This window comes from Carcharodon carcharias, chromosome 8 (assembly GCF_017639515.1).
Source record: "Carcharodon carcharias isolate sCarCar2 chromosome 8, sCarCar2.pri, whole genome shotgun sequence".
Lineage (NCBI taxonomy): Eukaryota > Metazoa > Chordata > Chondrichthyes > Lamniformes > Lamnidae > Carcharodon > Carcharodon carcharias.
The window spans coordinates 68,445,953-68,518,041 of record NC_054474.1 but is presented as its reverse complement, the minus strand read 5'-3'; the positions used below and the strand labels follow the sequence as shown (position 1 = coordinate 68,518,041).

Genomic DNA, 72,089 nt, shown 5'->3' with positions numbered 1-72,089 from the left:
AGGAAATTTCATGTAAAGAGTCATCAAGGGGATAAACTTCCAGATAAAGTTGTAAAGGCAAAAACGTGGGAGATAGTTGGATACTGCATTGGGAGGATCTCTCTGGGAGGGTGAATTAAGATGAAACCAATGTCCTTCCTCATTTGTAATTATTTTATAAGATACGTTTTGGTAATTTGTTCTGTTAAAATGACGAATCCATTTTCTTTATTTCTCGATTATGACATGGAGCTGACAGATCCTAGTTATACTGCTGTTAGCAAGTTGTATTAAAGTCCAAAAGAAAAGGTCCTCTCCAGCAGTTTTAGAGGGGCACCTCATCACTTATCCACATGACACCCTGGCTGCAAACAGAATCTAATTATTGGAAACATTTACTTTACTTCTGGACAAACTTTAACATAAAGAAGTAATTCTTGCAAAGTGGCAATTTCTCAGAAATATATGAATGCGGACACATATATATCTATGCACGTGAATAGAAACCACAGGATTAGCAACTTAGGAGAAATATCAATGTTCCAGTCATGGGGTTGCTGACCACACTTGTTACTTTCCAAAAATACTTCAATAACTTCTCCCTTTTATGAGGAAGTAAGTCAAAATTGTCACAGTTACACACCCCAACTTTGTGCAAAGTTTCAGGGTGAAAGAAAGCGTTGCCATTTTATAGCATCTGTCACCATCTTAGGTCATCACTAAGTCCTTTACAGTAAATGAAGCCTTTGAAATCTAGTCACTGTTGTAATGTAGGAAATTGTGCAGCCAATCCGCGCACAGCGACGTCCAAAAGAACAGCAGTGCAATAATGGCCACATAATCTGTTCAGTGAAATAAAAACAGAAAATGCTGAACTCAGCAGGTCTGGCAGCCCCTGTGGAAACTGACCTTTCATCAGTCCTTCATTGTGTGAGGTACTCCAGATATGCACTGGAGAATCCCCTTTGGAAGTTCCCAGGTATGGTTTGCATGCCAGTTGCCCAGAAGTGTAAACTTTCCCTGGAAAATTACCCTGCACTGGGAACCATCCAGAAATGCGATTTAAATCACAAACTTCAGATGGTTCCGACTGGGTTACATCAATAGATAGCTGGGTCGGAATTTTTTGCTCGGCAATTGTCCGCCCACACAATCTGCTCGAGCATGAAATAATGCGCGATGACATTGGCTGGGCATGCTGAGGTCAACATGCACTGTTGCATGTTGCATATTCCTCTAGGTGGGCCTGTGATGGAGATGGAGGTGCGCCCGCCATTAATTTAGAGGCCAGTTAAGGCCCTTGATACACCAATTGTTTCCGGGTTTACGTAGCCCGTGTGATTTTTTGGCCATCGCACAGGCAAAATGGGCAGGCGGGCAGGCCACAATTAGCAAAAGCTCATCCATGAGCAGGATAAGAAGGGTCAGTGGCATTGTCAATGTGAGTAGTAAGGAGTTTAGGATTAAACTTGCTGCTGGTTACTTCTGTGAACTGGACAGCTTCATCTCGCTCAGAGCTACATTCTGAGCATATCCAGGCTTCATTTCAGGACTCACTGGTGTCTTCCAGGCCCCCGGAGGATTCAGACCATGTGGACCCTTCCAGGTATCAGACAGCCCTTGGTAATGGGGATTGTGGTCTCCGCTGGAGGAACCTCCTCCTCTGAGGAAGAGAGGGGCAGAAAGGAGGGGAGGCCAGGTGTCCCAGTGCAGCTTCCAGGCGAGGGACAAGTGGGAGGAGAGGCACAGGCCCATGGGACGCAGAGCCAAGAGGTAGTCCAAGGCGGAAGGGGCCGCAGAAGACGCCATTATCCTGCTGCCAGGGTTACAGGCAGCAATGCAGCTACCTCAATATGTCCAAGATGCAATGCTGAAGGAGGCTCCATCCCTCAAGGGAGACAGTGACCTCCATCAGAGGATCGAGCCTGAAATCAGCTCTGACTTTGTGGCTGGACACCCCATACCAGTGGCTCTGAAGGTCACAGTGGCCCTCAACTTCTATGCCTCCGGCTCTTTTCAGGGCTCACTGGGGGATCTGTGTTGAGTTTCACAATCAGCTGTCCACAGTTGCATCAAACTGGTGACAAACGCTCTGTTCAGGTGGGTATTGACTTTCATTCATTACCATACGGATGAGGGCAGCCGGGCTGAGTGAGCCAGAGGGTTTGCGATTGCTGGGTTCCCCTGCGCCCAGGGTGCAATTGACTGCACACATGTGGCCATCAAGGCGCCAGCGACTGAGCTGGGTACCTTCGTTAACAGGAAGGGCTTCCACTCCATGAACGTGCAGATAGTGTGTGACCATAGGATGCTGATTCTGCAAGTCTGTGCTAGGTACCTTGGCAGCTCCCATGATCCATACATCCTGAGACACTCCCAAATGCTGAGGCTCGTCCCAGATGGAGGCCATGACACGCATTCCCTCATGTATCTCCCGCACACCCTGCTGGATGTCCAGCATCTGCTGCATAATGGACGACTCCAGAAGCCCATCATCAGCCACCGACTGAACGTTGTCCTGGTCCCCATCAGTCCTCCGACTCCTGGCACCCTAGGCACTCTCTGTCCCCACCTGCATCTCAATCGCTTATGAAGTGCCCTCACCAATGTGCACCGAGATACCAGACGGCATCTTATGCCCACCGAGGTGCTGGGATCTGCGCTAGTGCCTGTTTGACAGAGACAGTGTGACGCAGGTGCATGGTGAGCATGGTGGTCCTCAGGGGTCAAGGGTGGGCCTTCAGTTTCCTCATAGTGACTGCCTGCTGGTGAGCCTAAAAGGGGGATGAAGGACATGTCATTAGTTTGTTGCTGGGCATTCCGGCCGCCCTGGTGAGACAGAGATATGCGTCATGGTGCCATCGTCTTTCAATGATCAATGGGGACTCCAGGTTCAAGGCTCACATCAACGTAGAGACTACACTAGAATGATTGCAATGGCCGCCATTCTCACCTCAGTGCACTGTAATCTTTCCTTCGTCTGATTGAGGTGTACAAAACTATGAGGGGCATAGATAGAGTGGACAGGATAAAATTGTTTCCCTTGATGGAGAATTCTAGAACCAGGGGACATAGATTCAAGATAAGTGGTAGAAGGTGTAGGGGAGACATGAGGAAGAACTTTTTTACGTAGAGGGTAATGGGTGTCCAGAATTCGCTGCCCAAGTTGGTGGTAGAGGCTGAAACTTTAAACTCTTTTAAAAAGTACCTGGATCTGCACCTTAAGTGCTGTAAGCTGCAGGGCTATGGGCTGGGTGTAGGAAGGTGGGATTAGAAAGAGCACCTGGGTGTCCTTGGGCTGGCATGGCAAGATGGGCTGAATGGCCTCCTTCTGTGCTGTAACTTTTCTATGGTTCTATGGTCTGGCAGCCCAGCCTCACTGTGGCTGGTTGACCGAGGTGCATGGTGCCTCCCGAGCTCCAGGGTTTTCTGCTTGTAATGCGTGAGGGTGACGAGGTGTGGGGGTTCCCTCACCAGTCCGTGACCTCTCAGCATTGTTATGGGATGTCTTCTCCTGAAAGGACAGAGGAGCATTGATTAGTCCACTCTCTACCTGCGGCGCCATTGCAGCCTGGCCAACTCCAGCTGAGGAACACCGCGCAGGGCTCAGCCGATTCGTGACCCTGGAGCCGCAAGGCACTCAGTCCAAGCAGCCAGGGGTCACCCCCTTGGCCATCTCCTGCCTCATTAGCATTTGCCACTTACACTCTAACACCTCTGAGATCCACAGGGCGATGGGCAGCTCTTAACAGTTCTGCAAAGTGACCCATGCCAACATGGTACTCACCTTTCCCGATCGCAGGAGCTCTTTGAAGCACATCTGGTACTGCACCCATACGTGCCTCACCACATCGTGGCTGCTGACCCTGGATGCCACCTCCTCCCAGGCCATTTTGATGTGGTGCGGGGGCCTCCTCTTTCCGCCTCTGGGGACAAGGGTTTCCCTCCTGGCTGCAACTTCCTCCAGGAGGGCTGTGAGGCACTCACCCGAGAAACACGGGGCCGACTGCCCCGTCAACCTGCCCCCCCCGCCTGCTATGTCCAACTACAAAGGGATCCATGGAGACTTCAGCATCCTTCCGTGGCAGCCTTCCAGGGGCTGCCCGGGCCAGTTTTGAATCGGCCGCCGGGTCGCCACTGAACACGGCAAACATCATGCCCCTGTCCCTGCCGCCCCTTCTCGCAGATTCCCCAGCTGCCTTTCACGCTAGGCGGGCCTTAATTGGCCTGCCAGCATGAAGTCGCAGTGCACTGCCTATCGCAGGTGGCAGCTGGCTTCCTGACCGCTGCAGCCTGCTCCCGCTGAGCCCGCACATCAAGGGTAAAATTCTGCCCCCAGATAAAGTTAGAAAGATTAAAACCACCCCGGTTTTAATTAGGCCCGAGGCCTGCCCCAAGACCCAACACTTTCACCCCACCCCCTCGCAGGCCCACCTCCACTCAACCCAAGGCCCGAAGCCCTGACCTCCAACCCCCACCAACCTCTGATCTCCTACACCACTGACAACCCTGATTTCCGAACCACCCGATCTCCGAATCCCTGACCTCCAATCCCCTACATCTGACCTCGACGTCCGGACCTCCAACAGCACTGATCTTTGACCCCTCCACACCCCCCAAATCCTATCCTTACCTTAGACACATACCTTCTCACTGACCTGCCACAGACCTTTAAACTTCAATGGACCTTTTACTTATCTGACTGACGGCAGCTAGTGTTGTAAAAAAGGGGGCATGGCCTCCTTCCCTTTGACTCAGCTGCCCTACAATGCTAGGCCCGGGAATGTGCTGCACTGCTTGGATCTCGCCCGGCCTGAGCTGGGATGTCGGGTAAGATAGGCTGGGAAAAATATTAAAGTAAGAAATTGGGCATAGAGCGGAAATCTGACACTGATCGCCAAATTGGGGAAGCTCAGACCAGTTAACTCTGTTTCTCTCTCTACAGATGCTGCCAGCTCTGCTGAGAATTTCCAGCATTTTCTCTTTTTATTTCAGCTTTCAAGAATCCATAGTAATTTGCATTTGAATCTGGTGCTGGTTGAAGTATAAGCATTAGCCAGGATACGGGGGACAACCTCATCTCTTCTTCCAATAGTGTCCTGTGACTTTTGCAACCACCTCAGAGAGCGAATAGGGCTTCAGTTCAGCGACACCTCATGAAGACAGGACTTGCGATTATACAGTGTTCTCTGAGCACTGATGTGTCAGCCTGGATTGTGTGGCTCAAGTCTTATGGAGATGTAGGAGGCAAGTTTCAGGCTAGCAGAAATCCGGGCAGAACTTTAATGAAACAGAGCCACCCTCAGTGGGGAAGGGGGGAGTGTCTGGAATATGTTGCTGGTGGGGGTTTAGCTGTGGCTGTTTAATTCAGCTATGAGTTTAGCAACACCTTTATAGGTTTCATTGCCAATGTGGACATGATGATAATCCATCACTATCAATGAAAGAAGTTCTAGTTAAATGGACCCCAGCCGGCATCAGAGTTCTACATTGAATTCTGCTTTGATTCTTAAGGCTTCAGCAACCACAGGAATGGATGTGAGATGTGGGGAGGCTGCCCTCTGATTCACTGGCTCTTGCCTGGAAGTGCTGCTCCAGGCTGTGGGAGGGACAGAAGTGTTGCTCCCATAGAGGAGAGGAAACAGCCAGCCTATCATACCAAGCAGCCATGGTTGGAAGCGGTCGAGGAAGTGAGCGGCAGTCACGTGATCCCTTGAACCTGGGGCAAATTGTCCCAGATTTGCACTAAGTGCGATAGCGGGCGGGGAAAACAACGTTTCACCCGCCAGCTGCAATAGCGGCTTCTCACGCTGTATCATCCCAAATGCATTAATTAGCCATTCTCAGGTAACATGCCGTTTCGATGGCAGGCAGGGTCTCATTTGCCTGCCACGCCATCACCTCACTGCTTCATCACGCTGGGCTGTTAGGAAGCGGCAGATGATGTGTGTCAGGCGGTTCAAATCCATGAAGGAAACTTAATCACGTGGTCATAATGATTTTGCAATTTGTATTTTTCTTTACCTGTGTGCCTTGAATTCAGCAGTACTAAGTCCACCGAGAGTTAGAGATTTTTTAGAAAACTAAATTAAATCTTTATTAACAAATGGAAAGTTTTCAAGCACACACATAGGTCTACAAATTATTACGATCATAATTCCTGAAACCCTAATTAATCTGGCTTCCACTAAACCCCCATTAAGGCAACAATAAAAAACAAATAGGCCAGGATTTTTCACTGAGCAGGTAAGCGCGCACCTGCCCTGCTTGAGCGTAAAATGATGCGCGATGACCTTGGGCGAGCGTCCCAACTGTCACCGTATACTCCCGCTATGTTTCAGTCGGTGGGCGTATGCGGGAGTTGGCAGCGCGCCCGCGGACAATTATAAAGGCCTATTAAGGCCATTAACAATCCAATTGATTTAAAATGTTCACTGCCCATCCAACCTTATGGTTGGTGGGCAGGTGAAAAGGCCAAGCGGTTTTTGCATTTTTTGCAAAACCCCATCCACGGGTGGTTTTGTGAAGTTCGTGTTTGCCTTCCTCCCCCTCCCCCATCCACCACACAGGCAGCAATAAGCACTGAAGCACACGATTCACGCTGGGTGGGTCTCACTTAGCCTGCCAGCGCGATATCGCTGTCTGGCCCTGATCGCAGGTGGTTGGCTTCCCGCCCACCCCAACCACCTCTGCTGAGCCCGCCGAATGAGGGCAAAATTCTACCCGTGGATTTTAAACAGGTCCAGGCAAATCACCACAATACAGTAGATTTCAAAATGGCTTTTCCCAGCTTCGGTTTCTGTAGACAGCAGCTTAATGCACAAATACTGGAGGCTTTTCACACTTCTGGTAGATGTTGCAATGCTTTCCTCTCTGATATATAGCTTCTTCTCCTTTTACATGTTTCTCCCTTTTAATGCAAATTCCATTGCTCCCATATGTCTTTGGAACTTTACCTTTCTCACAATATAAATCTTTTTCATGGTGCTAATATTATCAGTAACCTTTGGGAAAAATAAACATACTGCTTGGCCTAGCTTCTCTGACTAGGTGTAACATCCTACCATCTCTTTGAAATTCAAACTGCCCTGATTTATCTAACAATGCAAATTCTCCTCACTTCACCTTCTAAAACTTTAGCCATGTTTACATATTTAGCATTTCAAATCGAGCTTCCCTTTTGATGAATCAAAACCTCCAGACCAGCTGTCTCCAATTCAATTAATCACACACACACACACACACACACACACACACACACACAGAAACTATCCATCCACTATTAACCTACTATTACAATAAATCACAATAATATTATGAGAATTGTTATACTTTCATGACAGGGCACAACATTTAAAGTACAGCCGTGTGCACACTTCTCAGTATTTCCAGCCCAGGACGGCTGCACAGAAGACAGAATGACCCTGAAAGGCAAAAAGACTGTAGCGCCCTCCCTACCACGGTTTAATGATGTGTCCCTTGAGCGCCTTTTGGACACCGTGGAGGACCCCCACTCTGGCCACAGGAGGGGCAGTGGCATCACCAATCTGGCTTGGGAGGTAGAGGCATTGGTGGTCAACGCCAATGCCCTGCAAAAGGGGGCAGCCATCTAGTGCAGAAAGAGAATGAATGATCCTCTGTTCTGCCAGGGTAAGTCCCTCTTCTCATCACTCAAACTCACACACTCACAAACCCATCACACATACACAGGGATCTCACTCACTGTCAGTTCAAGGGACATTACCATTCATTCTCTCACACTCACCGTCATTGTCCTCGTCCCGTCCTTGGGCCCACTCACCACCCACACAGGCCAGGCATACTTATCACCTGGTCTGACAGGCGGCCCGCTTATACTCTGCCCATCTCTATTCATGCAGGACAAACTGGCACGCAAGAAGTGGGAGAGGTCGCTTACTGGTGGGGGAATGCTTGAAATCAAAGTCTGGGCCAGGATCTGGAGCGGTCCTGTGCTGATGGTGAGGGTGGCGATGCTCTACCAAGTGAGGATCCAGCAGTGCAACATCATTCAGACAACCATGCTGTGAGTGATGTGTCCTGTTTCACAGGCCACTGCCATGCACTAAATATCTCTCCTTGCTTTCACAGGCACAGCCGACAGAGTCCATAACCCAGAGCCTCCAATCAAACCCTTAGGGAAGCTCGGAGGAGGAATCCGCTGAAACCCTCCTTCAAGTCCCATCACAGCACTCACCCACACCTTCTACCAGTGCAGAGACACATACGTAGTGGGACCTAGCTTTAGAGTAGCCTTGGGGTCACAATCTGGTGAGCACATTGCAATTTCCAATCCACGGCAGCAGGGACTTCCCAGATCCCCGGCACTTGGGAAGATTGCTGAAGGCCAGAAGTTTGCTGAGTCTGAGTCAGAAGACGAGCCTCTGGACTCGGTCATGTCTCAGTTGTTGGAGCTGCAAAGGCAAGCTCGGGAACATCAGGAAGGGATATCCGCTGCACTCCTCAGATTGCAAGGCACTCTTAGGGCCTCCAATCCACCTCCACATAATCACAGAGGCTTTGTGCGCTGCCATTAGCCAGAGTGGAGTCAAACGTTCATAGATGCACTGTGAGGATCCATGGTGTCTCCTCACTGCATGTCGTCATCATCCTCCACAAACCTAGCAGCTATGAGTGCCTCCGGAATGCACCTGCCTCCTCTGGCCAGTCCAAGGACCTCCTCACCCTTGTCATCGTCGATGTCCTCCTCATTGGAGGAGACCTCCAGCTCCTCCATCTCCTCCTCAGCCAGCTACTTCCCCAGTTGCAACGCCAGGTTGTAAAGGATGCAGCAGGTGACAACGATGTGTGACACTTTCTGTAGACTGTTTTGCAGGGCTCCACCTGGCACCAGGCACCAGTACCTTATTTTCAACATCCCAATGGTCTGCTCCACCAAGTTGCAAGTTGCAGCAAGAACCTCATTGTACCTATGCTCTGCTGCTGTTCAAGGCTGCTGCATGGGTGTCATCAGCCACGTCCTTGTCCGTGGAGCCACACCTGCAGCCTCTGTGGACGCTGGAAGACATCAGGGATCTATGATCGACTGAGGATGTAGGAGTCATAGACCCTCCCTGGAAACCACGTGCAGACCTGCAGGATCCGTTTGTGGTGGTTGCACACCAGCTGCATATTCACGAATGGAAGCCCTTGCTGTTGACACCAATGACCGCTTGTTGCAATGGAGATCTAAGCGCCACATGAGTGCAGTCGATGGCACCCTGCACCTGTGGGAAACTTGAGATCTTGGCAAATCCAATCACTCTTGCACCCTGGCTGTCCTGGTCCCAGGCAAAATGCACAAAGTTGTGTGGCCTCATGAAGGAATCTGTGACCTCACGGATGCATTTGTGGGTTGAGGCTTGTGATAACCCTCAGAGGCCACCTGTGGAGCCCTGAAAGGAGCCACTGGGGTAGAAATTGAGCAGCGCAGCCACTTTCACAGCCACGGGCAGTGGATGCCTTTCATGTCCCCGTGGCGCCAAATCCTGCAGCAGGTCGCATATGTGAGCGACCAGTCCCTTAGACATGCGTAGTCTTCAGCAACTCTGGCTTTGGTCATCTTCAGGAATGAAAGACCCTGGGTCTAGCTAGGCGCCGACCAACAATGGCTTGCTGTGGCTCTTCAGCAGTGTGTGTGGGAACCCCAGCCACCCCTTCTTCTTGAAAGTGCTGCTCCTCCCCTTGTGCAGCCAGGCGCCTCAGTCGCTCTCTTCTCCATTGTCTCCACTTTCTATAAGCCATGAGGCATACAGCTGGGTCACCAGGCTCCATGCTCCTGATATACTGCTCCTACAGGGTGAAAGAGAGATGCGTAGGTTCGCTTGGATGGATGAAGAACCTCTCTTGGTTAAGTCTGAAGGCCACTTAACACATCCCGGAGAGTGCTGGCCACCACTTTGATGGCCAGAGTTTAGCGCGCTGCAGGGCTGCCTGAAACCCCAGCCACCTCTGCCCCACTCCACCTGACTGATTGGCAGCAGCCTTGCCCATTGGACTACATGCTGTGCCCTCAGCTCTCTGCAAGGCTGCACTGTTAGCTTGAACCATGGTGGAGATTGGTCCAAACCGGGATGATGACATTGCAAGGGGCTGTGAGCGGCTCTACCAGTGACTGCTCCACAGCCAGCTTTAGCAAGGAGATTGTACAACGTGCCCAGTTGTCCAACTGATCTGCAGCCCTCTAAAACGGTTCATTAATTTGCAGTCTATGCCCAAGGGGTGAAGGGCTCTAGAGCACTTGGTGGCACTGTGATGCCTCTACATTGCTTGAGTGGGCAGGTAAGCTAGAGGCCCAACTCCAATCATATGAATGTGGCTGCACCTCAACTATCTCAGCTGCAGAGGAATGGTCACTTTATACAAGGTTTCCCTAATATGAGGCCGCTTCACTCCCCCCACCCCCCTCTCCACACACCGCCCCCCCCACCCCCCCACCCCCCCCCCCCCACCACCCCGCACATGCTTGTGCATTACCTTCACCCACAGGGCAGCCTTGCCCCCACCCACAAGCTGCCTCACCACAGGGCAGCCCTTGCGCGCCCCCCAGTGCGCCTCAACCTTGAAGTCTAACAGGCGACCTGGGTAAGCGTTGTGCAACATTACTGTGCACTCACCTCCCAGTTCCCCTCAAAGTACAGACTGCCAAGTGCACGCCTTTTATATGCTGTTGTGATGCTGACATGGGCAGATGATCCAGCAGGGAGGGATGATTCCAGCAGGACAGCCTTATAATGACATGTCGATGTATTACAATGAAGTTCCCGGGAAACGTGGCCCATCATCGACATGCTGAGCAGCTGATCGCAAACTGGCCTTCTTGCCATATTGTCCTCTCACACCACTGGAAACGCCTGACATCAGCGGGACCAGAAAATAAAGGCTAACATACCATTTGCCTTCCTAATTGCTTGCTGCACCTGCACATTAGCTTTCAGTGACTTAAGTCCCCATCTGAACAGTTGGCATGGACACTCACCCTCAACTATGTCCACCTTGCACCCATCCCTTTCAGTCGTCCTCCACAAATGTTGTCATTCCTTCTCCCACACTCCTAACTCTCTGCTTTTTCTCCTTACAGAAGAAGAGAGTGCACAACTCCAGGCAGAGGCACAGAGCCGGTCATCGTCACCCTCACCACTGGCATGGAGGAGGCCTTGGCAGAAGGACAGAGTGCCTAGCCATTGATGCTGAGAGATAGGCCTCTGAGATAACTGGTAACAGAATTAGAAATTACACTGTCACTTGGCTTATACCCATCCCAAATGTCAACTTGCTGTCACCACTGACTGAAATATGAACGTCTGACAATACTAACATTTTACACTTGCCCCATGCCAGCTCTAATTCATGTCCTTCTATCTGTCACAGATCCATCAGGTGTGACATAGGAGCTGGAGTATGGGGATGCCAAAGAGGCCAAGGAGGTTACGTACTCTGAGGAAGCACCTCGCAACTCATGCGCATGCTCTACACAACTTAGTAGGGCCATCAAGAGAGATATTTAGGTTGTCACATAGTGAGGCACACATCGCCTAATGAGCAAGAACAGGTGTTGGAGACAGGAGCAGCTGTGGACAGTCCCTATTAGAGGGTACAGGACCCCTCCAAGCTCTGTTCAGATCGATGCAGATGCTAAGCAGCAGACAATATGTGACGTTCTCAGCATTTCCAGGGTCAATTTGCACCACTACAGAGCAATTAGAGGACCAGGCTGCACCATGAATACCATGATGTCTCAGGTTTTTGCGCTGGTAACCACCTCCACAGAAGGGGTAGTCACCCACATGGAACATCAGAGGCGTCAGACAGCTGGCTGCACACTGGCACTCACCAATGATCTCCCCAGTCTGGCCGGCTGGCAGCTTAAACAGGACGGAGGAAAGTCTTGCCGTAGTCTTTCAGCATCTCATTCGACTGGCTTCCAGATCTTGGCCAGCTGGAAGGTGTGGGTGGGCCATGAGAGGGAGGATGTAGAAAGGGCACATGGAAGTGGGGGCCCACCTGCTTCCTCCTGTTCCGATGACCAAGTTTGCCCCTTCAAAAGTACAGATGGGGTAGCATTGCTCAAAGCCAGAATATGTCAGCCACAGATATCACAGCAGGGGAACAACAGCGTTCCTCTAGCTCTGCTGAAACCACAAGCATAGCATCATGTAGAAGTAATCGGAAAAAGAAAATACTTTTTAGTTGCACAAGGGGATTCACTTGGATGGTTATACAAATTTGTGCATTAATGTATTACAAAATGTAGGTGAAGCAAGCGCTTTATTTCAAGTTTCCATCATCCATTCTTCTCCATTGTTGCCTCCCACTTTCCAAATGGATATGAGCCATCAGGAGAATGGTCTAACTAGAATGGAAGACATGCAAAGGATGTGAATGAGATGGAAGGATCTCTGACTGTGGGAATGATTCGTGTTGTGGGGAAGGGCAGCGGGTTCGGCATTGCTGTGCCAGAAAGCTTCACACACTCAGGTTATCTGAACTGTGCCCAGATGAGTTCGCCCCGGGCTTTTCTGGCAGCCAGGAGAGCTGCTGCAAGCACCCTGTCCCCATCTGGCTCCTCCTCATCCTGCTCCCCCTCCTCCTATTCTTCCTCCTCCTTTCTTGTTACAACTGTACAGGGTGTTGATGAGGCTGCACCTGGGGTACTGTGTACAGTTTTGCTCTCTGTATTTAAGAAAGGATGTACTGGCATTGGAGGTAGTTCAAAAGAGATTCAGTAGACTGATTCCTGGGATGAGGAGGTTGACTTATCAAGAACGGCTAAACAGGTTAGGCCTTTATTCATTAGAGTTTAGAAGAATGAGGGGTGATCTTATTGAAACATACAAGATTCTGAGGGGGCTTGAAGGGTAGATGTTGAGAAGTTGTTTCCACTAGTGGAGGAATCTCGAGCCAGGGGACATAGTTACAGAGTAAGGGGACACTCATTTAAAACTGAGATGTGAAGGAATTTCTTCTCTCAGAGGGTAGTGAATGTCTGGAATTCTCTACCCCGGAGAGTTGTGGAGGCTAGATCACTGAAAATATTTAAAGAGGAGGTAGATAGATTTTTGAAATATTGGGGAATTGAGGGCTATGAGGAGCTGGCATGAAAGAGGAGTGGAGGCCTGGGGCAGATCAGCCATGATCTTATTGAATGGTGGGGCACATCTGAAGGGCTGAATGGCCCAATCCTGCTCCTATTTCTTATGTTTGAGGATGCAGAGCAATTAGCCACCTTCCTCCTCCTGCAGCTCTTAGGAGCACGATGTTGTGCAAGGCACAGCAGATGACTGCCATTCTGGATACTCTTGCTGGTATATACTGAAGGATGCCCCAGATCTACCCAGGCACCTGAATCACATGCAAAAGCAAAAATACTACAGATGCTGGAAATCTGAAATAAAAACAGAAAATGCTGGAAATACTCAGTATGTCTGTCAAAATCTGTGGAGATGGAAGCAGAGTTAACATTTAAGGCCAATGACCTCTCACCAGAACTGAGAAAAGTTAGAAATCTAATAGGTTTTTAGGAAGTCAAAAGGGGAAGGATGAGAAGTAGAAAAGGGAATTTTTGTGGTTAGGCGGAGAGCAGGGGTGATTAAATGTGGTGCATCACCACAGATCCCTGAAGAGAAAACAAGCTTCCCACTAAGTTAAAAAACAGGGTGCGACAATTTGCAGATGACTACATGGTTTACGCATTAGGGAAATCTCAGTTTTGTATCAATTCACTGCAATATTTGGATGTGCACTTGCGATGCCATGGCATACAAGCCTATGGGCTTAGTACTGGAAAATGGGATTAGCATAGTTAGGTACTTGTTTGACTGGCACAGGCTCAATGGGCCAAAGGGCCTTTTTCTGTGCTGTAGGCCTCTATGACTATGATTCTATGACTTTATAGGATGGACTCTATAGATGGGGATTGACAGAAACAAGTACCTGGTGTCCTCCGGCAATGACAAAACACGAGCTAACCATCCACAAAAACTTACAAGCAGCATTGGTTTCCAAAGCAGTGTATCAACAATCTTTTTTCTCAAGGACAATCCCACAATGGAACAAGCTGCCAAAAGAAATAGTCGCAGCCCCATTCACTGAAAATCTTCAAGGCCCATCTTTAGATTATTTCCATTTAGAAATGTTTCATTTTCAGGGCGACCATCTCAGCAGGTCATGCCTGGCTCAGCTAGTGCTACCTGTATAAATGTTGGCAGAATAGTGGTCTGTGATGCCAACACAACTAAAGCTGAAGCAAAAGCAGGAGCAGGTTAGTTAGATAAGGTGGTTAAGAAAGCTTTTGGGATAGTTTCTTTTATTAGCTGAGGCATAGGATGTAAGAAGGGGGAGGTTATACTTGAACTGTACAAAACACTAGTTAGGCCACAGCTAGAGTACAAGGTACAGTTCCTGTTACGACATTATGGGCAGGATATTGTGCTTGTTGGATGGATGCGCACTCGACTGGAACGAGCGTAAAATGACGTGTGATGACGTTGGGCGAGCATCCCGATGTCAGTGTGCACGCACATGATATTTCAATTGGTGGGCGCATGTGGGAATTGGCAGTGTTCGCCGACAATTAAAAGCCTTTAAAGTTCTAATGTGTAGGGGGTGGTGGTGTGTGTGTCAGCTTCACCTCTGATTTCTGAGTGGTCTGAATCGCTCCCACTCCCTAGGTTCTAGACCTTGGACTTATTTGGGGGTTGTGACATAGTGCAGCAGACAACTGGTTTTGGTGCAAGAAAAAGACTGTGTTTATTGAAGTCACAAATAAACTTATAACATTAGGATTATACTGATATTATATAGACTTAGAAAGTACACTTAGTTAAGAATGGGGAACACACAGCATAACGAGGGAAAATCATGCTACTAATCCCCTTAGCCTTGTCCCACCCCCAAAACCTAACTAAATTGAACTAGGAGAGGTCAGGGATCATGCTCACCAACCAGGGTTGCTTGATAGTTCGAAATCCAGCCAGGTAAGATGGTTGCAGTTTTGGGGTAAGCTCTTTGTGTCCTCTGGGGCCTGCTGTCCCCTCGTGGTCCTGGTCTGTGGAATTTGCAAAGGTTCTTCAGTTGGGTGGAGGGCGCAGTTGTGGGTGGTTGATCTTCGTGGAGGGCTGCGGTTGCGGCCTTGTTGTCTTCGGTTGAGCCTGCCACCCCGTGCCCCTCACCGTGATGTTGCCCACGGGCCTGCAAACCTCCAGATCTCCTTCCTCCGCTTGGCTCAGCTCCCTGCTTAAACTCTGTTCACCCTCCTGTGTTCTCTTTACCTTTGTAAGTGGGCCCAGTTACACTGTTTTTTTCCCAAATTTCTTATCTCAATCCAAATCAAGGTTAGTTCTTTGTCTGAATTTGATGGGCCTCTTCAGGTGATTGTTGTCTTGTTTTTAATGGGCTTGCATGATGTTTATCATTGTCTTCCTGCCTCTGTAACTAGTCTTGAACTGAAAGCCATTGTATGTGTAGAGTATTGATGGGTTTGCATAATTGCATTGATTGTTGTCTTCCTGCCTAAGTAGTTAGTAACGATTATTTATGCAAGATTTTGATGGGCTCTAGTTTTGTGCCTTTCTCTGGGTTGATTGTTTTAAAGGGAAGAATGATTATTCTGTCTCCTCTCATTGTCTGGTTTCAGGTAAAAGTCCAAAAGTCATATCCTTGTTGATGATATGAAAAATGTGGGAATTTTGAGAACCCCTCAAATTAAATGAAAATTTTCGCTGCCCGCCCAATCTTCCGGTCGCTCACACTCCTCCCTCTCTACCCACCCCCCCATTCCAGCAGCGCTGAGCACTGCAGCACATGTTTTACACTGGCTGGCCATTAATTGGCCACTCAGCATGAAATCCATGTCAGGGGCCGTTCGCGGGTGGCAGTCGGCTTTGCAACTGATCCTGGGCTCACCCGCTGCGCTTGTCCGACGAGAGAAAGAATTCTGCCATATAGGAAGACTGTGATCACACTAGAAAGGGTGCAGAACAGATTTATGAGGATGTTGCCAGGATTGGAGAATTTACGCTATGAGGTGAGATTTGATACTTTGGTTGTTTTCTGGGGAACAGAGGAGGTGGAGGGGAGATTTAGTTGAGGGGTTTAAAATCATGAGAGGCCTAGCTAGAAAGGATCAACTTTCATTAACAGAAATGATAACCAGGGGCCATAGATTTAAAGTAATTGGTAGAAAGATTGAGGGGTGGTGAAAGTTGAGGAGAAATTTTTCCAACCAGAGAGTGGTAGATGTATGGCACTGACTGCTTGAAAGGGTGGCAGAGATGGAAACACTCATCACATTTAAAATGTAGCTTAATATGTATTTGATGAGCAGTAACCTACAGGGCTATGGCCCAAGAGCTGAAAGGTGGGATCAGGCTGGATAAGTCTCCTTTGGCTGGAACGGACCCGGTGATCTGAAATGGCCTTCTCTGCTATAAATTTTCTATTTCTAATTTCTTTCTATGTTTCTTTTATTAATTGTGCCTCCTGAAAACAAGTGTGTACATGAAAATTTGTTCCTCTGGGAAATTCACTGTGATCTTTCTGGGGCAATTAAATAAGAGGCAACAACATTGCTAATCTGGCAGAAGAACATTTCCGTTCCTACAATTCCTCTGAAAGTAATGAAGTTAAACAAAGAGGCGGCACAAACATTTTCCATGGACGTAAACAAATGGGTGACCTCTGAACAATTATGCTGTAAGTTTAAATTTATCATTGCCTATCAAAATAAAAGCCGCAATTTGTTTGTCCCTGCTTCGTTCTTTTTACTACATTAATGGTGGCGGATAAATGCAAGCTGTTGTTGTAGGAGTGAGGCACTTGGTTTCTTGACCTTAAATCAACTTATGCAAGACTCGACTTCTGCAATATATTCCATTTTTAGACATCCTAAATTGCCACTAGTTTCTCCGTTTATTAATGATGTCAGGAAATCCAAGAACATAAGTTAGCTGTGTATCTGATATGATTCGAAACTGTATTAAGTCAGCACCCAACAGGATATTATCCGTTGTACAAATATACTTCTTACCCGGCCTCCTTCCCAGAATTGCTCTTTCAATATAAATAGTTAAGAGTAATTAAATCCAGTTATTATGTACGATTGATAACAGAATCTTTGTTTTAAAGGAGACCTCAGTTACATGTGTGTGCCTGGCTCCATGTTTCCCCAGCCCCTCTATCCTCATGCCCTACACTTGGTTTTGTCTTTGTGGGTGTAATTTAACATAGGTGACTGGAATGCTGGCAAGAGCCCTGGGTTGCCTACTTTCAGGAAAGCCACAGAATTAAATGCCCCAATCAGGCACTTAACTGGGCAGTGGTGGGCCTTCCATGGGATCAAGGGCCCCATGTAGAAATCTTGTCTCCTGAGAGCTGCTGGCCATTCAGAGGCCAGCAGCTGTGCATTGCTTGGCAGCGCTGTTGGGGAGGCAGTGGCTACTGCCAATAATGCGCCCACTAAGGCCCAGGGACACTGAGGGATCTAGGCCACAGGTGTATCATGCGGTAGGGGGGTTGTGAGGAATTGCCGGATGGTGGGTAGGTGGTGGGGTTCAGCAGTAAGACAAGGGGGTGGCACTGACTGTCTTTGTACATGGGGCCCCCCCCACCAGAAAACCGGGCTTCCTGCATGGCGAGTCCCCTCATTGGTGAATATCAGCAACAGTGGGATGAAGCCTTTAATTGGGCATTAATTGTTCACATAAGAGCCTCAGTTGGTGGGAAGGCTGTTCACTTGACTTAATCCTCCACCAACTTCCATTAAGGGAAGGCATTACATTCCACTCTGTTGCAATGATTTGTATTTGCTGTATTTTTAAATGTTATTATTCTCCTTAATCTCAAAAGAACCTGGATACTTCCACTGGCTGTGCTTCAATTAAAAATAGACTTCAACACTTTTGTTAATCCTTTGTAATATTTTCAAGTGGGAGAAGACCTTTGCTCCATCCGTGATACCCAGTGACAGTATTTCTCTAATGATCCTCACATTGCCACTACACCCATGCCACTCCTCCGAACAACCGCACCCCACCCCCCCTGCCCTCACCTCCTCTTCTAGGTCTTAAATTTTTTTGTATTTATTTACGGGATGTGGGTTTCACTGGCTAGTCCAGCATTTATTGCAGATCCCTAGTTGCCCTTGAGAAGGTAGTGGTGAGCATCCTTCTTGAACTGCTGCAGTCCATGTGCTGTAGGTACACCCACAGTGCTGTTAGGGAGGGAGTTCTAGGATTTTCACCCAGCGACAGTGAAGGAATGGCGATATGTTTCCAAGTCGGGATGGTGAGTAGCTTGACGAGATCTTATCTATCTGGTGCCCTTGTCCTTCTAGATGATAGTGGTTGTGGGTTTGGAAGGTACTGTTTAAGGAGCCTTGGTGAGTTCCTGCAGTGCATCTTGTAGATGGTACATACTGCTGCTACTGTGTGTCAGTGGTGGAGAGAACGAATGTTTGTGGAAGTGGTGCCAATCAAGCTGTCCAGCATTCATTTATGAACCAAACATACAAAACTGCCAACATGCACATTTTTGACTCACTCTTCTCATTATTGCTTAAACACGAACAGGAGAGAGAACACATCCTGAGTGGGGCACAGCCAGAGTGGGTATTGGCAATTTGGTGCAAAGTGGGAATTGATGCATAGGGTACGAGGTGCTCTTTGCAATTTTTCTTTGCTATCCAACTTCTTAAATCTTCAGAGCATGCTGCAGCAGTAGAGGTTACAAGGGAAAGGAATCACTGGTAAGTAGTGGGTAAGGTATTTACTACTTTAATTGCTTATAGTTTAAGGTATTTTGTGGTTTACAGTTTGTATATTCTACAGTAATGAGGATCAGGAAAGAAGGGCCCTGGACTTAATTGACTTAAAAGGTTTAATTTAAAGGGATAAGTCATGGCAGGAGCGCTCAAAGCCATGGTGTGCTCCTCGTGCTCCATGTGGGAAGCCAGGGACATTTCCAGTGCCTGGGACCAGCATGTGTGCAGGAAGTGCTGCAGCTTCTGGAAGCTCAGGTTTCAGAGCTGGAACGGCAGCTGGGGACACTGTGGAGCATCCACGAGTCTGAGAGTATTGTGGATAGCACGTTTAGAGAGGTGGTCACACCGAAGATGAAGGGACTTGAGGAAGGAAGGGAATGGCTGACCACCAGGCAGTCCAAGAAAAACAGGCAGGTAGTTCAGGAGTCCCCTGGGGTTTCGCTCGCAAATCGGTATTCCATTTTGGAGACTCATGAGGGCGCTGGTTCCTCCAGGGAGAGTGGACAGAGCCAAGCTTCTGGCACCACAAGCAGCCTGTCTGTACAGGAGGGGAGTAAGGGAGGAAGAGCAATAGTAATAGGGATTCTATAGTCAGGGGAACAGTTAGGTGCTACTGTGGCCGTCAACGTGACTCCAGGATGGTTTGTTGCCTCCCTGGTGCCAGGGTCCTGGATGTTACTGAACAGCTGCAGGACATCCTGAAAGGGGAGGGTGATAAGGCAGAGGTCATGGTACATGTTGGTACCAATGACATAGGTAGAAAGAGGGGTGAGGTCTTGCATCAAGAATTCAGGGAGTTAGGCAGTTGACTAAAAAGCAAGACCTCTCAGGTTGTAATCGCTAGATTACTCCCAATGCCATGTGTTAGCGAGCTCAGAAATAGGAGAATAGTGCAGATGAATAAGTGGCTTAAGAGTTGGTACAGGAGGGAGGGTTTTAGATTCCTGGATCACTGGGACCATTTCTGGGGAAGGTGGGACCTGTACAAGTGGGACGGTCTACATCTGAACCAGAGAGGGACTAACATCCTTGAGGGCAGGTTTGCCAATGCTGTTGGGAGGAGTTTAAACTAATTCGGCATAGGGAGGGGACACAGATTGTTAGTAGATTAGGGACACATCATAATACAGTAGAACAATCAAGTCAGAGGGAAAAAAGCTGCATTAAGCTTCAAGGGAGTAAGGCAAGGCTGGATGGCCTCTACTTTAATGCCAGGAGTAACACAGGTAAAACGGATGAGTTAAGGGTGAGGATTGACACGTGGAATTGTGATAGAGTAGCCATCACTGTGACGTGGTTGAGGGAGGGGCAGGATTGGCAGCTCAACAGTCCGAGATATAGAATCTTCAGGCAAGAGAAGGGAGGGGGTAAAAGAGGAAGAGGCATTGCATTATTAGTTAAGGAGTCAGTTACTGCAGTAAGGAGAGATGATATCTTGGAGGGAGCATTGAATGAAGCTTTGTGGGTAGAGCTTAAGAATGAAAAAGGGGCAGCCACATTGTTAGGTGTTTATTATAGACCCCCAGATAGTCAGCGGGAAATTGAAGAGCAAATATGTGCACAATTTGTGGAGGTGTGTAAAAACAATAACAATAGGGTAATTATATGAGATGATTTCAACTTTCCCAACATTAATTGGGATAGACATAGTGCTAAGGGCTTGGATGGAGTGGATTTCTTGAAATGTGTACAGGAGAACCTTTTAGGTCAATATGTAGAGGGTCCAACAAGGGTCAGTGCAGTGCTGGACCTAATTCTGGGGAATGAAACCGGACAGGAGGCTGAGGTGGTGGTGGGCGAGCACTTTAGCCAAAGCGACCACAACAAGGTACAGGTTAAGTTTATTGTGGACAAAGAAATCGGCAAGTTGCAAAAAGATTTTTTGGATTGGGTGAGAGTGGATTTTAGTAAAATAAAGCAGGATCTGGCCAAGGTAGACTGGGAACAGTTACTCATGGGGAAATCTAGAGAGGAGCAGTGGGCGGTGGGGGGGTGGTGGGGGCTGGGGGTGTGGGGGGGGCAGTGGGGGGGTGGGGTGGTGTTCAAAATGGAAATGGGGAGGGTACAGGCTCAACATGTTCCCTCTAGGGTGATTGGAAGGAGTAACAAGCCTAGAGAACCATGGATGACCAGAGATATTCAGGTTATAATAAGAAGGAAAAGAGATGCTTTTAGCAGGTACAAGGGAAGCAAAATGAGCAGAGGCATTAGTACAGAAAGTGCAGGGTGAAGCTTAAGAAAGCAATTAGGAGAGCAAAGAGGGGATATGAAAAAGTTCTGGCTGGTAAAAGTAGGGAAAATCCCAAGATATTCTATAAATATATCAATGGGAAGAGGATAACCAGGGAAAGAGTAGGGCCCAAAAGGGACCAAGGGGGCAATCTATGGTTGGAGCCAGAGAACATCACTAGAGTGTTTAATGAATACTTCACGTCTGTCTTCACCCAAGAGAATGAGGATGAAGGTACTAAACTCGGGGAAAGAGACTACAAGGTTCTTAAGCAAATTGATATAGAGAGTGACAAGGTATTGGAGGTGTTGGCAGGCTTAAAAGTGGACAAATCTCCAGGTCCAGATGATTTGTGTCCCAGACTGCTGAGGGAGGCAAGGGAGGAGATCGCAGGGGCTCTGACCCAAAATGTTAATTCTTCTCTTGGAGGTGCCAGAGGACTGGAGAACGGCTAATGTAGTTCCGCTATTTAAGAAGGGTTGTAGAGATAAGCCAGGGAACTACAGGCCAGTGAGTCTCACGTAAGTGGTAGGGAAACTTTGGAGAAAGTTCTGAAGGAGAGTATCTATCTCCACTTGGAGAGGCAAGGTTTGATCAAGGATAGCCAGCATGGCTTTGTCAGAGGGAGGTCATGCCTAACAAATTTGATTGAATTTTTTGAGGAGGTGACCAGGTGTGTAGATGAGGGTAGTGCAGTTGATGTAGTTTATATGGATTTCAGCAAAGCCTTTGACAAGGTCCCACATGGGAGACTTATAAAGAAGGCAAATGCACATGGGATACTGGATAATTTGATTAGGTGGATTCAAAATTGGCTTAGTTGTAAGAGACAGAGGGTGATGACAAAAGGCTGCTTTAGTGACTGGAAGCCAGTGTCCAGTGGTGTACCACAGGGATTTGTGCTCGGTCCCCTATTATTTGTCGTTTGTATAAACAACATAGATGACTATGTGAGGGGTAGGATTAGTAAATTTGTGGATGACACAAAGATTGGCCGGGTAATTAACAGTGAGGTTGACTGTCTTGGGCTACAGGAAGATATAGACGGGATGGTCAAATGGGCAGATAAGTGGCAGATGGAATTTAACCCTGAAAAGTGTGAGGTGATACACTTTGGAGGGAGTAATTTGACTAGAAAGTATTCATTAAACTGCATGACAGTAGGAAGTTCTGAGGAACAAAGGGACCTTGGCATGTGTGTCCATAAATCTCTGAAGGCAGAGGGGCATGTTAGTGGTGTGGTGAAAAAGGCATATGGGAAACTTGTCTCTATCAATTGAGGCATAGATTACAAAAGTAGGGAGGCCATGTTGGAGTTGTATAGAACCTTAGTGAGGCCACAGCTGGAATACTGTGTGCAGTTCTGGTCGGCATTTTAGAAAGGATATGATTGCATTGGAGGGGGTGCAGAGGAGATTCACCAGGATGTTGCCTGGGATGAAACATTTAAGTTATGAAGAGAGGTTGGATAGACTTGGGTTGTTTTCGTTGGAACAGGGAAGACTGAGGGGTGACCTGATCGAGGTGTACAAGATTATGAGGGGCATGGATAGGGTGGATAGGGAGCAGCTGTTCCCCTTATTTGAAGGGTCAGTCACAAGGGGGCATAAGCTCAAGGTGAGGGGCAGGAGGTTTAGGGCAGATGTGAAGAAAAACTTTTTTACCCAGAAGGTGGTGATGGTCTGGAATGCACTGCCTGGGAGGGTGGTGGAGGCGGGTTGCCTCACATCCTTTAAAAAGTACCAGGATGAGCACTTGGCACATCATAACATTCAAGGCTATGGGCCAAGTGCTGGTGAATGGGATTAGATAGGTAGGTCAGGTGTTTCTCATGTGTTGGTGCGGACTCAGTGGGCTGAAGGGCCTCTTGTGCACTGTGATTCTGTGTTATTGTAGAGGATTTCCTTCACTGTTACCAGAGCTCCTTGGTGGCACACTTAATCAAATACTGCCTTGATTTTAAGGACAGTCACTGTCACCTCACTACTGGAATTCAGCTCTTGTGTGCTTTGGCCCATGGTTATAATGAGGTCTAGAATCAAGTGATACTGGTGATCAAGTGATCCCCAAACCTTTGTGTGGTTATCAGTCAATAAGTGCTGCTTGATGGCACTGCTGATAACAACTTTCATTACATTGGTCTTGACTGGGAGTAGGCTGTAGCACAGTAATTAGCTGGGTTGGATTTGTCCTATAGACAGGACAGACCTGGGTTATTTTCCACATTGATAGGGAGAAGCTAATCTTGTAGCTATGCCAGAATAATTTAGTTTGGGGTATGGACCATAGGTCTTCAGCACTACAGCCTGTACAGGCTGTACAAGGATATATTGGTTGTATGGAGAGTGGCAAAGTATGTAGGAGGTGTATATGGGGTGCCTGGGGGCTGTATGAGTGACTACATGAGCATGGAAGATGCATGGGGAACTATAGAGTCTATGGTAAGTGTGAAAAGGTTTACAGGGTATAAAGAAGCTGTATGGTGGGTGTACTGGCTGAATGTGGGTGTCTGAGTAGATGGGGTGCATGATGGAATACGAGGCTACATGGGGGCAATGTGAGGAAGTACTGGGTGTATGAAGTACATGAAGGTTTTGGGGATCCAAGGTGTGTGCACAAGGTTTATGAGGGCACAAAAGTGTATGGATTGCATGCGAGGTGTATGGAGGGCACACAAGAATATATGAAGAGCATAGAAGGAATATGGTATATTGGTTGTGCAGAGGCTATTTGAGGATACACTGAGCACTGTACATACAGGGTGTATGATATGCATACTGTCAAGCTTTACTCGACTAATGCATAAATTAGGAAATATGATAGTGCCAGTGCTTTTCTCTCGATTCATTTGTAAACATGTCTCTTTGCTATATGGAAAAGAAAGATTTGTATTACCAGGATAATTTTTCATTTAGACTTGTTGAATGAACTTTACCAATGTTTCTTACAAGATGTTCATTTTTTTTTTGCATTCTGCTGTGTTACTACACTTAGTGGATGAGGAAGACATTTGAGTTTTTGCTCCAATGTCGATAAACAGGATGAACAAGTATGACCCCAACCCCCAACTCAGGCAGAGATGAAGATAATCCGTACAGATTTTAATAATGTGGAACTGGGGTGGAGGGGCGGGGGGGGGGGGGCGGAGGTGGGGGGCAGTGAGCTAGATTGGAGAAATACATTTTCCTTATTTTATCTTTCATTGTTGTCTAGTTTTTATTTCAATTTTATATGGTTAAAGACCCGCTAACCAAGTAATGAGACAATAATCTTGTACATACAAAAGGTTTAATCTTCTTAAGGATACACAAATAAATTAGCATCACAAATAGATAAAAGTAGACAATCTATTCAAAGGCAGACCAACAGGTAACATCTATCTGCCACAGGCAACCTGGGTACTGAGCATAATCAAACATCAATAATCCTATATAACTGAACACTTATTAAATCACCCTGCTCTACAGTGTCAAATGAAATGTTCAAGAACAGTTCTGTAACTTCCTTGCATGAAAAATTTCTGATATTCACACATGTAAGAAAAGGAGATAGGCACAATCACCATAGTACAATGTTAAACTCTGGGATGTGAGTTGAAGCAAGGTTTTAATAATTTTTAATTCTTCTTGACTAACTCCACTGATTGAGACATAGGCAACATTGCTGTTAGTGAGGGCATTAAACAGCTCAGGTAAAAGGATGAAAGAATTGGTTAGGTAGGATGGTGGATCTAACCTAGCCTAATGAGATAAACATCGTTTTTCTTGATTGGTTTCCAGGGTCTGACCTGGAATCAATTTGGAATATCTTAACCTAGTTCTTAATGTGATCTACAGCATGACACCAATTGTAATTCGGCACTAAATTAACATTTTCAATTTATGAGACTGGATAATGTCTAAAATCCAAAAATCACTCTGTACAATAAGGCACCCTTCTGAATGTGTTAACACACAGTCTTGAGAAAGTGTACTCTACATTTAACTTGGGCTGCTTCTGACCTGGAATGATGACACTGGGTCCAAAGTAAAAGCCCTTCTCCCCCACAAAAACAAGTGTTTCATGCCTTTCCCATATAAATTCCATGACAATGAAGTGTGATCTGTGGCAGTAATTTTGTATGAGCAGCACATCATCAAAAATGTGCTCTGAATCGACCAATTCTACATCTCTGAATCCTATGGAAATTGAAAAATATTGATAGAAAATTGAGCCATTAAAATAACAGTGTATTAATTATCATATTATTGGGTTATAAATTATCAACCACAACTTAAGATAAATATTTCTCAGTTTTGATTGTGAGTTTATCTATTCCAAACTAACCTCAGCAACTCTACTCTTGCTGCAAAGCTGAGCTGAAAACTGCACTTTTAGTCCATCAGCTGGGTGAACAACTGGCACCAGCAACATCTTGGGGAAAGTTTTGGTCATTAGTTCCCAATGACTGATTCTGGCCAACTCAATAGCAAGAATTTTGAGGATGAGTTTGGCAAGCTCTTTGCCAAGGCAGCGTCTAACACCACCTCCAAATGGAAGGTACTGAAAGCGTGCATTCTTTTCCTTCATTTGATCATTGGCAAATCTGTCTGGATCAAATATTTCGGGATGTTGAAATATAGGGGCAGTGTCATGTGTGTCTCGTATGCTGTACATCACACTCCATCCTTTGGGGATCTGAAAGCCCTGTCAGAAATAAAATATTGGCATGATTATATATTTGACCATTTCTTTCTCTCACACATAAACACATTATTGTCCATTTTGTTCATAGAATCCTTTTTGTAGTAAAACCATGCAATTTAAAATTGACATCACATGATTCTACATCCAATAATAACTCTGAAACCAGAGGTGACTGCAGCCAAAAAACATATGGGCCTAACTGTGAAATAAAAAGGTAAATTTCTCCAGGTGTTGTGTAATGGTATAACAGGCACAGACACACAGAAACACACACACACACAGACACACACACATAAACACACTCACGCAGACATGTACACACACAAACCCAGACACATACACACACACAAACACAGACACACACACACACAGATGCACACACACATAAAAAAAACAGATGCGCACACACACACAAACACAGACACACATACAAACATGCGCACACACACACACACACACACACACACACACAGACACACACACACACACACAGACACATACATGCACTCACACACACATCATATGCAGGCTAGCTGGATATATGCTGGTTAAAAACAAAACTTTCTTCCTAGGAACATAGAGCCATAGGAACAGCAATAGATTATCCAACACTTTGAGTTGCTCTACCATTCACTTAGATCATGGCTGATCTGTACCTTTACTTAATTTATCTGCAAATTCCTCGATACCCTTTCCTAACAAAAATCAGTCTAGAGAGCACCAATTGTTCTAGTGCCCAGAGCCTTTTGGTACAGAAGCTTACAGGTAAGTAACTTTTGTGTGAAAAAGAGTTTTCTGATTCTCTATTAGACAGCCTAACTTTAATTTTAACGTTAGGGTTTCCCTTCTTTAAAATTAATTTATGGGATGTGGGTGTCGCTGGCTATGCCAGCATTTATTGCCCATCTCCAATTACTTTTGAGAAAGTGGTGGTGAGCTCCATTCTTGAACCACTGCAGCCCAAGTGGTTTAGGTACACCCATGGTGCTGTTAGAGAGGGAGTTCCAGGACCTTGACCCAGCGACAGTGAAGGGATGGTGATATATTTCCAAGTCAGGATGGTGAGTGACTTGGAGGGGAACTTCCAGGTGGTGGTGTTCCCATCTATCTGCTGCCCTTGTCCTTCTAGATGGAATGTGCTGTCTAAGGAGCGTTGGTGAGTTCCTGTTATGCCTTTTGTAGATGGTACACTGTGCATCATTGGTGGGGGGAGTGAATGTTTGTGGATGGGGTACCAATCAAAGAGGTTGTTTTGTCCTGGATGGTGTCCAGCTTCTTAAGTGTTGTGGGAGCTGCACTCATCCAGGCAAGTGGGGAGTATTCCATCACACTTCTGGTTTGTGCCATGTAGATGATGGGCAGGCTTTGGAGTCAGGAGATGAGTGACTCGCCACAGGATTCTTAGCGTCTAACCTGCTCTTGTAGCCACAGTATTTATATGGCTAGTCCAGTTCAGTTTCTGGTCAATGGTAACCCCCAGGATGTTGATAGTGGGGGATTCAGTGATGGTAATGCCATTGAACATCAAGGGGCGATAGTTAGATTCTCTCTTGTTGGAGATGGTCATTGTCTGACACTTGTGTGATGCAAATGTTACTTGTCATGTTTCAGCCCAAGCTTGGATATTGTTCAGGTTTTGCTGCATTTGGACATGGACTGCTTCAGTATCTGAGGAGTTGAGAATGTTGTTGAACATTGTACAATCATCAGCGAACATCTCCACTTCTGACCTTATGATGGAAGGAAGGTCATTGATGAAGTAGCTGAAGCTGGTTGGGCCGAGGACACTACCCTGAGGAACTCCTGCATTATGTCCTGGAGCTGAGATGACTGACCTCCAACAACCACAACCATCTTCCTTTGTGATAGTTATGACTCCAACCAGCAGAGGGTCTTTCCCTGATTCCCATTGACTCCAGTTTTGCTAGGGCTCCTTGATGCCACACTCAGTCAAATGATGCCTTGATGTCGAGGGCAGTCACTCTCACCTCACCATGGGAGTTCAGCTCTTTTGTCCATGTTTGAACGAAGACTATAATGAGGTCAGGAGCAGAGTGGCCCTGGCAGAAGCCAAACTGAATGTCAGTTATTGCTAAGCAAGTGCCTCTTGAATGCACTGTTTATCACCCCTTCCATTACTGATGATCGAGAATAGACTGATGGGGCGCTAAGTGGCCAGGTTGGATTTGTCCTGTTTTTTGTGTGCAGGACATACCTGGGCAATTTTCCACATTGCCGGGTATATGCCAGTGTTGTAGCTGTACTGGAACAGCTTAGCTAGGGGCATGGCAAGTTCTGGAGCACAAGTCTTCAGTCATATTGCTGGAATATTGACAGGGCCTATAGCCTTTGCAGTATTACCTGTGCCTTCAGCCATTTCCTGATATGACGTGGAGTGAATCAAGTTGGCTGAAAAATGGCAACTCTGATGCTGGGGAACTCTGAAGGAGGCTCTTGCTCTTGATTCTCTCATCAGACGATGTAATTTATTTTTATCTACTCTATCAAAACCTTTTAACATTTTAAACACCTTGATACTTTATACTCAAGGTGAATACAAGCTAAGTTTATATAACTTTTTCTTGTAATTTAACTTTCTCAGCCCCAGTATGATTCTGTACTTTTCCTCTTCACCAGTAAATTCAGAATTTGAATTAGCTACAACTCCAAGTAAGCAATGGAAACTGGGTGCTAAACCAAGGAATAGTGAATTCTGACAAATGCATTCAGCTTACTTTAGTGACTCTTGTGTGAACTGGACATACTTTACAAGATTGTGACACATTGATGAAAAATAATGAAGAAGGATTATGGAGGTACCAAGTGAGTTAATGGGATGGTAGCATTTTGGTCCACTGGTACAGCTCTTCATACAGAATTAATGTCTTTCCTCAGGCTACTGGCGGATGGTGAGTGAACGAGAAGCAAGAAGATCAAAGGATCAATTAACCTGGCCCTGTTCTCTGGCACTGGCTAGAACCTGGGCAGACTGTGGCAGTGCTTCTTTCATACCTTCTCTGCTGAGAAATGAGGGAATTGGTACAGAATTACCATTCCAACTTTTTAAAATGCTTATTAAATTGAATTGTATTTGAATTCCTGCTTCAATCATCCATGCCGATCAACAACAACAACTTGCATTTGTGTAGCACCTTTAACATAGTAAAATGAACCAAGGCATTTCACAGGAGAGTCTTCAGATGAGTATCAGTGTGTTTCCCAAACCGATGTTGTTTGGTAGTTAAATAGGAAATAGAATTAAATTTAAAATAAACCAACTTACGCCTAGCTTGAAGGTCTGGAGTGCCATCCGATATACTCCAGATACAGGTGGCAGCAGCCTCAGCACCTCCTTTATTACACCGTCCAGGTACTGCAGATGGGTGATATCGCTTAGATGCAGCAAGTTCTCCTTTGTGGTGCTTTCAGGCCAGAATCCCTTGGTCTGGAGTTCCACCCTCAATTTGTCAAGGACATCTGGGTTCTTCGTCAGCTGCAGGATGAGAGAAGTGCAGGCACTGGCGGTGGTGGCATAGGCAGCAAACATCAGCTCCACCATGGCCTCCTGCAATGAAGGGATCAGGTTTTTCAGTACTAAGAGGGCAGCTGACCCCTAGAAAATTGTGGCATATCAATGGGAGCACTTCTGTTTTTTAATAGTTACAACTGCCATTTATTTTAGCAGGAATGCATCAGAGATTTTGTTTTCGAATGCTCACATCACTGATTTTATGCCAATAGATGTCACTAGACTGCTGCAGTTAAGGCATTTGTCTGAGTGAAACCTGCATCTTCGTCTCCGGGCTCACTTCTTTGGGCAGGAGTCCTCTCCCAGTTCAACGGATCCTTTTACCCATCTCCAATATTCTCCCTCCACCTGGACCCCTCCCTCTGGATTCTTACCTTCTCTTGATCTTTTCATTGAGAACTGTCGGCGCGACATTAGTCGTCTCAATTTCTCTGCTCCTCTCACCCATTCTAACCTGTCTCTCTCTGAACTTACTGCACTCCATTCTCTCAGGTCCAACCCTGACATTGTCATCAAACCCGCTGACAAGGGTGGTGCTGTTGTTGTCTGGCGCACTGACCTCTACCTCGCGGAGGCTGAGCATCAACTCGCAGACACTTCCTCCTACCTCTCCCTGGACCATGACCCCACCACTGAACATCAAGCCATTGTTTCCAGGACTGTCACTGACCTCATCTCCTCTGGGGATCTCCCTCCCACAGCTTCCAACCTGATAGTCTCCCAACCTCGGACGGCCCGCTTCTATCTCCTACCCAAAATCCACAAACAGAACTGCCCCGGTAGACCGATCGTCTCAGCTTGTTCCTGCCCCACAGAACTCATTTCTCGTTATCTTGACTCCCTTCTCTCTCCCCTTGTCCAGTCCCTTCCCACCTACATCCGTGATTCCTCTGACACCTTACGGCACATCAACAATTTCCAGTTCCCTGGCCCCAACCGCTTCCTCTTCACCATGGACGTCCAATCCCTCTACACCTCCATCCCCCACCAGGATGGTCTGAGGGCCCTTAGCTTCTTCCTCGAACAGAGGCCCGAACAATCCCCATCCACCACTACTCTCCTCCGTCTGGCTGAACTTGTTCTCACACTGAACAATTTCTCCTTCAACTCCTCTCACTTCCTCCAAATAAAAGGTATGGCTATGGGTACCCGCATGGGCCCCAGCTATGCCTGTCTCTTTATGGGGTATGTGGAACATTCCTTGTTGCAGTCCTACTCCGGCCCCCTTCCACAACTCTTTCTCCGGTACATCGATGATTACTTCGGTGCCGCTTCATGCTCTCGTCAGGAATTGGAAAAATTTATTAATTTTGCTTCCAATCTCCACCCCTCCATCATTTTCACGTGGTCCATCTCTGACATTTCCCTTCCCTTCCTTGACCTCTCTGTCTCAATCTCTGGTGATAGACTGTCCACCAATATCCATTACAAACCCACCGACTCCCACAGCTATCTCGACTACAGCTCCTCACACCCTGCTTCCTGTAAGGACTCCATCCCATTCTCTCAGTTCCTTCGCCTCCGTCGCATCTGTTCCGATGATGCTACATTCAAAAACAGTTCCTCTGACATGTCCTCCTTCTTCCTTAACCGAGGTTTTCCACCCACGGTCGTTGACAGGGCCCTCAACCGTGTCCGGCCCATCTCCCGCGCATCCGCCCTCACGCCTTCTCCTCCCTCCCAGAAACATGATAGGGTCCCCCTTGTCCTCACTTATCACCCCACCAGCCTCCGCATTCAAAGGATCATCCTCTGCCATTTCCGCCAACTCCAGCATGATGCCACCACCAAACACATCTTCCCTTCACCCCCCTTATCGGCATTCCGTAGGGATCGCTCCCTCCGGGACACCCTGGTCCATTCCTCCATCACCCCCTACTCCTCAACCCCCTCCTATGGCACCACCCCATGCCCACGCAAAAGATGCAACACCTGCCCCTTCACTTCCTCTCTCCTCACCGTCCAAGGACCCAAACACTCCTTTCAAGTGAAGCAGCATTTCACTTGCATTTCCCCCAACTTTGTCTACCGCATTTGTTGCTCCCAATGTGGTCTCCTCTACATTGGAGAGACCAAACGTAAACTGGGCGACCGCTTTGCAGAACACCTGCGGTCTGTCCGCAAGAATGACCCAAACCTCCCTGTCGCTTGCCATTTCAACACTCCACCCTGCTCTCTTGCCCACATGTCTGTCCTTGGCTTGCTGCATTGTTCCAGTGAAGCCCAACGCAAACTGGAGGAACAACACCTCATCTTCCGACTAGGGACTTTACAGCCTTCCGGACTGAATATTGAATTCAACAACTTTAGGTCGTAAGCTCCCTCCCCCATCCCCACCCCCTTTCTGTTTCCCCCTTCCCTTTTTTTTCCAATAAATTATAAAGATTTTCCTTTTCCCACCTATTTCCATTATATAAAAAAAAACCCCCCACTAGATCTATACCTTGAGTGCCCTACCATCCATTCTTAATTAGCACATTCGTTTAGATAATATCACCAACTTTAATTTTAACACCGATGTGTTTTATTGTACTATTGTCGTTGACATCTTTTGATGATCTGCTTCTATCACTGCTTGTTTGTCCCTACAACCACACCCCCCCCCTCCACCTCTTTGTCTCTCTATCTCTCCGCCCCCCACACACACACCTTAAACCAGCTTATATTTCAACTCTTTCTTGGACTCGAACTCAAGTTCTGTCGAAGGGTCATGAGGACTCGAAACGTCAACTCTTTTCTTCTCCGCCGATGCTGCCAGACCTGCTGAGTTTTTCCAGGTAATTCTGTTTTTGTTTTCCATCCCGTTCACTTTATTGGAAGCAAACCTGAGCAGAGGGCTGATTCCACATGCCATTCAAATACCCCTTACTTTCACAGATAAGTTAAACTGAGTCAAATCTGAACTGTTGTTAGTTTGAGTTTCACTTATTTTTATGAAAATCACAAATGGCTGAAAGGGATAGCAGGAGTTGAGTGGGAGTTTGTTTGAAGGTAGAAGGGAAGATACATTTATCCTATGTGTAATCCCTGTGTTAGGCTTGACGCGGGACTTCTTAACTCTGACACTGGGTGCAAAAGGTTTATTTCCTACTGCTGGAAAGCTGAACTTGATGGGGTGAAAATCTCCTCCACTCCCCCTGAAAAAACCCAGCTCAGCTTTGGTCTGTAAGTTCATTAATTGCTACCTTCAGTTCCTGCATGGTCATCATCGTCCCGCGATCTTTGCTGCTCTTTATTAGGATACCAAGGGCAGTTGAATATTCAGGACTAGACTGAAGCATATCCAGAATGGTCTTTTCAAAGTACTCATGCAGCCTGTCTCGAGCCTGTATACCCTGGAGGAAAAGAACACTTCGTGAATTTTCACATTTTTACTTCCCTTTCTTTCTCTTTTCAAAGAACGTAATAAATAGGAGCAGGAGTAGGCCGTTCAACTCTAGAGCATACTTCCCCATTCAATGGCTGATCTTCCACTTCAACATCATTTTCCTGCACTATCCGCATTGTGACCAGGGACCCAGGGTCAATGCTCTGGGGGCCTGGGTTCAAATCCCACCACAGCAGTTGGTGCAATTTGAATTAAAAGTCTGATGATGACCATTAAACCACTGTTGATTGTTGTAAAAACCCATTTGGTTCACTAATCCCCTTTAGGGAAGGAAATCTGCTGTCCTTACCTAGTGTGGCCTACATGTGACTCCAGATTCTCAGCAATGTGGTTGACTCTTAAAATGCCCTCTGAATGAGGGCAGTTAGGAATGGGCAGTAAATGCTGGCCTAGCCAGTGATATCCACATCCTATGAATGATTTTTAAAAATCCCTTGGTGCTTTTAATATGTAGGAATCTATCAATCTCAGTCATGAACATACTCAATGATTGAGGCTCCACAACACTCTGGAGCTCTGTTCTCCAGCTGGGTAGTCTGTTATGTTCTTAGTCATTGATTGCCACCATTCATTAACTGGTACCCAGTATATAAAACAGAGACTTTTCTTTCTAGAATTATCATTTTTTAAATTTATTCATTCATCCACAAGATGTGGGCATTGCTGGCAGCATTTATTGTCCATCCCTAATTGTCCTTGAGAAGGTGGTGGTGAGCTGCCTTCTTGAACTGCTGCAGTCCATGTGGTTATAGCCACACCCACAGTGCTGTTAGGAAGGGAGTTCCAGGATTTTGACCCAGTGACTGTGAAGGAGCGGTGATATATTTCCAATTCAAGTTGGTGAGCAACTTGGAGGGGGACTTGCAAGTGGAAGGTGTCCCCATGCAGTGTAAAAGTAATGTGATTTTCATTATTACTTTCAATTCTATGTGGCACCAGAGAATTTTATGGGCAGGATTTTCAGCTCAGGATGCAGGCGCGCGCCTGACATGCCGGAACGTGAAATAGTGCGCGATGACGTTGGGCAAGTATCCCAACGCCATTGCACATTCATGCGATATTTCGGTTGGTGGGTGTGCACGTGTGCAGGCAGTGCACCCGCTGACAATTAAGATGGCTATTAAGCACATTAATCAATTAATTAATTTGAATTTTTCGCTGCCCATCCAACCTTACATTTGAAATTTCTCACTTTCTCCATGTCTCCACTCATACTTTTTACACTTTCACTCTGACCCTCTTCGCTAGGCTTGCACTGACAGTCAGTACAGGCCAAACAACTCATCTGACCTCCTTGTCAAAATCCAACACCACTGTGATGAGATGGAGCAGACAGGTTTCATGAATAAAATGTAGAACTTTATTACGGAGACATCTCGGAGTGCTTACATCTAGACCTGATCTCTCCTCCAAAAGCCCCCACCCCCCAGATTGCTTGCACTAAAAGTTCATGGGTTGAAACCCTTGCAGTACATCACATGACCTGCGATTGACAGGAGAGAGGGACAATACATGCAGTTACATTTCCTTCCCCTTTAGTTTTTTTTACAATTACTCTTTACAAAACACATCTGAACATCCAACAAACATATATATACAATTTTAGGTGATTGTGAATCAAGTCTTTGAGGTGCTCTTCGTATACGGCTAGAGTGATGTAGCTCTACCACTGGAGGCTCCTGAACAGGATCGACAGGATCTGGAGCTGCACTGCGAGACACATCATTGGAACTGGGCAGTTCATTATTTGGCAACTCTTCTGAAACAGCTGGAATGTCTGTTCTAGATCGATCACACACCTCAGAAGTTGATGGTTCAACGTTAATCACAGGTTGATCAGTTAATTGTTGAATTTCTTTCTGGCATTGATATGATCTACGTGCTTATGGGTGATTCTATCTCCCACCTGCACTTGGAAAGATAATGGACCAGTCTCTAAAACAATGGCTCCCAGAGCCCAACAGGGTCCACTGCCGAAATTTTGCACACATACCGTGTCACCTACACTGTGTGAGCTTTACTGTGTATGTCATGCTTAAATTTCTGATTGCTTTGGCTCTGTGCTACCTTCCCCTCTAAATTCGGAAACACCAGGTGTAAATGAGTATGCAGATGACATTTTATTAATAACTCCGACAGTGTTGAACCTGTAGTTGAATGTGGTCTGGTATGATAACTTAAGAGAAACTGGGAAAGTCGAGATTCCAAGGTGCCATCCGATAACTTCTTCATACCAGACTTAATAGTTTGTACATCCCTCTTGATGTACACTATTCAATGAGGGATACCAAGGAGCTGGCTTTATATGGCGGATTCCATTTAGATCCATAAATTTCTGATACTTGGTGCTGGTAAAGGCTGTACCATTATCAGAAATGACAATTTCAGGTAGGCCATGTATGCTGCAACAGTGATGTAGCTTCTCAATAGTTGCGTTCGATGTTTGTGATTTGACTTTGTATACATCTTTCCATTTTAAATGTGCATCTTCAATTCACAGGAACATGGTACCTAAGAATGGTCCTACATAATCGATATGTAGTTGAACCCAAGGGTCGGCTAGGTCAACCCCAGCAATGCAGGGGAGCTGAAACAGGCAACGTCTGTTGTTGCTGATAGTGGAGATGGCGCTTGACCATGCTTTCAATGTCACTGTAACTGCCTGGCCACCAGACGTAGCTTCACGTAAGCATTTTCATTCTAGATATGCCTGGATGTGCACCATGGAGCTCTGTCAAGAGTGGCTCTCTACCTTGTAATGGGGCCACAACTCTTGAACCCCACAACAAAATTCCGTCTCGACAGCTTAATTCTGTGTTTCTGACATGGAATGGTCTCAATTCTTCAGATACAGGCGAGTTTGGCCATCTTTGCAAAACAAAGTCCCTGATTTTGGACAATATTGGATTTCTGTTTGTCCAATTTCTAATTTGTTTCACACACATAGGCGAAGTATCTAAGAAATTCAATAATAGCAAATTCTTGTGGAATGGGACTATTTACAATACTATCTTATTTTAGGTGTAATATCTCAGACCAGTTGAAGTTTATCTTCTGTAATCAATCTTGACCTAAAGACTGGGTCCCTCCCCTTTTACAATTATCACAGTCAGTTGGGTTGTCTGTTCCTTGTAACAAACTGGGACAGTGGCAATGCCCTTGACTTGAATAGATTCTCCCGTGTAGGTTCTTAACTTAGCGGTTGTCTGCCCCAAATTTATTGGCTGTCTTCCTTCATTAAGGTATCTGAAAGTGTGCTCTCCAACCACCGTAGTTGAGGCACCAGTATCTACTTCCATATGCGATGGCTTCTCACTCACTTGTACTGTCACTGTAATAGGCTCAGTTTTCACAGCCATGATACGGGGAGTACACATCAGTTTCAGCAGCTTCAGCCTTTGCTGTACCCGTTATCATGTTTGTTTGCTGTCTTCAGGCTGCCTCATTTTTGTTTGGCATTGCCTAACCATGTGTCTCTTCTTATGACAATAATGACATTCTGCCTCTCTGAATTTAAAAATATTTGTTCCATGGTCACCTCCACATCTATAGCAATTTTAATTGAAGTGGTTGATGAAGCGTTTCTGTTAGGCTTCTTAATGTTTCTTACAGTGGACATTGACTCGTGCTTTAATTCTGCAGGTCTTGCTTTTGCAGCGTTTTCTATGACGAGGGAGATTTCTAGGGCGCGATATAGATTTCGGCAAGCAAGTCACACTGTGTGGCATCATCCTTGACTTCGCATACCAATCGGCCCTGCAGCATATCGTTTAATGGGTCCTCAAAGTCTCAGTATTCCATTAACTACTTTGGGTTCACCACATAGGGTTCTCCCAGGGCCCGAACACTTGAATTAAATTTAAAGCGCTGCTTTATCACAGATGGCTTCGGCTGGAAGTGTGTGTTCACTAGGTCCACTAATTCGCTACATGACTTGGAATTGGGCGCTCAGGCAGTCAGGTTACGAATCAAGTTATATATTTTACTGCCACATACACGTAAGAGGATCACTTTCCACTTTTCTTCAGCGGTTATTTCATTTGCTACAAAGTAAAGTCCGAGGTGCTCAACATACCTGCTCCAATCTTCAGTATTAGCATCATATGGGTTGATTCTTCCAAACAGCGATATGGCTGATAAGTAGTTTTTAAAAAATTCAAATTACTCACAGTAACAGGGCGAGGTGCAGGGTCGAAGTTGTTGAGAACCTCAGCGCTGCAGGGGTGGGGGTGGGAGGAGCACAAGCACTGAAGTTTGTGCATGTGCAGGGGGTGCACTCATTGAAAGCTCCCTGAAGACAGAGCTGCCTTAGGGAGCTGAAGGGTTTACAAATTAAAAATAAAGATTTGAAAAATAAGGGAAACATATCTCCACATGTAACTCTGTCACATGAACAGGGACATGTTAAAAATTAGTTTAATATTTCTTTACAGTTTTATCATTCACTGTTGGAAACCTCATCCCGTCCGTGGATGAGGTTTTGCAAAAAATGCAAAGGCCGCCTGGCTGATTTGCCTTCCTGCCAATCATAAGGTTGGATGGGCAACAAAAAATTCAACTTAATTACCAGCTTAAGAGCCTTAAAAAGCCTCTTAATTGTTGGCAGGCACCCTGCCACCTCTTGTGCATGCCCACTGACCAAGATATCGTGCAAGTGAGTGACGACATTGGGACACTCGTCCGATGTCATCGCACGCTATTTCACGCTTGGGCATGCTGAGCTGAACATCCTACCCCTAGAGTTTGAGTTCAGGCTGGATGGTCAGGGTTGACCGGAATGTCAAGAGCTCGCAGTGTGGCTGTGAATCCAGAGCCTGGGAGGTTAAGAGGTGGTGGAATTGAAGTCTGGCTCAGATTCCAGGGCCTCACATTGCTTCTGCTGAATGTTTCTGAGTCAATGTGCAGCAACAGCAGTAACCCTCCTGACTGTAAAAAAATGCAGAGCTTACAACTCCCTGTGCAGAGTTTTCTCATAAACAGGCGTTTCAGAGTTGTTGAAGCTCAAGATTCCCTGGATCTAAAACAGCATCAATATCCCCAAACACCCTGCTGCATTCGGCTATTAATTCTTTGGCTGTGATGGCCTGAGGATATGAAATGCAGTATAGTGTATGTACTCCCTGCAGGAGTCTTACATGGAATTTACAGCACAGAAACATTTGGCTCACCCCATCTATGTTGGTGTTTATGTTCCACACAAGCCTCCTCCCACCTTTCTTGATTACACTATCAGGGTAACCTTCAGCGTCTTTCCCCCTCTTGTGTTGATCAAGTTCCTTGAATGTGTCTATACTAGAATCATAGAATGGTTACAGCATAGAAGGAGGCCATTTGGCACATTGTCTCCGTGTCAGTTCTCTGCAACAGCAACTCAGCTAGGCTCACTCCTCCACCTTTTCCCTGTAGTCCTGTAAAATCTTTTCTCTTCAGATAATTATCCAGTTTTCTTCTAAAAACCGTAATTAAATCTGTCTCCATCACACGTTCAGGCAGTGCATTCCAGATGCAAACCATTTGTTGCATTGAGAATTTTTCTCATGTCGCCTCTGGTCTTTTGTTAATCACCCTCAGGTCCTTGACCTTCTGCCGATGGGAACAGTTTCTCTCCATTTATGTTCGCCAAACACCTCATGATTTTGAACACTTCCAACAAATCTCTTCTCAACCTTCTCTTCTCCAAGGAGAACAGTCCCAGCTTCGCCAATCCATCCACATAACGGAAGCTTCTCATCCTCGGAACCATTCTCGTAAATCTTGCCCTCACCCTTTCAAAAACCTTCATAGCCTTCCTGTTGAGGCTGAGCTAGTATTTTATGAAGGTTCATAACTTACTTGCTTTTGTACCCTGTGGCCCTATTTATAAAGCCCAGGGTTCAGTATAATTTATGAACTGCTTTCTTAATATGCCCTGCCACCTTCAATGATTTATGCACGTATACACCCAGGCCCCTCTGCTCCTTCTTTTCCTTCAGAACTGTACCCTTTATTTTATGTCACCGCTCCTCATTCTGCTAATAAAAATGTATCACTTAAACATAGAAGCATAGGCCAGAATTTTATGTCTTGCGGGCGGGTGCAAAATTGTGCGAGATGACGTCGGGCGAGCGTCCCGTTGTCATTGTGCACTTGCGCGATATTGTGTTCGGCACGCACATGCAAAAGTCGGAAGACGTCTGCTGACAATTAAGCTCATTAATGGCCAAATTGTCAGCGATTTTTCGTGGCCCGTCCAACATTATGGTCAGGCAGAGGGGCCAATCGGCTGGGTGGGCTTTACATTTTTGATGAAACCTCATCCAAGGGCGGGATGAAATCTCCGTTAGGATTTAAAATAAAAAGAAATATTTGGGGACAGCATTTTCATGAGATATGTTATCAGGTGCTTAATTGTGCTGCATGGATAACTTTTTACAGCTTTTTTGCACCTTTTCTTATTATTTGGAGATCTGCAGCTCCCTGAGGTAGCGGTCTGCCTTCAGGGAGCTCAGTGGAAGTGCTCACCTGTGGTGACATCATCGCCCACCCTTTTCCCATCCCCACTGGCAGTGCTGAGCCTTTCTCTGGCCATGTTTCACGTTGGCTGGCTGTTAATTGGTCAGCCAGCATGAAATTGCGGTCAGAGGCTGATTGCTGTTGGGGGACAGTTTCCCATTCACTTCTGCGCTCAGTGGGAAGTCACCTTTGATGCTCACAACGGATGGCGGTCGAGGGGATTGGGGAGGAATGTCTAGGATTGGCTGGGACAGGAAGAGGTGTTGCGGAGGATGAGGTTGGGAGGGGGGGAGTGAAGGTTTCGGGTGGTGAGGTTGGGAGGGGGGCGAAATGAAGGTTTCAGGGGGGAGTTTGTGAGTGGGGGCAAGTTTACGGGAGGAGGAGAGGGTAATGGGGAGAAGGTGGCAACTGGGGAGGTAGGTGTAAGGGAGGGTGGAATGTGTAACGGAAGGAGTGTGGAGAGGGGGAGGGAGTCAAGGGGATGAAGAAATGCGGACAGGGGAGGGAGTTGAGGGGGAGGAAGAAGTAAGAGTGGAGGAAGGAGTCAGGGAGGGGGAAAGAGTAAAGTTGGAAGAAGAAGTAAGTGTGCCTGAGGGAGTCAGGAATGGGGGAAAGAGTAAGGCTGGAGGAAGAAGTAAGGCTAGAGGAAGGAGTCAGGAGGGGGAAAGGGCTAAGCAGGGAGGAGTCCGGAAGGGTGGGAGGACTAAGGTGGGGAAGGGGTTCCGGGGGAAGGGGTGCGAGGGAGGAAGGGGTCAGGAGGTGGGAAGGGGTCTGGAGGCAGGGGATGTGCAGCTGAACGTGCAAAGGAGGGGTCTGATAGATGTCTACCTACTGGGGAGTGTACTGAAGGTGGGCATGGTATGAGGGAATGGTGAGAATGACTGAGGGCAGAGTGAGGCGGTAGGGTGGGAGGGTGAGTGTTTGAAGGTGGCATTAGAAGGGACGACAAGGGTCATTGTTGGGGACTCAGAGGCAGACATAGACCCTGGGGGTGGGAAGAAGGAGGTGGAGGAGGTGAAAGTGGATGGGGGTGGGATTTTCGGGAAGGAAGTGAACATACACATTTGCCTGGACATCCCTGAAGGAAAAGGGTTGTGGCTGGTAGGTCACAGAGGGGAGGTGGAAGGTAATGCTGAGGGGGATGGCCAACTTTGATGGGGGAAAGGAAATGGGTGATTGGAGGAGGGGAAAAGATAAGGGAGCTTGGGCTGAGGCCCAAGCACTGATCTCTGCAGTACCCCACTAGTCACCGTCTGCCACTCCAAAAAGGACCCATTTATTCCTACTCTCTGTTTCCTGTCTGCTAACCAATTTTCAATCCATGCCAAAAGATTGCCCCCAAACCCATGTGCTTTAATTGTGCACAATAACCTCTTATGTGGGACCTTATGAAAAGATTCACACTTCTCTATATTGAATTTCATCTGCCACGTGCCTGTCCATATCCTCTTGAAGTCTATCACTATCCTCTTCACGGTTCATAATACTCCTAAGACTTGCATCATCTTCAAATTTTGAAATTATGTCCTGTACACCCAGGTCTAGGTTGTTAATATAAATCAAGAAAAGCAGTGTCCCTTTATATACCATTCCCCAGACAGGAGTAAATAAAGTTTTCTGTAATTCATGTTTTTAATCGACTTGAATTAAATAATTAAACTGTTGTATAATGAAATCACATGATTCAAAATAACACATAGTTCAAAGTATTTTTCACTTAAAAAGCATAGTTTAACTGACGTTTGAGGGCTCAAATGATTAATACATAGGAAAACAATGCAATAGTAGATTTAGAAATGATATGGCCAATGCATTTTCTTAGAACTCCTCCACCTCAAAATTTGGCACTACACTCCTGGTCCTCACATCCTTCCTTGTATAAGAGTGTCATATTTCTCACTCTCCAATCTGTTGGCATCTCCCCTGTATCCATGGAAGGTTGGAAGATTATGGAGAAATCTTCCCTTACCTCCACTCATTTTTTTCAGCAACCTGCGATGCAAATCATCAGGACCTGGTGACTTATCCATTTTAAACATATATGTGTTTTAAGATCATTACAATAATCTTTTTCTGAGAAACTAATACTTATCTTACTCAAAGAAAATCGACAGTAATATAAATCTTGATTATAAAACTTCTTTGTTGTGACCTGCACTTATGATGGTTGTATGACATCATGAGAATGGTGGGGTAGGGATTCTGGCTTGTTCTCTCATATGGCCTCAGTTATGGCATTGCGCGCAAGAAACCTGCATTTTGGACCAGCCCATGGACCACCTGGAGGACTTTTGTGACCACCAGTGATCCAGGGCCATTGCTCCACAGCTAATTTTTGCAATGTGCGTCTCATCTCCAAAATGAACAGTGGGACCTGGAGACAGTAGAAACCAAGGAAGGAAGTACTTGAAACATTTTTCTTAAAAAAAAAGGCTGTACAATAGGTAGAACAAGGTACATTATGTTAAGTGGTTTTGAAGTGATGAAAACTTGGGATGTGCAAGATTCCAGAGCTGGAATGAGTGCTGTTATTATGGACGGTAGTAGAACTGAAGCTGGAGTTACAGAGATTGGGTTTTACATGTTTAATTTTATAATACAACGTTGATGTTGCAGTGATAAAGTAAGTGCTTGAGCATTTACATAATGTGTTACTGCCACACTTTAAGGAAACTTGAATTTCCCAGTCCGTGAAAGCTTGGAACGCCCTAACTGGCCTCAGAAAATTGGCATTTGCCAATTGATAATTGACATGTGCAAGAGGGATTGTGAGTTATCATTCCAACAGGCTACAATAGGAAGGGGGGAACACATAAGGTGACTTCCAGCTCTCAGTCGTACCATCAGAGAAGGTGCCAAACAATTCCCTGCAAGGAGAAAGGAGGAGAAGGCTCATTGGATAACTGGAGAATGACATACCCCTGAAGCTCTGCTCAAAACTTTATCCTGGCACAGAGCTATTTTACAGTGGCCATTACAATGAGAACCCTGTGAAGTGCATCATTATTTAAGAGGCCCTTCAGCAACATTGCTCAATTCATGGGAGAATATGGTGGATGGCAAGAATTAAGCGTACCTTTCTGTAGCCACTGCCTGGGATGTCCAGGGGCAGTGAGAAAATGTTTTTGGTAAGTTGCTCAAAGATAGTGAACAAGTTGACCACCTCCTCCTCGTCTGGCAAGGATCCCAGCAGAACCACCACAGCTATTCGGAACATGAGCTTCTTAGTCTCTGGGTACACTGTGACAGGGCGTTCCCTGGCACACCAGTCCCTCACTGTTTCTGCCACCACCTGCTTGATCCATGGCATGTAACTCTCTAAAGCAGAATGGCTGAAAACTTTTGCATAGACCTGTTGAGGAACAGAAATGATGTTGAAGGGGCAGGGTTTAGATTGAGGAACTCTCAGCAGACTGGAGTCTACAATTACAGTAAAATCCAATACATAAATTACTGCATATTTGACAGTCACCAATATTGTATAGATCCTATATGTTGCACCAGTAAATAAAATACAAGGAGATAGGAAGTTGTGCCTTATAGATCAGATTTTAAATAATAAATTTCAGAATTAGACATTTTCACATTTGTGTTTATTTATCCATTGTCTGCATTTTCCCTCCAAATGAATAAATATTCCTGTGAACATCAGCTGCTTGACATGAGATGAAAGAAATGAATCCACAACTTTCATGGTGAATGCACCATTCTCAAACACTGCAAAATATATTTTTATAATGGATTCATGTACACGAACCCTATGGATAGCCATAAGGTGACTCTCTAATATCTGTTAGTGCAACCCCTAAAAGGCTAATTAACAGCACAAACAAGCACCTCATTCTCCATGAGGAGATCATTGTAATACAATGTATAGTCTTGCTTCTACAGGCAAACCTTTTTGGCGCCAGCTGCAGGGTTCTATTCCTGCTTTCATCCGTACATGTTTTATATTGATTGGAAAGTTTAAAAAGCGGTTATGGATCAAGAAATAGAGTTAACATTTCAGGTTAATCACCTTTAGTCAACCCTCTTTCTCCACAGATGCTGCCTCCAGCATCTGCAGTATTCCACTTTTACATAAAAAGCAACTAGTTTTAAAAAGCTAAACATTTAAAAACTATACAATATAATTAAATGTGACAGAGTTTGGGAAAATCAAAATGGACAATCAGAAAATTAAAGGGTCAAATTCAAGTCAGGGAAAACAAAATATTCTAAATATTTTATAGGCACCTTGGATCAATATACTTTAAATGTTATCCTCTCTCTATTTTCTTCTGACTTTCAGGTATACATATATAAGACAACAGGTTACTGGGAAATAAAAACAAAAAAACTGCGGATGCTGGAAATCCAAAACAAAAACAAAAACAGAATTACCTGGAAAAACTCAGCAGGTCTGGGAAAATCCTTAAGCCAAGGGGTAGAAGTACAATTACAACACAAAATGTTGAAAATCACAAAGCAATTCCCCCTCCTTTTCTTTAGTCAGCCTTGCTGGGGTTTGGTTCAAGAAGTGTCAGCAGTTAATTTTCTCGATAAAGTTGACCACCAGGATGTTGATGTTTTGACATTTAGTAAGAGTAATGTTATTGAATGTCTAGGTGAGATGGTTAGGGCCTCTCTTGTTGGAGATGGTCATGGCCTGGCACTTGTGTAGCCAGGGGAATGAGTACCTGCAGTCTACCCAAAGTATTGACATCACAATGGAGCCTGAATCTGCCCTCACATTGACCTCCGCATGCATACACCTTTCAGCGGCTGATTGGTGCTAATATTAACTGTAACACTGCCTCTGCTGCCCTAACATAGGCCACAGAAAGAGTTGGGATTTCATGATCTCATTGCTCAGAATCATGCCATATTCTGCATTTACATTTGGAGGAACTGGGATGCCCCGCAAAACATTGTGAATTGGTAAAACTTGAAAATGTTTTTGCTCAGATATTGTTGACTAAAGGAGTTATGAGGTGAATATTTGAATGTACGATGGGCAGGTTGATAAAAATTTTATACCTCTTTTGAAGCAACTTGGAGGTTGCCAGTTAAGACAAACTAGGGGACCCATTTGAAAGGGAGATCACTAACTGACTGAAACAAAAATCCAAAACTTTAAAGGAAACTTAACAAATCAAATTAAAATGACATTCCCAGTGTTGATAATGCACTCCAGTCACCCTGTTGCCCACTCTGTTAAAGGAAAAGCTCAAGCGCACCAATGGACATCATGTGTTTCCTCTCCCAGGACACTTAGGCATGGACGTAGCCACGGAAGAGAGGCAGGCAGTTGAGGTGAACAACCCCCTTAACCATCTGCTGCCTGGACCTGCTAATGGTCACTTTGACCAGGCCCAGGAACAGTCCGATGAAGAGATCTCCCAATCTGCCCACTGTCCCCCCCCCTCCCCCCATCCCTCCACACCCTCCCTCCCCACCCCTCCACGCCTCACTGGTCGCCAAAGCTCAGGAATGTGGGACTGGTACAACTAGAAATTGAACAGCAGCCCCTTCAGATAATAGAAGAGGGACTGTAAAGCCTTTATTTAGAATATTTACAATGAACTTTTACCAATAGTATTTACAACACACTTCTGTGTCCTTTTTTTGACATATAATACCAATGAATGAGTAACCCTTCCCTTAATTAGAAGTAGTCATAGCTTTCTAGCCTCAAGCAAGGGAACTGCTGAATGCTACAGCTTATGCTCCTACCCCAGGTTAATGACATTCTTGGTTCAGCTGTAATGGACACAATGTTGTGGAATGAGTCTACAACATATCTGCATGATAAACGTCATTTCGCTTGGAAGAAATGCAAACACTTACGTAGTCACAGTCAAAGGTCAGACTACAAATTATTTGACTCAGAAGCATGAAGTAAATATGTTTCAATTCATTTGGCATTTAAACAAAATTTTTGCTTGCATATTTCACTTGAAAATCATTGCCCTTTCTGAGAGAAACAGTTGGAGGTTTGAAGTTTTCTAGTGGAATCAGTACCTTTCTTTTGTGCTGGTGGATGTCCCCGATGGAGTTTGCCAGGCTGGTGGGCCCCAGGATGGCTTGGACACTCTGTGGCCAGTTGACACCAACTAAATTGTGCTCTTCAAGCAGCAGTCGATGCAAATGTTCCGCACCAGTGACGCGCACCACCGGCTGCCCAAGCAAGTGTGTCTTGAACACATTACCATGTTGCTTCCTTCTGGAGGCATGGAAGTTAGAGCCCTGTAAGGAGTAGGGGACAATTTTACATACAGTATAATAAAAAGCATATGCAGTGAAGATAACTTTTACTTCTTTCTAACTGTCAAATTTCTATTTTATTTAACAAATGTATTATCCAAAATGGCGCTTTTTCATTTGTTCATGGAATGTGGGCATCGCTCACAAGGATATCATTTATTACCCATCCCTGATTGCCCTTGAGAACGTGAGCTGCCTCCTTGAATCATCACAATCCATGTGGTGTAGGTAATACCCACAGTGCAGTTAGGGAGGGAGTTACAGGATTTTGACCCAGCGACAGTGAAGGAACGGTGATATATTTCCTAGTCAGGATAGTGTGTGATGTGGATGGGAACGTGCAGGTGCTGATGTTCCCATGCATCGGCTGCCCTTGTTCATTGAGGTAGCTTTGGAAGATGCTGTTGAAGGAAACTTGGGAAGATGCAACAGTGCATCTTGTAGATGGTACACAATGCCACCACTGTGCATCGGGACAGAGGGGGTGAATGTTGAAGGTGGTGGATGGGGTGCTGGTCAAGTGCGCTGCTTTGTCCTGGATGGTGTTGATTTTCTTGATGTTGTTGGAGCTGCACTCATCCAGGCAAGTGGAGAGTATTTCACTGCACTCCTGACTTGTGCCTTGTAAATGGTGGACAGGATTTGGGGAGTTGGGAGTAAAGTTACGCATCACAGAGTTCCCAGCCTCTGACCTGGTTTTGTAACCACAGGACGGAATCATCTCAGGATTGCACTAAGTCTGGTAATGGGCATGAAAAATAAAATTTTACCATTCGGCCACAATGGTGGGTTTTCATGCCGTATTGTCTGCTTCCAGACTCATTAATTATGCAGCCACAGGGAGCAGGCTGTCTTGCTGGCAGGTGGCCCCTGAATCACCCACCATGCCGTTACCTCACCATTTCCTCACTCAGGGTGCCATATCTAAATTGCAGCTCCCCACACGGTTCTCAATGCTTGAATCCCTGGACTGCTCCAGTGAAGACATGGCTCTGAAAGCCAAGGAAATTTCAGTGGCCCATCACTGGAATGCTTTTTGGAGGCCCGCTGTGATATCCTCCACCCCAACTCTGGCACAGGAAGTCCAACAATCTCACCACTCCAGTTTGGGAGGTGGTGGCAGTGGTGGTTAGTGCCAATGCTGCACAGAATATGTTGGCCATCCAATGCAGAAAGAGGTTGAATGATCTCATCTGTGCTGATACAGTAAGGTAGCCACCTCATCGCTCTAAACTCACACAGTCACAAGGCCATCACGCATTCACTGGCATCTCACTCCACTGCCAGCTCATCACACATCAACACTCACTCTCTCACACACAACCTCATATTTCCATCTGGCCTCGTCTCCTCTGGAGACTGCCTCCCCAGCCCTCACCATCATGAAGCCACTTGCCCAGCTCAACATCACATCCTGGGATACCCCCCTTTCCCCAGTGCAGCCCTCACCCTGCAGCCTTTTCTCTTGCCTGAGGCCACTTCTTCCCCTTCCCCAGGAAAGTCCTCGCCCTGCAGCCATTGAAAAGCCAGCCCCACCTTATGGCTGGTCTGGTAGATAGAGGCCTGCCCATGACCCCCCCTCTAAAAGTGATGTGATGCTGCCTGTGAAGCCTGGTATTGATGACTGCGAGTGCTGACTGAAGCAAGGTAGGCAAACAAACCTTGAAGTCCTGAGTGAAGGACAGCCTGCCAGGTGCACCTCACTTATGTATAGTTGTGAAACATATCGGTTTGTGGGCGTCGCTGGCTAGGCCAGCATTTATTGTCCATCTCCAGTTATCCTTGCGAAGGTGGTGATGAGCTGCCTTCTTGAACTGCTGTAGGTACAACCACAATGCCGACTTTGCAGTGGTTTGATACAACTGAATGGCTTGCTAGGTCATTTCAGAGGGCATTTAAGGGTCAGCCACATTACTGCAGATCTGGAGTCACATGTAGGCCAGACCAGATGAGGACGGCAGATTTCTTTTCCCTAAAGGGCATTAGTGAACCAGATGGGTTTTTATGGCAATCGTAATGGTCATCATTAGACTTTTAAATCTAGATTTTTTATTGAATTCAAATTTCACCACATCAAACCTGGGTCTCCAGAGCATTACCCTGGGTGTCTGGAATACCAGTCCAGTGATAATACCACAATACCATTATGCCACTATGCCACCGCCTCCTCTTGGACGAGGTTGGCTAGGGGCAAGACTAGTTTTAGACCACAAGTCTTCAGGGCTACAGATGGACTGTTGTTGGGGGCCCATAATCTTTGGTGTATCCAGTACCTTCAGCCAATTCTTGATATCATGTAGAGTGAGTTGATTGGCTGAAAATTTGCATCTGTGTGCTGGGGACCTCAGCAGGAGGCCACGATCAATCATCCACTTGCCACTTCTGAATGAAGATGGTTCCAAATGCTTCAGTCTTGTCTTTTGCACTTTTGTGAAGATGGAGATATTTGTGAAGCCTCCTCCTCTTCCTATTAGTTGCATTATCATCCACTATAATTCATGACTGGATGTGGTAGGATTCCAGAGCTCTGGTCTTATCCATTGGAATTGCTTTTATCTGTCTATTGCACGCTGCATCAACAGTTTAGCATGCAGGTAGTCCTATAGTTATAGCTTCATCAGGTTGGCACCTAATTTTATGTATTCCTGGTGCTCTCCTGGCATGCCCTCCTGCAGTCTTCATTGAAGCAACTTTGGTACCATGGCTTAATCATAATGGTAGGATGATGGATAAGGCAGGCCATGAGGCTAGAGAATGTGATCAAATACAATTCTGCTGTGGCTTATGGCCCAAGGCACTTCATGGGTGCCCAGTCTGAGCTGCTAGTTCTGTTCTGAATCTATCCCACTTAGCATATGATAATGCAAGATGAAATGATGCAGTGTGTCCTCAACGTGAAAATGAGACTTCATCTCCACAAGAACTTTGAGGTAGTCACTCCTAACAACAATGTAATGGACAGATGCATCCATGTCAGTAGATTGGTGAGGATGGGGTCAAATAGATTTGACCACTGATACCCTCTAATTCTAACAGAGAGAAAGGCCAAGGTGGTAAGAAAGAGGGAGAAAGAGAGAGTGAAGGAATAATGACAGAAAGTGGGAAAGAGGGTAATGTAAACTCATAGAACAGGTCCTCCAGAGACGTCCAAACTACCTAGGATGCCTGTGCATAATGTGAACCTCCAACAACGCGTGACAAAGTGTAAGTCTTGAACATCCAAATGTTCTCATTACTGAAAAGACACAGCATTGGATCGAAAATTTGGCAGGTTTCATTATCCGTGTATGTTTCTCTCCTACATGATCTTCCTTTATTCACCGTGCCCAGGCGATCCTTTACATTCAGTGCATTAATAACACAATTTGACCTTGGATGTTTTAATCAGGAAAATGCAACTTTCTTCTTGCTCTCGGGCAATACAGTTCTAGAAGACTGAAGCCTAGATGTGTCTGTCTGGCATGTTGGTGTATGAATCTTTAACATGCTCACACATTTGCTATTTTAACAGAGGCCTTAATCCATTTATTTTAATTTAGATGTTGTGTCCTTTAAAACAATTATTGGAGAAATGTCACATGAACAGATTGTTTTGTTTAAGAAATTCTAACATGTTTTTCATAAAGAATTTAATGAAGCTGAAATGTTGCATAATAAGTTCCAGACAAACCGATTGTGCCATCTTTGAAAATGTTCTGTTCCTCCTCTCATTATGACTTTTGCATGTCTTCTTTGTTCTGGTGTTGGCATTTGGTTATAGAATATTAAACCTATTTGCTACCCTTTGTGAAATTAACTAGTATATCTGTACGCTTGATGTTCATCCCTCATTTCTCCCCCCGGCCTTTTAATTTTAAGTGAAGTGTTAGTCAGTCTTTTCCAGATTACAACTGACCAAATACATCTTTCTCTCACTTTGATTTTCTATCTCTGCACACCCTGATACAGCCAGCTTCCTAGCGATAACAAAAACAGAATTACCTGGAAAAACTCAGCAGGTCTGGCAGCATCGGCGGAGAAGAAAAGAGTTGACGTTTCGAGTCTCTCATGACCCTTCGACAGAACTAGATGAATCCCAGGAAGGGTTGAAATATAAGCTGGTTTAAGGTGGTGGTGGTGGTGGTGGTGGTGGTGGTGGTGGTGGTGGTGGTTGGGGGGTGGGGGGGGTGGTGTGCGGTGGCGTTGGGGGGGTGGCGAGAGAAGTGGAGGGGGGTGGTGTGGTTGTAGGCAAAAGCAGTGATAGAAGCAGATCATCAAAAGATGTCACAGATGGCAGAACAAAAGAACACATAGGTGTCGAAGTTGGTGATATTATCTAAACGAATGTGCTAATTAAGAATGGATGGTAGGGCACTCAAGGTATAGCTCTAGTGGGGGTGGGGGGAGCATAAAAGATTTAAAGATATTTAAAAATAATGGAAATAGGAGGGAAAAAGAAAAATCTATATAAGTTATTGGAAAAAAACACAATGAAGGGGGAAGAAACAGAAGGGGGGTGGGGATGGAGGAGGGAGCTCAAGACCTAAAGTTGTTGAATTCAATATTCAGTCCGGAAGGCTGTAAAGTGCCTAGTCGGAAGATGAGGTGTTGTTCCTCCAGTTTTCGTTGGGTTTCACTAGAACAATGCAGCAAGCCAAGGACAGACACGTGGGCAAGAAAGCAGGGTGGAGTGTTGAAATGGCAAGGGACAGGGAGGTTTGGGTCTTTCTTGTGGACAGACCGCAGGTGTTCTGCAAAGCGGTCGCCCAGTTTACGTTTGGTCTCTCCAATGTAGAGGAGACCGCATTGGGAACAACGAATGCAGTAGACTAAGTTGGGGGAAATGCAAGTGAAATGTTGCTTCACTTGAAAGGAGTGTTTGGGTCCTTGGACGGTGAGGAGAGAGGAAGTGAAGGGGCAGGTGTTACATCTTTTGCGTGGGCATGGGGTGGTGCCATAGGTGGGAGTTGGGGAGTAGGGGGTGATGGAGGAGTGGACCAGGGTGTCCCAGAGGGAATGATCCTAGCAATATCCTGATAAATGCAACTTAGTCCTTTCCAGTAGTGTCTAACCCCGACAAGCACATCGCTCTGCAATCTCTTTTGCAATGTGTTTCTGGGAGTTAATAAAGCACAATCAAGCTGTTCTGCACCCATTGAATTAGTATTGTTGCCCTTGTGCACTTCATTTGTGCAGGAGTTGACATGAGATGCACTTGAGCTGTGCAGCACTGGATTCAAATAAATAGCATGTCAGCTGTGGATCACTGTTAGCACTCTCATCTCTGAGTCAGGATGTTGTGGGTTCAAGTCCTGAGCCTAAGACGTTGGTTGACACTCCAGTGCAGCACTGAGGGAATGCTGTGTTCAGAGGTGCTGTCTTTCAGATGTGAAATTAAATCAAGATGCCTTTTGACAGACATGAAAAAAACCCATGGCACTATTTCAAAGAGTAGTGGGAAAATTCTCCCTGGTGTTCTGCCAATATTTATCCTTCAGCATACATCACTAAAACAAATTATCTGCTTGTTATTTCAATGCTGTTTGTTGTGACCTTGCTGCATATAAATTGTGTTTCCTACCTTCATAACAGTGACTATACTTCAAAAATACTTCATTGTTGCAAAGTGCTTTGGGATGTCCTGAGGTTGTGAAAGGAACTATACGAATGAAAGTCTTTTTATGTGTGTATAATACCTGACATTGAGATATGTAAAAGCTATAAATTCATAGATTGCAGTGAATTGTTCCCTTCCTCACAGGGAACGAGTGAAGGTAGAATACAAGTCACACAGGCCTTACTGTTAACAGGAACACTGGCACAAATTGGGACATGAACTGAACTATAAAAAATCAGAAAATAAAATAAAAGAAACAAATGCTTACCTCAAACAACAAACAGTTTATTTTTCTACCCTATCCTTCAAGTATTACTTAGTATAACAAGAAAGCAGGCATACCTGCAGGAGCCAGTGGAATGTTTCACCAACAATTGGAAGCCCCATGGATCCTGGAGGGAGAGGGAGCTCCCAGTTCTTGTCTCGCTTTAGATTCCATCGAAGCTCCCAGAGATAGATGCAAGCAGTCATAAAAAGGACGATAGGGGCTAGGAGAGCAAAAAGGCTGATCAGCAATGATAACACCACCATCAGGGCCATCCTCAAATGTTTCAACAAAAAAATTCTGTGAACGTAGCAGATCTGTACTCCACAGAACTAACAAAACTGGACAAATACACCGATTCGTAGATTTAGGTGTCTTGCGATGCTGCATCACACTGGACACAACTGTAAAGTCTGAAGTGAAACTAACAAAATATCTGCATATATAGAGGCATCAAAGTATACTCAGAGGTTTGGTATTTAACATGAGTGTGCTCAAAGCATCATTTCTTCCCCAACACCCCCCCCTGCCACCCACCACCACCGCCCCTCTCCCCCCCATCCCCCACCCCCCTTCACTTCTCTCATTCACGTTCTCCAACTCCTCACCCATTCTGGGAACACAAGGGGGGAAAAGGAGTTTGCTCTGATGATGTGATCATCTTGTAGAGATTTGAAAGATTGAGAAGTCTGAAGGTAGGTCAATTTCCCTATGATTATCTGGAGATGGCACTCCACTCTTGCAAATGAGTTAAAAAATAAGGCTGCTATGTGGGAGCTATGAAATACTTCTGACGCTTTTGACAGATTAATTCAAATATGAAGCTCAAATGTAGAAGGAAACATTCGTTGCATAGGGAGAGTTGATAAAAAGAATAGTCGGGAGCACGAGGGACAAAAGGGAAGGATAATAAATAAATCTAAACAACTGACAATATAATTGAAGTTGCAGCTGGAGCTGCCAAAACATTTTTACTTATTTTCACAGTTATCCAGCGACTGGAAAATATTCAGAAAAGCTTTATTGAATCATTACATCTTCTGAAGATGACATTGTAAACATCAGAATAATGTTAGGTTTCACTCATTTTCTGCAGCCGGAGAACATGTGTTAGAGCATATATCTTCTCAAAGTATAATTTACCGTGTGTTTCTACTTAATTTTTCCATAGATTGCAACAGCACTTAACAAGAAATAGTTCAGTATTTACAAGAATCCATGACCCCACTGAACGCTGTATTGTTTGTCTGTGACTCAGCATCCGGTTCTATACGTAACTTGTGTCATGATGTAAATTCTTATAAGAAAGATTTGCATTTACATGGCACCTTATCATGTCTCCCAGAACCTTCCAAATGCACTTCACAAACATTGTCCGTTTATAGGAAGGGAGAGCCAGCACCATAGTACCAAGTGAGTGAAGCATTATGCATTTGGGGCTGATGTTTTTCCAGATTCAACAATGTTAGAATTCAAATGCAGGACTTTATGGATCCTGGGTGGAAAGGGAGCTCCCAGTGAATTGTTCCCTTTTAGGACTTTCTTCACAGGGGACGAGTGAAGGTAGAATACAAGTCACCCCGGCCTTACTGCTAACAGCAACACTGGCACAAACTGGGACAGGGACTGAACTATAAAAAAAGACAGAAAATAAAAGAAACAAACACTTAACTCAAACAACAAACAGTTTATTTTTCTACCCTATCCTTCAAGTATTACTTAGTATAACGAGAAAGCAGGCATACCTGCAGGAGCCAGTGGAATGTTTCACTGACAATTGGAAGTCCCATGGATCTTGGAGGGAGAGGGAGCTCCCAGTTCTTGTCTCGCTTTAGATTCCATCGAAGCTCCCAGAGATAGATGCAAGCAGTCATAAAAAGGACGATAGGGGCTAGGAAAGCAAAAAGGCTGATTAGCAATGATAACACCACCATCAGATTGTTTTACTGCTGAAAGCCTTTGAATGTTATTTTGGAATTAGGGGTCTAGCATTGTACTGCTGATAGAAGGGGAGTCAGTAAAAATGTGCTTGATCTGTACTGATATGGTTTATAAGCCAGCAGCAATGTGTCTTGGAAGAATTAGGCAGGTAACCTATGTTAGGTGTGTCAGAAATGTTAACGTATCTTGATTTAAAAAAAATAAATTGTTAAATTAATCATTCTGATTGCTGAAGTAGATTGTTTGCAGAAAGATCGTAATACCTAGACATTAACACCCATCTCACAGAATTTAATCCAATGGACCATGGCTTGTGATAGGTAGCTTAACACAATAGGGTCAATTTTATGATCTATGATCCCATGCAGAAAGAACCTATGGTTGGGCCTCACTTCAAGGAATTTATCCTCCGACTTTGAGTTTGTTTGTTGTTTTCAAGGGAGTGATTGTAATACAAAAGAACTCTCCAGACAAAAATCACTCAGATGCTTGAATTTGTAGTTTTGACTATTGATCTGAACTCCATGATTATTATTGGGAAATCCTTTACATTCATAGGCAGGAGTGCATCAGGAAGAGCTTTAAAAAGCCATTTCCATCTGTATATCCTATCAGTTACCAAGATAATAAAATGTTTTTTTAAACCCGTGTGGACTGATTATCAGAGAATCTTGTGGCACCTTAGAACTTCTAGGCATTGAAAAACTCAGCAGGTCTGGCAGCATCGGCGGAGAAGAGCAAAGTTGATGTTTCGAGTCCTCATGACCCTTCAACAGAACCAAGTAGACTAAGTAGAACTACTTAGTTCTGTTGAAGCGTCATGAGGACTTGAAACGTCAACTTTGCTCTTCTCCGCCGATGCTGCCAGACCTGCTGAGTTTTTCCAGGTATTTCTGTTTTTGTTTTGGATTTCATGCATCCGCAGTTTTTTGTTTTTAACTTCTATGCATTATTCAGTCTTCAAAGCTGGCCGACCATTAGATTTAACCTGTATAAATTGGTTTGGCTAGGTGGTAATCTCTATCATTGAGGGGTGACAGGAGAATGTGGTGGGTGTTGTGATTCCTGGTATGCTGTATATCATTAGACACTGCTTTTTCCAAGGCTCAAAAATAATTGGACCAATTCAGTGTTGCTTCTGGACTAAAGCTATACTGTTCTTGAATTATCTTCATATTACTTCAAGCCACATATCTCATTATGCCACAAATCATGATAGTTCATGCACCACAGCTGTAGGCAAAATGACTTTGAAGAGAAATGCCCTTTCTCAGGAAGATCCACTGCAATGGGAGTAACACTGCATGTTTCTACAGTCTGGATATAAGACCCTATGATTGTAGATTATATGTTTCTGTCTAAGGTAGAAGTTTGTTAGCTGTATTTACTTCACAGGAGATCATGTACAGTTTAAATGGCTAGCTTTGTATAACTCCAGCACTAATAGAATATTGTGATTTTTCAAGGAGTATGAAAATATAAATACCTTTCAATGAAAATCAAAATAATGCCAAATGTAGATTGAATAATACCATCGTGCTCACGTATCCCAAAGGAAGCTATAATTCTTGAGTTGCAAGGTAATAAAACTTTGCACCCCCATGGGTTCTGTGAATTACACATTGTTTGATAAAAAATTGTTAAACTGCAATAAAAGTGACTGAACCATCAATATGACCTGAATCCAATGGAGAAAATATTGTATTATCCTTGGATCTTTTTGAAGTGCCTGTTGGGGGATGACATGTATTCTGATGGTGAATGAACAGACTTACCACAGTCCAACACAAAGGCAGCTGACCAAGCAAGTGACTATATAAGCACACTTGAGAATGTAATTACTCTATGCACATTGATGATCAAAGGGCAGTAAGTTATAAATAAAAACAGAATTACCTGGAAAAACTCAGCAGGTCTGGCAGCATCGGCGGAGAAGAAAAGAGTTGACGTTTCGAGTCCTCATGACCCTTCGACAGAACTTCTGTCGAAGTTCTGTCGAAGGGTCATGAGGACTCGAAACGTCAACTCTTTTCTTCTCCGCCGATGCTGCCAGACCTGCTGAGTTTTTCCAGGTAATTCTGTTTTTGTTTTGGATTTCCAGCATCCGCAGTTTTTTTGTTTTTATCTAAGTTATAAATAAATCCTCTTATGACTGGGATATGCAACAAAAGAGTACTTGACAAAATGGTTTCTGATCAGACAACTACAGCAGGGGGATTAACCTGTGAAAGTTTTCTCCAAAGGACACTGATCAAATTGATGGTTTAGTCAGACCAATGTGACACTTACCACTGATGGGTGTAAGAATACCATTCAGTGGTAATCAGCAGCCATTTCGTTAATTGAAAGCAGACTCCTGTTGAACTATTTGCTAATAAACAGCTTCTGATAGTGAGTAATGCTTTCAATTCATGCAAAAAATCTCCCTGGTGGGAGATTCATTAACACAGAGGCTCAGTTGTGACAGAATTATCTCTTCGCTGCAGCACATTAAGAAAAAGTACAAGGGAACTATTTCTTTCCATGCTGCTTGCCTCAGTTAATGCCTCACAAATGGGGAATTCCATATCATGCCATGTAGACATTAGAGTAATGGGAGTCAGTCCCTGTTGGGGAAAGAGAATCTGCACCACACATGTTAGCAGCCAACTTGGCAGGGGTCAGTCCTGGCATGTACTTGGGAAGGAATAGCCTGCTTGACCACTTGGCTATAGGATCTGAGGAGATAGGAGAAGAGGACAACAGTAAAGCAGATGATCCAACTCTTCAGTTTTGTTTCTTTTATTAAAACTAGCAACACAAATGTGTAAAGTTTCACCTTGCACCCATAGTCAGATTCATACTCCCCAGCCAGCTAACAAATAGGCGAACACAGTTGAAAAGCATTAAAAATTTGGAAATGCAGCTTACTTACCTAAATGTAAGGAAAACGCTGCACTGTTTGTAAATGATCCTACCTCTTGTTTACTATCTGGGATCTCTGTACTTTATTGTCCTTCAGGTAAAGCATCACCCAATCCTGCTAACAGCTGCCATTTCTGACCTCACTAGCAGTCCTCAACTCAGCCCACATTACTGCTGCGCTCTACAATGACAGCACGGACACTGAAGGATCTGACACCAGGCTAATGTAGCCCTGACAACAGATCATGCACTACAGTGTCAGAGACACAGCTGATGTTAGATCACACAGGCCCAATATCAGGTTTCACATCCCTGATGCCCTTTATTTATGGGTTCAGGCCATTTTGAAAGTCCCAGTGCTCACCCAGCACAGGAATGCACCTTGAACAGATCTTGCATCTAACAGTAGGAAGGAAGGTTCACTGTTGCAGTGAAGAGATTGCTGGCCCCATGTTTGAAGCTTTCTCTTTGTAGAGAAGCCTTAAGACAGCAGGTTCTACTGAACAAATAGTGACCTTTGCACCCAGACCTTGCAGACCACTGGTGTTGAGCACACGCTCAGAGCCACACTGATCAGTGTCAGTACAGAATAAATACTTCCAGCCTTGGTCTTTCAAAGCTTTATGAAAGAATCCCAGTTCAAAATAGTCACAACGACACTGTTCGCTGCCACTTCAGCAACTATCAATGCCCTTAGAGGCTGTTCTTGTCATCTTGATGAGGCAGAAATCTCCCAGGCTTTTGACAGTTTCTGACATGTTCTGAAGATTGTGGAAAAACTCCATGCTATTTTGCAATGTGAGCGGTAGATTCTTCCCACTTATGTACATCATTGCAACCATATTTGTGGAAATCATTTCATCTGCCACTGCATAAGATGAATTCTTGCTAGCTCTTTTGAAGACAAAGCCCCTAGGCTGCTGAGTACAGAATGATTCTTTCCACACCCTCCATGTAGAATAGCAGTGTCCCAGGTTGCCATATTGACCGAATTAATGGCCTATTAAGGCCTGTTGCTGGTGAACAGTGTAACTGTTTGGAGGTGGCCTTCTAGCAACAGACCAAGGTGCTAGTGCTACACGCAGGCTTAGAGACTCTCCCTGCCTGCCTGGCTTTAGCTGCAGTTGCAGGCCGTCCTGTGGACGAGCATTCCCCCGCCCTCCCCAACATAGCTGCTAGGGCTTTTTTTTACTTGAAATTTCAAAAAACCAGAGAGAGGGCACCTCCATCTTGGAATGTCATCACCCCCACTTACCAAGGGCAGCTTCTGCTTCTTCAGTGCTGGAGGACCTCCTATTGGCCCTCCTACTTTGAGAGACTGTCCACTGTCCTAAATTGGATGGCAAGCATCCCCTCTGGTCACTTATTGGCCAATTCAGGAGAATCACATGACTGAATGTTCCCCACACAGTGCAGGCTTTTGACTCCCATTTGAATTGGATAGCAGCTTTTGGAAACCCGCAGGGAAAATCCTGCTCCTAGTGTTTATCCCAATGACAGAGTTCAGATTCAGTAGCTACTTCCATCCAAATGGATGCCTCTGTGCTGGTGTTTGTAAAATGCTATGCTGGAGTTGATGGGGAAGTGAGAGCAGTTGAGACTGTGGTTCTGGCATTAATTCCCCAGTGGAAGTGGCTCATCATTGTGGCTGACTCTTCCTGCGTGGCACTCCCTATGATATGAACCATGTAGAAGTTTGCTTTGCTACTCCCTGTGACATTTTGCCCTTGAAGACATAGTGCTGAGCATAAGGGTTTTGCAATACTTTGAGAAATTTCAAAATGCTGAGACTACTTCTGATCAGCATTTTCCAGTTTTTATTAACCTTCCATTGCCACCTCACCTGCTTGCCCAGGATGTACACTCCCTCCTCTTGATGTGCACTCAGGGTTTGCAGCTTCACTGGTCTTTCACCATTTTATTTCTTTGGCTCTCGTGGTTTCATGTAGAACTACCAAAATGTATAGCACAGAACCAGTGGCCAGGATTTTCTGTGTCCACCGGTGTCATGCGTGTTCAGTGGTGTGAGTGGACAATATGGCACGATTGTTTCATGATGGCATGAAGCCAATTTGTGATTGTCCGCTCAGCCCACCAATAATGGGTCGTGTTTCCCATCATCGGACATAGGGCACATTATTGTAATACATCAGCATATCATTTTCAGGTCAGCCCGCTGGAATCGTCTCCCCCATTTGCTGGGTTGTCCGCACACGTTGGTGGGAAAGCACGCTGACATGTGTCACAACAGCATATAAAAGGTGTGCACTTGGCAGGCTGCACTTTGAGGAGAACTCAGAGCTGAGTGCACAGTAACGTTGTGCAGCGCTCGCCAGGGCCGCCTGTTGGACTTCAAGTTTGAGGCGCATTGGTGGGGGTGTGGATGTTAGGTTTGCCCTGCGGTTGAATGTAGCACACAAGCATTCAGGGTGAGGGGTAGGATGGGCAAGGGAAGCGGCCATGCAATAGAGACACCTTATATAAAGTGACCATTCCTCTGCAACTGAGACAGTTCAGCCGCAGCCACATTGATATGGTTGGAGTCGGGCTTGTAGCTTCTCTGCCCACTCAAGCAACACAGAGGCTTAACAGTGCCACCAAGTGCTCCAGAGCTTTTCACCCTTTGGGCACAGACTGCAAAATAATGAGCATTTTAGTGGACTACAGAACAGTTGGATACAATCTCCTTGCTAAAGCTGGACATGGTGCAGTCACTGGTGGAGGCGCTCACAGCCCCTTGCAATGTCATCGTCCTGGTTTGGACCAGTCTCCCCCATGGTTCAAGCTAACAGCGCAGCCTTGCAGTGTGAGTTAGGAGAATGCCTGTGCCTGAACTGAGAGCACAGTATGCAGTACAGTGGGCGAAGCTGCCACCAATCGGTCAGGCAGAGTAGGGCGGAGGAGGGTGGGGTTTTGGGCAGCCATGCAGCGCACTAAACTCTGGTCATCCAAGTGGTGGCCAGCACTCTTCACAATGTGTTAAGGGGTCTTCACACTTAACCAGGACAGGTTCTGGTGCACCCCTGCTAATCCAAGTGTTTCTCTCTTTCATCCTGCAGGAGGAGTGCACCAGAATCATGGCGCCTGGTGAACAGCTGTATGCCTTGTGGTGTACAGAGAGCAGAGACGACAAGGAGAGAGCGACAGAAGTGCCTGGCTGTGCACAGGGAGGAGCAGCACCCTCTGAAAGAAGGGCTCGCTGGGGCTCCTCCACACTCCACCAAAGGGCCATAGCGAGCTGTGGCTTGTTAGTGCTTAACAACACCCAGGGTCTATAGACGCCACCATTCATTCCTGCAGATAACTGAGAACCAGTGTCGCAGAAGGCTGCACATGTCCAGGGAACTGGTTGGTCGCATTTGCCACCTCCTGCAGGATTTGGTACCAGTTGGACATGGAGGGCATCCACTGCCAGTGGCCGTGAAAGTGACTGCAGCACTCAATTTCTATGACAGTGGCTCCTTTCAGGGCCCTACAGGTGACCTCTGTGGGATATCACAAACCTCCACCCAGAAATACATCCATGAGGTCATGAATGCCATCTTTGCAAGGGCACACAACTTCGTTCATTTCTCCTGGGACCAGGACAGCAAGAGTGATTGGATTCGCCCAGATTTCAGGTTTCTCACAGGCACAGGGTGCCATTGATTGCACTCATGTGGTGCTCAGCTTTCTGTCACAACACACAGTTAACTACATTAGCTGCAAGGGATTCCATTTGCTGAATGTGCAGCTGGTGTGCGACCACCAGAAATGCATCCTGCAGGTGTGCGCATATTTCCAGAGAGTATGCACGATTCCTACATTCTCAGTCAGTTACAGACCCCGGATGTCTTCCAGGGTCCACAGAAGCAGCAGAAATGTCTCCTTGGGGACAAAGGCTATCCACAGAGGATGTGGCTGATGACACCTGTGTGGCGGTCTCAGACTGCAGCAGAGCGAAGGTATAATGAGGCTCAGGCTGTAACTTGTAACTTGGCGGAACAGACCATTGGGATGCTGAAAATGAGGTTCTGGTGCCTGGATCGGTCTGGCGGAGCCCTGCAATATAGTCCACAGAGGGTGTCACACATTGTTGTCAACTGCTGCGCTCTTTACAACCTGGCACTGCAACGGGGAGAGGAGCTGGCAGAGGAGGAGATGGAAGAGCCGAAGGTCTCCTCGGATGAGCAGGATGCCGATGGGGATGAGGTGAGGATGTCCTCAAGGGCGGTGATGATGGGGATGAGGCTCTCATCACACTGGCCAGACGAGGCAGGCGTGCTCAGGAGGCCCTCATAGCTGCTAGATTTGTGGAGGATGATGACGACATGCAGTGAGGTGACCCCATAGATCCTCACATTGGATCTATGAACATTTGGCTCCAGTCTGGCTTATGGCAACGCGAACAACCTCTGTAATGATTCTCCTATCAGGGAGATGCCATGGAGGCCCTAATAGTCACTCTATTGCAGGAGGAAAATGATGACATGCAGTGATGACACGCCATAGATCTTCACATAGCCTCTGAGAATGTCTGACTCCTGTCTGGCTGAGGGCAGCTCGCTTGTGCTCTGTGATCAGGATCATATCATAGAGACGCAGCCATGAAACTTTACAAGCACCTGAACCCTTCAGGAGCACAGCGTTAGTGGTCACAGATGCTAAAGAGATGGGGACCAGCCCCAACTTAAAGGTGCTGAGAGCACACAGAGAGAATGACGGAAATCTGTGACGCTTGCCCACTACATTCTGGCAGCAATGACAAGCACCGTCGAGGTGCAGGCATCAGTAATGTGTCCAAGGAGTCTGAAGCTGACCATCACTTTGGTCTGAAGGCTGCACAAAGCACAGGGAAGAGGCCCTGGACTGAGATACCTGCCTTTATCTTGTGCAGAAAGATTTCACATGTGAGTGACAAGAATACTGCTCATAAGAACAAGGAGCCATAGTCAGGGAGACATTCTTGGGAGTTTATTGACAATGGTGAACTGTATGTACAGGTGATTAACACCTGTGTCCAGGCTGTGCAGCTAGATCTCCTTAGCATGGTATAATTTACCATTCAGTTTGAGAGTGAGAAACTTGGGTCAGAAACAACTGTGCTAAACTTAAATAAGGGTAGTTACAAAGGAATGAGGCAGAGTTGACTGGAGTGGACTGGGAAAGGAGTTTAGCAGAAAAGACAGTTGATGAACAATGGCAAACATTTAAGAAAATAGTTTATGACTCACGACAAAGATATATCCCAGTGAGAAAGAAGGTTTATAGGAAGGGGATAAACCAAACATGGTTAACCAAGGAAGTTAAGGATAGTATCAAATTGAAAGAAAAAACATGCAACGTGGAAAAGATTAGTGGTAAGCCAAAGGATTGGCAAAGTTATAAAAACCAACAAAAGATGACCAAAAGATATAATAAATAGGTAGAAAATAAACTTTGATGGTAAACTAGCAAGTAATATAAAAATGGACAGTAAGAGCTTCTTTAAAGATATAAAAAAAAAGAAGAGAGAGGCCAAAGTGAACATAGGCCCCTTGGAAAATGAGGCTGGGGAAATAATTATGGGGAACCAGGAAATGGCAGAGGAGTTGAATAAATACTTTGCCTCAGTCTTCATGGTAGAAGACACTAAAAGCATACCAAAAATACTAAATAATCAAGGGACAAAAGTCAGTTAGGGGTGCAGGGGAAGGGGGGGTGGTGGTGGGTGGGGGGGGAAATGGAAATAAATACAATAACTATCACTAGAGCAAAAGTACTCAGCAAACTAACGAGGCTAAAGGCCAATAAGTCCCCTGGGTCTGATGAGTTGCATCCTAGGATATTAAAGGAAGTAACAACAGAGATAGTGGATGCACTGGTAGTAATTGTCCAAGAATGCTTGGATTCTGGAAAAGTCCCAGAAGATTGGAAAATTGCCAATGTAACATCCTTATTCAAAAAGGGAGGGAGACAAAAATCAGGTAACTGTAGGCCAGTTAGCTTAACATCCATCATTGGGAAAATGTTCGAGTGTGTTATAAAAGATGTAATAGCAGAGCATTTAGAAATGCATACTATAATCAAGCAGAGTCAGCATGGCTTCATATAGGGGAAGTCATGCCTGAAAAATTTATTAGAATTCTTTGAAGAGGTAACAAGCAGGGTAGATAAAGGGGAAGCAATATATTTGGATTTCCAAAAGGTGTTTGATAAGACACCGCACATAAGGCTACTTAATAAAATAAGAGCCCATGGTGTTGGGGGTAATATATTAACATGAATACAGGATTGGCTAACTAATAGAAGACAGAGAGTTGGGATAAGGGGGGCATTTTCAAGATGGCAACCCGTAACTAATGGAGTGCCACAGGGATCAGTGCTGGGGCCTCAATTATTTATAATATATATTAATGACTTGGATGAGGGAAGTGAGGTACTATCGTTAAGTTTGCGGATGTCACACAATAGGTGGGAAGACAAGTGGTGAGGATGACACAAAAAGTCTACAGAGGGATATAGACAGGTTAAGTGGGTGGGCAAAAACTTGGCAGATGGAATATAATGTGGGAAAATGTAAGGTTAAGCATTTTGGCAGGAAGAATAGAGGAGCTGAGTATTATTTAAATGGAGAAAGACTGCAGAAAGCTACAGTACAGAGGGGTTTGGGTGCCCTCGTGCATGAATCGCAAAAAGCTAGCATACAAGTTCAGCAGGTAATAGGGAAGGCAAATGGGATGTTGGTCTTTATTTCAAAAGGAATGGAGTATAAAAATAGGGAAGCCTTGCTAAAACTACACAAGGCACTAGTTAGGCCACACCTAGAAAACTCTGAACAGTTTTGGTCCCCTTATCTAAGGAAAGATATATTGGCATTGGAGGCAGTCCAGAGAAGGTTTGCTAGGTTGATCTCGGGTATGGAGGGCTTTTCTTATGAGGAGAGGTTTAGAATGTTGGGCCTGTACTCATTGGAGTTTAGAAGAATGAGAGGTGACTTTATTGAAACATGTAAGATTCTTAGGGGGCTTGACAGGATAGATGCTGAGATGTTGTTTCCCTTTGTGGGAGAGTCTAGGACCAGAGGGCAACAATCACAGAGTTAGGGGGCCACCGATTTAATACAGAGATGAGGAGGAATTTCTTCTCTCAGAGGATAGTCAATCTGTGGAGTTCTTTACCACAGAGGGCTGTAGAGGCTGGGTTATTAAGTATATTCAAGGCTGAGGTAAACGGATTTTTAATCAGGAAGGGAATCAAGGGTTATGGGTACAAGGCAGGAAAGTAGAGTTGAGGATTATCAGACCAGCCATGATCTCATTGAATGGCAGAGTAAACTTGATGGGCTGAATGCCTACTTCTGCTCCTACATCTTATGGTCTTAACTTTCCTAATGCTGGCACTACATCTTGGTGCTATCTGGACATCCACAGCGGAGGTGGAGGCAGCCTGCTGGCTGTGACACCCTGTCTGTGATGACTTTGGCGGGTGTCTTCTGGAGGGCCGAGACTTGGAGGGCCCTGGCCTGCTTTTGGGATCCTGCTGAGTGGCAGTGGCACCCTACTTGGCCTGGGGAAATGGAGTTGCTGAGGTCACAGGAAGAAGAGATTCGGATGGGCCAGACACCCCTGAGTCACCTGGATGAATGGACCGGAGGGGAGGGGGCTGGGGGGGGGGAACACTTGCTAATCCTCCTCCCTTTGGATGCCCAAAGGCTCCTTGCTGACTCCTTGAGGAGTAGGGATAGCTGCAGTGAGATCGAGCTGCCCCACACCCCTCTTGCATATACACTGTTGGAGGCCAACTAGGGCATCAGTGATGGAGTTGAGCCCATGTAGCAGTGCAGGAGCGACATTCTGGACCAAGGCCTCCATGGTGGCCGCCATCCTGACAGTGTTGCCGTTGGTCGGTTGGCATGTTGGCCCTATCGCCTCAGCCTGAAGGTGGATGGACTCCCCCATCATGCCTTGCAATCTGAGCAGTGCAGTGGACATCCCTCCTTGGTATTCCCGAACTTGCCTTTGCAGTTCCAGCAACTATGTCATGATCGAGTCCAGAGGGTCCTCATCTGACCTGGTCTCAGCAAATTTCTGGCCTCCAGCAGTCCTCCGAGTGCCAGGCACCTGGGAAGTCCCTGCCGCCGCCTGCTGTGGATCAGACAGTGCAATGTTCTCACCAGATTGTGATCCTGAGGCTACTGTAAAGCTAGCTCCCACCGAGGTCTGTGTAGGTGGAGGGTGTGGATGAGCGCTGTGACGGGACTTCAAGGATGAAGACTTCAGATTCTTTTTCAGAGGCTTCTTTGGGGCTTGACTGGAGGCTCTGGGTTGTGGACTCTGTTGGCTGTTTCCCAGATGTGCCTGCAGGAGCAAGGAGAGATAATCAGTACAAGGAAGTGGTCTGTGAAGCATGACCCATCACAATCTGATGGATATTGCACTGCTGGATCCTCACTTGGTAGAGCTCCGCCGACTTCACCGTCAGCACAGAACCGGTCCAGATCCTCGCCGGCAGGCAGGATGGCTCTGTTTTCAAAGTCTCTGAGGACCTTGATTTCAGGCATTCTTCCACCAGTCTGTGACCTCTCCCTCTTGTTGTGTTCCAGCTTGTCCTGCATGAATAGAGATGGAGAGAATATAAACAGGGTACTCCTCCTCTGAAGGGATTTGGTGTTGACCACAGTGCTGCCACTGCCTCCCAAGCTGGGTTGGTCATGCTGCTGCCCATCCTGCAGCCAGAGTGAGGATAGAGGACGTCACGGCGGGCCTCCACAGCATCCAAAATGTGGTCCAGTGATGTGTCGCTAAACCTGGGGGCTGCAGACTTTTTGCCTTTTGTAGACATCTTCCATGCAGCAGTCGTGGGCTGGAAGCACTGAGATGGACTTTACATATGGTGCCCAGTGTGATGAAGAGATGTGATGATGGTATGTCGGGCAAATGAGAGCCTGTCTGCCATGGAAACAGCATGTTTCCCAGGAATACATAAGTAATGCAGTGGGTATGGGACAAAATGGCATGAAAAGCAGGCATTGCAGCTGATGGGTAAAATGTCATTTTACCTGCCCACTACTGCACTTAGTGCAAATCTGGGACGATCCCGCCCATCCTTTTTGCTCCATTCTGGTGTTTATGCTGTACATGAGTTCCCATCCCCTCCACTCCTCCTTATTTAATCCTATCAGCATTACCTGATAACTCTTTCTCTCCCATGTGGTTATCTAGCTTCCTCTTAAATGCATCTACAGTGTTCATCTCAACTACGTCTTGCGGTAGAGACTTCCACTTTTCCCCCCTCTCTGGGTAAAGTCATTTCTCCTGAATTCCCTACTGGATTTATTAATGGCAGTTTGATATTGATTTCTCCAAGCTTTGCCTCCAACAACTGCAAAAGGTGACTTTTTTCCATTTGAAAGGAAATGAAGAGACTATTAAGGGCACTTGAATTACACAGGTGACCTCCCCCATGCCTATGAGATGCAGAGGTGCAGTGCTTCTTTAATTCATGCACCCTTGAAGACTAGCCGTAACCCCTGTGGTAGGCAATGTGAGTTGGCAGTGTCATTTCAAATAAAGTGTTGGCAACAGTATCCAGACTTACCTCAGTTAACCTTGTGAGATCACTGAATTTTTTCTGGAACTATGTAGGTTGGTGAGTGTGGAATTGACTGTCCCTGCCATCTACCACTATGGAGCCTGCACCACCCTCTTATGGAGCTTTCTGCCTTCAGTGCCCACATTTTTGTTTAACGATGACTTGACGTGTGTTAAAAAGGAGCTCGCAGAATGCATCTGCGAATTTGGAAACTCTTCCAACTTCTAACATCTGAGGTTGTTACTGCTTTGGGCATTCATGTGAAACTGTGATGCTGCCCTGTAACTTGGAAGCATTTGACACAAACAAAAAATACAAACGTTTAATTTCCAAAGCCTGATAGTTATCTCCTGAATCAACAGAAAAGGCAAAATATAAAACAAATTGCCTTAACCTTTTTGCCTTTGTTTTGAATGAGTTGTAAATCAGTGATATTACTTTCTCTGATATTGTTATTTTCATTTTAATGCTGATTTCTAACGATTTCACAAGGTAAGTTCAGGCAAAGAAGAATTTTCAGCTTGTGTGATCACATATTTCCAGAATATCAATCCACCAGATATGTTTGGTCGAAAAGGTTCTATTTATCTGCACCTCACAGTGCTTTAATGCCACTGCTTCTCCTTTTTAGGCGAGCTGTCATCTTTCCATATATAATGGTATTGCATATACTGATAAACAATGGCACTCGGGTAGATTTTAACTTTCAGGCAGAAAAAACAACCCATTTTTGGTACTGGGGCTCACAGACGTAGAGGTAGTTGTTCAGTTCCACAAGTGAGCCAACCTAACGCAGCTCGATGGCTCCAATGAGATCTTTATCTTCATGCTTCTCTCTGCTACAACAATGGCCTCAGAGCCTGGTAACTGTGGAATATGTAATTAGCAGAACCTGAGTGTGCTTACCACGGTTCTAATTTAATAACAGCAACACAAAGGAAGCTATGATGATTAGTCTGGACAAGGGAAAAATGTAACAGCCCATGTGGAATTTTGACATGTCGATAACAGAGTATCCTCTTTTCCTGTTCTTGTTATGAATGCATTGAGCATTTTAACACAAGGACAAATTACCCTCTGCATGATGCACGTTGAGCCCTATTCACTCTGAAACCTGTTCACTCTGAGCTCTGTTCACTCTGAGCCCTGTTCACTTTGAGACCTTTTCACTCTGAGCCCTGTTCACTCTGAGTCATGCTCATTCTGAGTCATGCTCATTCTGAGCCCTGTTCACTCTGAACTCTGTTCACTCTGAGTCCTGATCGCTGTGAGCTCAGTTCACTCTAAGCCCTGTTCAATCTGAGCCCTGTTCACTCTGAGCCCTGTTCACTCTGAGTCATGCTCACTCTGAGCTTTGTTCACACTAAGCACTTGTTCTCTGAGTCGTGCTTACTCTGAGCCCTATTCACTCTGAGCCCTGTTCACTCTGAGTCATGCTCACTCTGAGTCATGCTCACTTTGAGTTCTGTACACTCAGAGCGCTTTTCACTCTGAATCGTGCTTACTCTGAGCCCTGTTCACTCTGAGTCCTGTTCACTCTGAGTCCTCTTCACTCTGAGCCCTGTTCACACTAAGCACTGTTCACTCTGAGTCGTGCTCACTCTGAGTCATGATCACTCTGAGTTCTGTTCAGTGGGAGCACTATTCACTCTGAGCTCTGTTCACTCTGAGTCATTCTCACTCTGAGTGGTGCTCACTCTGAGTTCTGTGCACTCAGAGCCCTGTTCACTCTGAATCGTGCTCATTCTGAGCCCTGTTCACTCTGAGTCCTGTTCACTTTAAGCCCTGTTCACTCTGAGCCCTTTTCACTCTGAGCCATTTTCAAACTGAACACTGTTCAACCTGAGCACTGTTCACTCTGAGTCCTGTTCAGTTTGACACCTGTTCACTCTGAGCCCTTTTCAATCTGAGTCGTGCAAACTGTGAGTCCTGTTCATTTTGAGCACTGTTCACTCTGAGCCCCGTTCACCCTGAGTCGGACTCACACTGAGCAATGTTCACTCTGATCCGTGTTCACTCTGAGCTCTGTTCGATCTGAGCCCTGCTCACTCTGAACCATGCTTACTCTGAGTCCTGTTCACTCTGAGCCTTTCTCATTCTGAGCCCTGTTCACTCTGAGCCCTGTTAACTCTGAGCTCTGTTCAACCTGAGCTCTGTTCACACTGAATCCGGTTCACTCTGAGTCCTTTTCACTCTGAGCTTGTTCACTTTGAGCCCTGTGCATTCTGAACCATGCTTACTCTGAGTCCTGTTCATTCTGAGTCCTGTTCACTCTGAGCCTTTTTCACTCTGAGTCATGCTCACTCTGTGCCCTGTTCACTCTGAGCTCTGATCACTCTGAGCCGTGCTCAGTCTGAGTCCTGTTCAAGCTGAAGCCTATGCATCTGAGCCCTGTTCACTCTGAGCCCCGTTCATTCAGAGCTCTGTTCATTCTGAGTGCTGCGCACTCTGAGCCCTCTTCACTCTGAGACCTCGTTACTCTGAGATCTGTTCACTCTAAGCCCTGTTCACTCTGAGCCCTGTTCACTCTGAATCCGGTTCACTCTGCGTCCGCATCATTCTGAGCTCTGTTCACTCTAAGCCCTGTTCACTCCAAGCCCTGTTCACCCTGAGCCCTGTTCACCATGAATCGGTTCACTCTGAGTCCTGTTCACTTTGAGCCCTGTTCCCTCTGAATCCGGTTCACTCTGCATCCGCTTCACTCTGAGCTCTGTTCAGTCTGAGCCCTTATCACTCTGAGTCATGCTCACTCTGAGTCATGCTCACTTTGAGTTCTGTACACTCAGAGCGCTTTTCACTCTGAATCGTGCTCAGTCTGAGCCCTGTTCACTCTGAGTCCTGTTCACTCTGAGTCCTGTTCACTCTGAGCCCTGTTCACACTAAGCACTGTTCACTCTGAGTCGTGCTCACTCTGAGTCATGATCACTCTGAGTTCTGTTCAGTGGGAGCACTATTCACTCTGAGCTCTGTTCACTCTGAGTCATTCTCACTCTGAGTGGTGCTCACTCTGAGTTCTGTGCACTCAGAGCCCTGTTCACTCTGAATCGTGCTCATTCTGAGCCCTGTTCACTCTGAGTCCTGTTCACTTTAAGCCCTGTTCACTCTGAGCCCTTTTCACTCTGAGCCATGTTCAAACTGAACACTGTTCAACCTGAGCACTGTTCACTCTGAGTCCTGTTCAGTTTGACACCTGTTCACTCTGAGCCCTTTTCAATCTGAGTCGTGCAAACTGTGAGTCCTGTTCATTTTGAGCACTGTTCACTCTGAGCCCCGTTCACCCTGAGTCGGACTCACACTGAGCAATGTTCACTCTGATCCGTGTTCACTCTGAGCTCTGTTCGATCTGAGCCCTGCTCACTCTGAACCATGCTTACTCTGAGTCCTGTTCACTCTGAGCCTTTCTCATTCTGAGCCCTGTTCACTCTGAGCCCTGTTAACTCTGAGCTCTGTTCAAGCTGAGCTCTGTTCACTCTGAATCCGGTTCACTCTGAGTCCTCTTCACTCTGAGCTTGTTCACTTTGAGCCTTGTGCATTCTGAACCATGCTTACTCTGAGTCCTGTTCATTCTGAGTCCTGTTCACTCTGAGCCCTTTTCACTCTGAGCTCTGTTTTCTCTGAGCTCTGTTCACTCTGAGCTCTGATCACTCTGAGCCGTGCTCAGTCTGAGTCCTGTTCAAGCTGAAGACTGTGCATCTGAGCCCTGTTCACTCTGAGCCCCGTTCGTTCAGAGCTCTGTTCATTCTGAGCCCTGCTCACTCTGAGCCCTCTTCACTCTGAGACCTCGTTACTCTGAGATCTGTTCACTCTAAGCCCTGTTCACTCTGAGCCCTATTCACTCTGAATCCGGTTCACTCTGCGTCCGCATCATTCTGAGCTTGTTTACTCAGTGCCCTTTTCACTCGCAGCCGTGTTTACTCTGAATCCTGTTCACTCTGAGTCCTGTTTACTCTGAGACCTGTTCACTCAGAGCTCTGCTCACTCTGAACCGTCCTTACTCTGAGTCCTGTTCGCTCTGAGCCTTTCACACACTGAGCCCTGTTCACTCTGAGCCCTGTTCACTCTGAGTCCTTTTCACTTTGAGCTTGTTCACTCTGAGCCTTGTGCATTCTGAACCATGCTTACTCTGAGTCCTGTTCATTCTGAGTCCTGTTAACTCTGAGCCCTTTTCACTCTGAGTCATGCTCACTCTGTGCCCTGCTCACTCTGAGCCCTCTTCACTCTGAGACCTGGTTACTCTGAGATCTGTTCACTCTAAGCCCTATTCACTCTGAGCCCTGTTCACTCTGAATCCGGTTCACTCTGCGTCCTCTTTACTCTGAGCTCTGTTCACTCTAAGCCCTGTTCACTCTAAGCCCTGTTCAGCCTGAGCCCTGTTCACCATGAATCAGTTCACTCTGAGTCCTGTTCACTTTGAGCTTGCTCACTCTGTGCCCTGTTCACTCTGAGCCCTGTTCATTCTGCGCCCTGTTCACTCTCAGCCCTGTTCACTCTTAGTCCTGTTCACTTTGAACTGTGCTTACTCTGAGTCCTGTTCACTCTGAGTCCTGTTCACTCTGAGCCCTTTTCACTCTGAATCATGCTCACTCTGTGCCCTATTTACTCTGAGTTCTGTCCACTCTGAGCCATGCTCACTCTGACTCCTGTTCACTCTGAGTCCTGTTCACTCTGAGACCTGTTCACTCTGAGCCCTGTTCACTCTGAGCCCTGTTCATGCTGAGTCATGCTCACTCTAAGTCTTATTTACTCAGTGCCCTTTTCACTCGCAGCCGTGTTTACTCTTGAGTCCTGTTCACTCTGAGTCCTGTTTACTCTGAAACCTGTTCACTCAGAGCCATGCTCATCTGAACCGTGCTTACTCTGAGTCCTGTTCATTCTGAGTCCTGTTTACTCTGAGACCTGTTCAATCTGAGTTGTGTTCACTCTTAGCCCTATTCACTTGGAGCTCTGTTCCTCTGAGCCCTGTTCACTCCGAGTCTTGTTCACTCTGTGTGCTGTTCATTCTGAGCCCTGTTCACTCTGAATCCGGTTCACTCTGAGTCCTTTTCAATCTGAGCTTGTTCACTCTGAGCCTTGTGCACTCTGAACCATGCTTACTCTGAGTCCTGTTCATTCTCAGTCCTGTTCATTCTGAGCCCTTTTCACTCTGAGCTCTGTTTGCTCTGAGCTCTGTTCACTCTGAGCTCTGATCACTATGAGCCGTGCTCAGTCTGAGCCCTGTTCAAGCTGAACCCTGTTCATCTGAGCCCTGTTCATTCTGAGCCCTGTTCATTCAGAGCCCTGTTCATTCTGAGCTCTGATCACTCTGAGCCCTCTTCATTCTGAGACCTGGTTACTCTGAGATTTGTTCACTCTAAGCCCTATTCACACTGAGCCCTGTTCACTCTGAATCTGGTTCACTCTGTGTCCTCTTCAATCTGAGCTCTGTTCAATCTAAGCCCTGTTCACTCTAAGCCCTGTTCACCCTGAGAATTGTTCACCATGAATCGGTTCACTCTGAGTCCTGTTCACTCTGAGCAGTGCTTACTCTGAGCTCAGTTCACTCTGAGCCCTGTTCACTCTGAGTCGTGCTCACTCTAAGTCTTGTTTACTCAGTGCCCTTTTCATTCACAGCCATGTTTACTCTGAGTCCTGTTCACTCTGAGTCCTGTTTACTCTGAGACCTGTTCACTCAGAGCCCTGCTCACTCTGAACCGTGCTTACTCTGAGTCCTGTTCACTCTGAGCCTTTCTCACTCTGAGCCCTGTTCACTCTGAGCCCTGTTCACTCTGAGCATTGTTCAATCTGAGCCCTGTTCACTCTGAATCCAGTTCACTCTGAGCCCTTTTCACTCTGAGTCATGCTCACTCTTTGCCCTGTTCACTCTGAGCCCTGTTCACTCTGTAACCGGTTCACTCTGAGTCCTTTTCACTTTGAGCTTGTTCACTCTGAGCCCTGTGCACTCTGAACCATGCTTACTCTGAGTTCTGTTCACTCTGAGCCCTTTTCACTCTGAGTCATGCTCACTCTTTGCCCTGTTCACTCTGAGCCCTGTTCACTCTGAAACCGGTTCACTCTGAGTCCTTTCCACTTTGAGCTTGTTCACTCTGAGCCCTGTGCACTCTGAACCATGCTTACTCTGAGTTCTGTTCATTCTGAGTCCTGTTCACTCTGAGCCCTTTTCACTCTGAGTCATTCTCACTCTGTGCCCTGTTCACTCTGAGCCCTGTTCACTCTGAGTCCTGTTTGCTCTGAGCTCTGTTCACTCTGAGCCCTGATCACTCTGAGTCGTGCTCAGTCTGAGTCCTGTTCAAGCTGAACCCTGTTCATTTGAGCCCTGTTTACTCTGAGTCCTGTTCACTCAGAGTTGTGTTGAGTCTGAGCCCTGTTTACTCAGTGCCCTTTTCACTCTGAGCTGTGCTTACACTGAGTCCTGTTCCCTCTGATGCCTGTTTACTGTGAGATCTGTTCACTCTGAGCTCTGTTCACTCTGAGCCATGCTCAGTCTGAGTCCTGATCAAGCTGAACCC

The 72,089-nt window shown here is 45.9% G+C and overlaps 1 protein-coding gene across 1 annotated transcript; it reads right to left on the bottom strand.

Moving 5' to 3' along the window:
* Window positions 1–15,780: 15,780 nt before the first annotated feature.
* Window positions 15,781–51,461, bottom strand: LOC121281119 (cytochrome P450 26B1-like; the record flags this gene model as incomplete). Its single annotated transcript, XM_041193823.1, has 7 exons — window positions 51,264–51,461; window positions 45,083–45,307; window positions 42,156–42,431; window positions 32,385–32,534; window positions 28,954–29,235; window positions 25,344–25,670; window positions 15,781–15,789 (listed from the first exon to the last, which is right to left on the bottom strand). Coding segments are annotated over exons 1-7 (1,467 nt in total), but the record flags the coding sequence as incomplete, so codon positions are not given.
* Window positions 51,462–72,089: the final 20,628 nt, after the last annotated feature.